The sequence below is a fragment of the Rattus norvegicus genome, chromosome 6 (genome assembly GCF_021556685.1).
Source record: "Rattus norvegicus strain SHRSP/BbbUtx chromosome 6, alternate assembly SHRSP_T2T, whole genome shotgun sequence".
NCBI lineage: Eukaryota > Metazoa > Chordata > Mammalia > Rodentia > Muridae > Rattus > Rattus norvegicus.
Window position 1 is genome coordinate 134462701 of NC_141539.1, and position 70135 is coordinate 134532835.

General features: G+C 50.6%; 2 protein-coding genes across 4 annotated transcripts in view; one reads left to right on the top strand and one right to left on the bottom strand.

The window, feature by feature from the left end:
* Positions 1 to 16492: 16492 nt before the first annotated feature.
* Positions 16493 to 23727, top strand: Dlk1 (delta like non-canonical Notch ligand 1). 3 transcript variants are annotated; one of them, XM_087551974.1, is made up of 6 exons: positions 16493 to 16728; positions 17976 to 18039; positions 18491 to 18621; positions 21210 to 21351; positions 22724 to 23003; positions 23157 to 23727. In XM_087551974.1, the coding sequence occupies exons 1-6, from the start codon at positions 16662 to 16664 to the stop codon at positions 23469 to 23471; spliced, it is 999 nt and encodes a 332-aa protein (XP_087408100.1). In that variant the 5' UTR covers positions 16493 to 16661; the 3' UTR covers positions 23472 to 23727.
* Positions 23728 to 57263: 33536 nt separating this feature from the next.
* LOC148005470 (uncharacterized) overlaps positions 57264 to 70135 on the bottom strand; it is a 40214-nt gene continuing 27342 nt past the window's right edge. Inside the window, exons 7-8 of the mRNA XM_087554968.1 lie at positions 62360 to 62464; positions 57264 to 58338 (exon numbers count right to left, since the gene is read on the bottom strand). Coding sequence (XP_087411094.1) covers positions 58231 to 58338; positions 62360 to 62464 — 213 coding nt within the window. The 3' untranslated portion in view covers positions 57264 to 58230. The remainder of the gene's footprint in view (positions 58339 to 62359; positions 62465 to 70135) is intronic.

The following is a 70135-nucleotide window of genomic DNA, read 5'->3' on the forward strand; positions in this document are numbered from 1 at the left end:
CTTCTCATATATCCTCCTGGGGTGGCAGCCAGGATCGGGCTTCCAGGAAGGGGAGAACCCAAAATATCTCTTCTGTCCTGTTCAAAGTAGCCCCATGTTAGGCTGAGATCGCTACACATCCCCAGTTCCCTAATCGGGGGTGGATGGGACTAAGGACCACTCTGGGAAAAGGCCCTTGTTTGTACAAGGAAGGGCCAAAGGTCTCAGATCTGTGTCACCACAAAGTCTGTGTGAAAGTGGTGCTGGCCTTCAGAGAACCACATTAGGAAGGGCTTTATGTTTGTATAGGGGAGGCCAAAGGTCTGGGAACCATGTTTCCACAAGGGCTGAGCAAAAGAGAGACTGTCCTTCACACATCGGGGTGGGCAGCGTGGGTAAAGAGGCCACTGGAGGAAGCAGGGCTTCGTTCTGTGTTCACACAGTGAGATGGCCCCTGCCTGGGCCTCTGTCCCCCTTCTGCATCCTCATGCACCCCTGAATGGGCCTCTTCTGTGCGCCCCTCCTGCTGAGGGGGATGTAGAAAATCTTCACCGCCCTGACACTGGGGAGCCATTTGGCCGAGCTTGGCTGTGTGGATGGGAAACTGTATGGAACAGGCCGTAGTCTGGACTGTGTCTCACGCAGCTGTCTGTGCTGCTCCCATGAGGGGTGAGAGCATCCAGCCACCTGGCTGAGCTTGCTGGGAACGGACGTCAGGAGCAGTAACTGGAAGGCAGGGGGCCTAGTTGGAGGAGAGAAACTCTGCAGGCCTGAGGTACCTTCCACCCCTTATGACTGCCCTAAAGCCTTACTTGAGAGGACAAGGACCCCTCTCACACCATCCATTTCCTACACAGCCCATAACCACAATTGCAGACTCCTGGCTGCCTTAGGGTCCCCTCTCCCTGTACACAGTCCTGCCAGCTTCTCCTGCCTGGCCTCCACACTGCCAAGGCTGACAGGGATGGGCAACGGGAGGAATGAACCCAGAACTGTCGCCAGGATGCCTGTACAATGAGCTTGTGAACGTCTGTGTTTCCAAAATTTGTTATCAGGCTTTCTCTTGGGCCTCCTGAGCAGCCTGTATTGAGGAAGTTTGGGACAAGCGGTATGGATCCTGGGACATGAGTTATGACAAGCCTGTGGCTTCGTGACTGGAAGGACTAAGGCCCTGGAGGAATTTATCACTCTGAAGAGAGCCTTCAGAGGGCTTCATTAGGCTGAAAACGATAATGGATAGCCTCCGCTCGCCTGCATTCATTCATAACGGCTCCCTTCTTATCTTTTCTCTACAGGAGCCACTCTCTGAGGAAATGCAGACATCCCAGGGATGAACTGAGAACTGCTACAGAGTAGGCGCCTTCCAGCTCCTCCACCTTGGCGAGGGAAGGCCAGCCGACCCGCCGGCAGGGGGCGCAGCCAGCTCGCCGAGAGCAGGGGCGCTAGGCGGGGCAGGTGTGCTGCCCGGGGAGCCAGCGGGGCCCAGGGTGGTAGAAAAGTTGAGACACAAGAAGGGGGAGTAGGGCGAGCCCTCTGGGGCCTTCAGGCCCGCACTGCCTTCAAGATAACCATATCCGGCCATGCATGGATAGAAGCCAGATGCTGCCAGCTCCCCTACGACTGTTTCTTTTTATTTTAGAAGTGGTTTAAAGAGCAACATTGACTTTAAATGGGAAGTGAGTCCTCCTTCCACCCCAGCCCCGGGCCCACGCAGCAGAGGTGAATGCTAGTAACAGTTTCTTGTGTGATCTTCTAGAAACATCTATGTATGTGTAAACATATAAATAGAACAGTGGATCTTGTACATTCCCTTTCACACTACATAAATGAGTTGTTCATTGTATACACACTATTCTGGAGCCTTTTTTTTTTTTATCTTACCACTACTCATCTTGGGAATATTTGAATGTATTTTTTCCCTCCGTGTTCTATGGAACAGACAGCAGGAGCGAGAGGGAGGAGGATTTGCAAAGGGGGAGAACTGCTGTTACACTTCTAATTCTGTGTCTCTTCCAGCTTCCCCACTCCATCCCCCAGCCCCCAGCACCTCCACCCCTCTTCCCCCACCCCATTTCCTTGCCCCTGGACTTTCAGCTGACATCATTCTCTTCTTCCACTATGGCTGCCAGAGTGACCTCTGGGGCTTCTTACAGCTCTGACCTTGTAGCTTCGCTCCTTGGAACCCGCTTGAGCTTTCTCCTGTGCTACTTCCCAGTAAGGTCATGTTGGGGACCCCTCCAAGCTTCACCTCCTTAGCACAGCTGCTCCCCTCATTCTTCGGAGACTCAGCTCCCAAAATAGCCAGGCGCCCGGTGCCCTGGCCTGCCCTGGCTGGGCCTCCTCCTGTTGCCAGGAAGGCCTCCCCCTCCCCTGAATTGGCACACTCCTTTGAACCTATCAAGGCCCATCCCTATCTCCACTGGGAAGTCTTCCAAAGGCCCTGCTGGGACTCTGTGGCACTCCTGCAGCCCAGCTAGCTGATAGTTCATACAGCGTGACCTGACCTGTGTGCTCTGTCCACCGTGGGGCTGTTGCACAGGGCTGGGGACTCTGCTTCAGTTGTGGCCTGTCTTTCCCCCTACACACGCTGGCTTCCACAAGGCATATAGCAGAGCAGAACGTGCCCACAAGGTCTGCTCCATATTGCTTGTACTTCAAAGGCCCAGCAACAAGGTTAGAGAGGGGCCAAGCAGGGTGTCCAGCACCCTGGCGTCTGTCTATAAGACATAGCCCTCCATTCAAAACTCTAGTTTCTTCCTCCAACACGGGAGCTGGAGTCCACACTAGGACTATCAGTTCAGACGCTCTTTAGAACCTTCCAGATTTATTGGTGACTTTCCCAGTCTTAGGCCTTTATCGGCGAGCACACTGAGTGGGTTCTGTTTTCCTCTAGCGGGCTCTGTTTCCTTCTAGACTCTGCATAAATGGCCAAGCTGGAAGTTGTTGGGGTCTTTTGTCCAGGCCAGATCCTACAGGACATACTTGTGTCCTGACCAGTGGCAGGAATGAACAAATAAACAATAAGGCAGAGGCCAGTGGCCACGTGGGAAAGGTGTCTGGGGCAGCATAAGGAGGAAGACCCCAGAGCAGACAAGCCCTTGAGCAGACAAGAAGGGACAGAGAGACATCTGACCTTGCCTCAGTGGACACCAGCTTAGAGTGGGCTTTGGGTTTTATGGTAACTGTCTCCAAGGTCAGAGGAGATAGTAAGGCCTGGGCAGGGACTGCAGGATGTACCGGGCCCACCAAAAGGATCCACGGGCTCATTCTCCACTGGCCAATGGGCTCCTAGTACCTGGACCCTCCGTGGATCCTCTTTTAGTTTGTTCCACAGAATACACTGTTGATCCACGGTCCGATCTGTCCTCTGTGCTGTTCCCCTGCCTTCCCAGCAAGGCGTACAGAAAGCTTCTCAGCCTCCCTCCCAAGAAAGAGCCCCCGCAGATGTTTCTACAAAGTCAGGGCCAGGGAACACATGAATGCCTCCATCCGTGTCTGCAAAGCCCTCCCTGCCTGCTTCTGTCTCGACAAGTGGGGGTTGGGAGGTGGGAGGCCTTGGGGGGGGGCGGGGGAGACAGGCAGATGTGGAACCTGGGAACCCAGCCAAGGCTTTGTTCCGGACAGTGTTCTCTATCATAAGCAGAACTAAGGAGCGTACAGGAGCAGAGAAGCTCCGAGACAATTTGGGGCTCTGGGGTACCCACAGGAAGCCCACTAGCCAATCGTTGTCAGGACATCCCTAGCAGGTGGCCTGGCTGGCCCTCACCCTTGAGAGAGGCTCCGTCACTCTGAGGCTCAATGGGACCGTCCCACGGTTGTAATAAGGACAATTTGGGCAGGTAGTGGCAACGCTCTCCCTTGTCCTTCTGTTTTGGGCTCTCCCTGTAGCCCACCCTCCTCAAACCCTTTCAAGGAACTGTCAGTAAATAGCACCCCCCCCCCTCAGATTTAAGTGCTGGAGATCAGTGGAATACAAGATACCTGTTCAGTAAGACCTGGAAACTGGGTGCTGGGCTCCCTGACTGCAAATGGGAAGCCAAGTAGCCATGGGACCCTTGGAGTGGAATGCAGACAGTTATAGCACCCTTCAGATCACACGTAAAGGGTGACGGGTGACCACCTCCTTCAGTTTCCCAGCAACCCAATCCTGTCTGGGGAAGACCAGTCGCTAAACACCCACTGTTGTTCTCTGGACCAAGCTTGACTCTGGGAACTTTCCCCAGTGAAAGAGGAAGTCTAATAGCCCCTAAGGAGAACACCAAACAGCTAGGGTCCCATCCATAGCCTTGGCAGAATGAGGGAAGGGAGGTGACAGATCATGGCTAGGCCCGCGCCTGGTGGGAGAGGGTCTGTCAATAGAAAGTTGTGTCCCTCACTCTTCTTAGAAAAAGGGAGACTGGAGGCATTGCCTGTGCTCAATTTTTCAACCCAGACAGGAGGATAGGGATGGATAGACAGACAGACAGACTGTCTCCCTGTGGTCCACCATATGCCCTTTGTGAAGGGATGGGAACTTATGGGACTGGGAGATGGAGGGCACGAGCAGGGAGGTGGTAATTAGGGCAGAGGCAGAGACAGGACAATCCCTGCCAGGTCCCCAATGTGTGGCAGAGCCAAGCACCTACGGAAGGGACCCTCTGGAGGGCAGGGCAGTAGGGTCTGAGATGAAACTGAGCTAGGGGAAGGCATGGAGGGCAGGTCTCTAACACAGCTGCCAGGGGCCATGAAGTTCCTGGTTTCCCTGTCCTGTCACCCAGCTGTCCCAGGCTGTAGCCTCAGTGGCCCCAGAAAGCACAGGCCTTCCCTGGGCTCAGAACCAGTCCCGGAGGTTTTTTCTCCTCAGAGTAGTGTTGGAGTTAGTGGAATCCTTTAACTGTAGGTTCCTGCTCCCCACACAGTTTATTAAAAACTGGGCCAAGTTAAAAATACTGGCATCAAGGAAGTGCAGGCACCCCAAACTACCAGAAAGCCGCAACTCCTCCCAGGGGAATCCCTGCCCACGGCCTGTGTGTAGCCCAGCTGGCAGGCAAGCCGCCAACTTCATGGAAAGGAACAGAACGGTCCCTCACAGCTGCTTCAGCTCCATTCTGCCTGAACTGAACACTAGCCTGGGTCCGAAACCCCCGGGTGCTAAAGAGGTCTGGATGGGGGCCAGATGGACCCCCTCTTTACCTTGAAGTGAAGGAAGGGTCCACACATTTGTACACCCACCCACCACAGGATATATGAAGTCCCTGGGAGGGGATCATGCCTGGCATGGGAGATGAGAATCTCTGGTAGTCCAAACAAGACCCCTTTGGCGGTCACATCGAGAGGGATATATGTTTCCAGTAGAGTATTCTACCTAGCTGTCCACCCGCCCATTACACATTAAGTCAACAAATGCTCTCTGGGCCCCAACCCAGTGTGTCCAGGAAACAGAGGAGAAGCGGGCATCAGCCAGATCTTTCAGAGGCTCTTGATACTTCCCAGTGCGCAAAGTGGCTTACCAGCCTCTGAGGCAGAGCGTGACAAACGCCAGGTTCTGTGTAAATAAAATCAATGTGAAACCACTTTGAAAGTTAAAAGCACAATTAACGCCCAAGTGTGCCTACTACAAGGCCTGTGGCAGAGAGCATCCAACAGGCTGGGCTCCCCAGCATGGCTGCTCTCTTTGCCAGTGGTGCCAGAGGACAGATGGAAGGGGCTCATGGTACATTGACTCACTGCCCCGTGCTGTCCCGTCCCCTCCCCCAACCCCCTCCTTGCCCCTACGAATGCTGCAGACTCATTTAAAGAGCTCGTGGAAGTGTTGGTTCAAATCCTCATCTCCCTAACAGGCCAGAAACACACAGAGGAGCCGGCTGGATTTGCCTCATCCGATCATCATCTTGTGGATCGTCCACTGCAGCCTCTTCAGCCTGTAAACACCCTTGGGTCTCTCGTACAGCTAAGTGAAGGCTGCGGCTCCCACGCACGCACGCACGCACGCACGCACGCACGCACGCACGCACACAGACACTCAACTCTACATAGTCTCTGCATCCTGGAGCCCTTGGATACCTGTCTCCTCCATCTTCTGCTTTTTCCTCGTGGCCACAGTTGGTCCCCTCCGTTTCTGCATCTCCCACTCTCCCAAGGCCCTACAGCCCCAGAGGCATCCATCCTTCCAGTCACCCGGTGTCTATGTCTGCATTTGCTTAGTCCATGCCCCTAAAACACTGAGGACCTAGGGGGACTACGTTCCTCACTCTCTCTGGGTATCTGGAGTCCCATTTTTTTTTGTGGTCCTTGTTATTTGTTTGTTTGTTTGTTTTTCACAAAAAGGATTAAAGATGGGTGCTTACGGGCGTCAGGCGAGGAGCCAGTCCAGTCGTATGAACAGCTGACACAGGGCCAAGATTGAGATGGCGGCACAGTCACCAAGAGAACTTGTTGCTTTTACAGAAGATCTTGGTTCCGTTCCCAGCACCCACATGGTGGTTGAAGATCCAACACCTTTTTCTGACCTCCACAGGTACCTGGCTTTCGTGTGGTGCACACATTATGCACACGTAGGAATAACGCTAAACCTGGGGAAGTCCTGAGGGTTTCTTTAACTTGCAGAACCTCCATCCCTGGCCCTTTGTGTGTAGACCTAGTGAACTTGGCCATCACCTGGGATGGAGATCAGATCTCCTGTGGACTGGAGCTTCCTCCATTGAAGTACATAGCTTTCTGTACTAGCTTTCAATTTGCAGCTCAGGTACTGATACCCCCAGGCCTGTGGGGTAACTGGGCCTGCTGTCATCTGCCGGTTTTTTTTTTCACCTCACCCACTTTGCTGTAAATACCTCCCACTAATAAGCTCTCTCTGATCTCACCATCTTGCAGGAACCATCTGTCTTGTGCTGAGCCCCGCCTGGGAGGCCCTGATTCACGAAGACCTCCCCAGCCTTGACTCTTAGCTCGAAGGGTCTGTTAACTCGTGCGGAGATTGGGCCCAGGTCCCCAGAAGCGAGTGGATCCTGACCTGCAGAGTCCATTTTAGATCGTGACGTGGTTTACGAAACATGGTTCCCAAGGCCTTGGGTCTGGCTCTTGGGACCTATGGAAGCTGGCTGGTGGGTTGCTGACTTGATTTGTCATCAGACTTTCCACAGTGCTTTTCCACCGGGCCAGCAGCAGAGCGTTGGAGGTTGGACTCTTAAAACAGTGCTCACCATAGGGCAGGGGCTTCATACTCACTGGAAAACAACCTTCTCGAACTTCTTCCCACCCCCACCCTGCCCCATCCCCATGACCTCCATGCCCCCGCTAGCTTCCTGTTCCTTGACCTGTATCAGATCTTAAAGATGCTGTCAACAACAACAACAAAACAACAAACCAAGCAAACCCAGACAATGTGGAGATGGGGTGCTGGGGCCCACGTTCCACATGAGGATGGGGGAGGGGGAAGGTCAGGGGTCCGGTCTTGTTGCTGCGGCTCAGGCTGGGAGGCAGAATGAAATAAAATACACTTGGAAATAATTGGCCCATTACAGAGAGGTAAGGAAGAGCCGCTGAAAAGAAACTTACTGAGGAATCAATGTAAGGCTGAAGGCAACTCTTCCTAGTGAGGAGAAGCTCACTTGCTTAGAGGATAACTTCTGATGCTCCCCCCTCGCCCCCCCCTCCCCGTCTCCCCAAGCAAGCCCAGGACTTCCCTATTGATTCCTTCATAAGACCTTGCAATTCGATTTCCACACAAACTTAACGAGAGCCTACTGTGCACTAAATTCATAGCTTGGAGCCCCGAGAAAGCTGATTCTCCTTCTAAGTCCAGCTCAGCTGTGGGAGAGTGAAGGGAGTCTTCACTGCTCCGTGGCAAAACCTCTCTGATCCTTGCCTGCTATCATGGTTGGTGAAAGGGGCTTGAGTCAGGCAGGTCGTGGCCAGAATGGGGCTTAGAAATGGGGTTAGTATCTGGGATGCCAGTGGGTCTCAGACTTGGGGCAGGCTTTGGATAATAGAGAGGGTGGGTGGGGAATCAAAGCTGGATTCCAGGATGGAAAAAAGAGAAAGGAAATTAGGCGTGTGTGTGTGTGTGTGTGTGTGTGTGTGTGTGTGTGTGTGTGTGTGTTTGTGTGCATGTGCTTGTGTGCACACGGTCAGCCAAAACCTGAAACTGAAGTAATAATGGGGGGGACTCAGTCCCTACTCTGCTCCTCCTTGTTTTTAGTGTCACTTATCACTGGGGGTGGCGCTGTCTCTGTGAGTGTGTGGAGGACACCTTGCATGTAAGTTCTCTCTTTACACCATCTGTGTCTGTGGCAAGCACCCTTAACTCACCAAGCCATGTCACCAGCCCCTCTGAGCTTTTGGATCAGTCTTGGCTTGTTTGTTTTGGGTTTTTGTGGTTTAGACAGTCTCATTATGTAGCCCAGACCGGCTTCCAACTCTCATTGCCTCCTGTGCTAGGGTTAAAGCTGTCATACGGCGCCCTGCTTTTATTTATTTATTTATTTATTTATTTATTTATTTATTTAAGCAAAGCCTTACTACCTTGAGGGTTCCTGGAGGACTCTGAAATAAGGCTCCACAGTCTTTCTAACAGGGCTTCACTTCTGAACATTCCAGTCCTACTCTGGTCGTTCCTTGCTGTGTGACCAGCAGAGAATCACTTGCCCTCTCTGAGCTGCGCCTCCTTTATGTGACTAGGTGGAGAGTGGCGGAGCTGGAAGCTAAGAGGGAGAGACATTTCTATGCCTGGATCACATTAAAGCTCATCAAAAGTTTAGATTTGGGTTCTAAGCCATCCAGTGTGTGCATGAGGTAGGGGGTGGGTCAGCTCGGGCTAGCAGGACCCTTGTATGTCACTGGCTGGAGCCTGGCTGCAGACTTGCTAGGTAGGGCCTCCCGGAGGTGCAGAGCGTCACCATAGGAACGGCTCGCTCACACGCAGAGGGAGCGGTTCAGAGGAACCAGGCGCTTGGTGGAGGGAGGCAGTGGGGGGCTCTGGATGTGGTCTGACGTAACTGCTACCCACATTCCCAGTACAAGATCTGGGGGCCTGGGTTGGGATGGAACTAGGTGGGAATAGTGTTGCAACCTAGGGGACCCTCCTGGAAGGCTGCAAGGGGAGGTCAGCCACCCCTGGAAAGTAGAGGGCTGCTGTTGGGAGAGGGACCTGCTGCTGGGGCCAGTTGCTAGGACACGGGCTCTTTCTGAGGGGCCCATGGTAACCCTCAGAGAACATGTTGTGTCTCATTCATTTATTCATTAATTCACTTAATCCGCAACCAGCTCACGGGCAGGGCTGCCGGCCACCAGCCGCGAGGTACAAGGAGGAACAAGATGTCTCTGGTCCTGCTGAGGTCAAACACATGTGCACAATCCATTAACACCAGAGCGAGAAGATGTGTTCTGGCCAGCGATGAGGCCCAGGGAGGAGGCCACAGAAAGGCTCGCCACAGGTCCAGAGTGAGGACTCCTAGGAGAGGGGGAGGCGCGGCACCGCTAGTGGGCAAGCTGGCTCGAGCTTCTCTCCTTTTCTTGGGGGACAGGGGGATAGCCTCCTCCATCGGAGAGATTCTTAAGTCCGCCCTGGACCCCAAAAGCACTCTGAAAATATTTTTTAAAAGTATAATTGAATGAAAATGGAAACGTTTCCTTAGAAAACTGAAAGAGAAAAGTCTTAGATTCCTCGAGAGTAATGTTTTCACAGCCTTAAACTTGTCAGAGCTTCCTACCAACAGCTGGGGCGGAGTGGTGGGGTGGCGCAAACCACCAAACAGCCCTCTCTTTTATAAACAGTGGCAGTGACCAGCGAGAAGTTCTGCCACTCTCGCCCCCCAACCCCCACCCCCGTACGGAGAACTGATCTGGGGCCAGAAGGAGGATCCTCCTGGCCCAGGCTCCAGGTTTGAAAGGAGGACTTTCTGGCAACTAAAAGCAGTCTCTGATCTGGTGTCCTTGGTCTTTGCTGTCTGTCACTCGTTCTCCCCCCAACCAAGGTGGGCGGTTCTTCACTGGACGGGTATGGATGTCTTGGCTTTCTTTCCAAGGATTCTGATCAAGTCTGGGCACGATGCTGCTGCCACTACCGTCGTCGTTGTCATTGCTGTAGTCGTGGTCAAATGACTCTGTGACAAGGCGGATTTTGAAGGCATTGTTTGCTGAATTAGGGCAGATTTCAGATCCAAATATTGAAGCTTTTACACTGCACTCCAGACTCGGGATTTTTTTTTTTTTTTTTTTTTTTGGTTTTTGGTTTTTGGTTTTTGTTCAGTTTTGTTTTGTTTTGTTTTCCCCACTTTAATCCTGTGGGACAAACTAAAACTGTATACTTTGTTGCTGGCTTATTACAAGGGCCATGGTGCCTAAGACCTCTGGGCTTGGATTAATCTCCTGCCTCCCCCCACACCCATATATTTTGTTTGCTTTAGATTTCAATTTTAATCGCGGGCATGGGTGTAGGTTTGCTCCTGTAAGTACAGATGCCCTCAGAGGTCAGTAGAGGGTGCTGGGTATTGGATCGCACACATCCCTGCCCCCAGCTTGTAAGCTGCTCAGCATAGATGCTGGGAACTGAACTTGGGTCCTCTGGAAGAGCATGAGAACCCTAACTACTTCGCTATCCTTCCAGCCCTATCATGCGCTCTTGGGACCACCATATCCATGCCATATTCAGCTCTTGTCTCACAGTCTAGCAACTTCACAGGGGCACACAGGCACAAGCCACACTCAAGCCATACCCCATCACTTGGAGAACTCCTATGCTGTTCTGCTCGGGCCCGAAGCCCTTTGCATTATAAAAGTGCTCTACCCTCTTCCCCAGCCTGTACTCCTTTGGACACCTAACAGAGAGCCCCTTTCCCTTCCTGGGCACACAGTAGGGCTTTTGCTGATTCTGAAGAGATGGATATTGCTTTTAAGGAGAAGAGCCACTCACTGCTTTATGGGAAGTTAACTTCTGAGAATTCGTGATACGTGGAGAATTATCTCAGTCCTTGCCAATGCTTGTACAGGCAGCTATGTGGTGAAAAGACTCCTCTTTCTTCTGAACGCCCTCCCTCGTGGTTGGAGGGGGAATTTACCTTGGGAGTAAAAGAACATGGAGAGTCACTTAACACTCCTAGAGACCCCCAGAGTGTCTCCTTGCTGCAGCATGACTCTATGGTGCCCTTTGAGAGGATGATTTGGTTGATGCAAATGACGTGAACCTTCATGTACCCTATGCTATTGAAGGAATGGAGAAGTCTGGTTTTTTAAATCCTCTCATTGATAAAGGAAAAACTGGTGTCTGGGGAGAGGGGAGACCCCACCCCAACCACTGCTAAAGGTGGAACCCAGACCTAAGCGATTCTGTGTCTCAAGCCTGGTCTCCCACATTATAGGCAGACCTGCGTGAGAACTTGGGACTAGGCAGGATTTGCGCCCTCTCTACCTTCAAAAGGCCTCAGTGTGTCCAGGAGTGGGTACGATGCACCTCTCCAGCCCCACACATCAAGACTCAAGAAAGGCTTGCATTTCTGAGGTCATGGGACACAGTCCTGGCTCTCTGCATGAAAAGCCACTTGAGACTGAAGAGCTTTTTCTCTGATTGAACCTGAAACAGAACTGTCATATTCCCAGGCCTAAATGTACCCAGCGTCCCGTGTGCCTTTCATTTCTCTGCAGCAGACAAAAGGGGTTGGGGGTGGGGTGGGGGATTTATTCTCCAGTTCTGTGGCTTGGATGTATAACCCCAAGGGCAAAGACATGAATCTTAGCACCACCATTTCTGTCTCTGGTGTTTGCCTGAAGAATCTCGAAGCACTCAGGAGTGCTGAATCACCCCTCCTACCCCAAGGAAAAAAGCAGGGTTTTGGAGGTACACTGGGGTGGTCCCATCCTCTGCTCTTGGCCCCACCACGGTTGGCCCTCCGAGGCTTCAATGTCAGTAAGTCATGGTTTGATTCCCACCTTGGCTACTCCGTAGTCATCTACAAACCCCTCCAGCCTCGGGTGCTCAGCTCTGGAAATAAGCTTTGCTGCCCCTCAGCTCCAGGCACCCAGGAAGCTCTGGTGGACTGGGCACTATACTAGAGCAGAAATAAAGAGATCTCGGGGAGTAAGAAGAGACAGTCTCGCCTAACATGTGGTTAGGCCACAGCTCCAGGCCTACCATGTGCCTGAGTTCTTAGTTAGACCCGGTCTTGGGGAAAACAAAACAGAACAAAACAAAACAAAACAAACAACAACAACAACAAAAAAAAAAAAACACGCAGAAGCAAAGGGAGGGGGAGGGGGCACTGTCCTTGTACAGATGGAAGGTGGAGAATGGCGTCTTTAGAGAGAGCAATAAAAGCACTCCCCTCCTGCACCCACCCCCCCACCCTGAGAACCTCGTCAGGCCTCAGTTTACTTATCTGTAGACTTTCCCAGGACTAATCAGCAGAGAATCTGACACCTCCCCAACCCACAGTCCAGCCTAGGCCCCCCCCCCCCGAAACAAAGCTTCAAGGCTCAGAGATTCTCAATGGGGGTGTGGAGCAAGATGTCAACCTGGGGTTAACCCCCTCCCCCCCACCAGCTGGCCTAACCCTCTTGTGCAGACCAAAGCGGGCTTGTCTGAGAGGCCCATCCGCTCCACCCCATTGAGCTTCCCTGACCAGCAATTCTGTATTTAATCAAGGGCCAAGTGGTTTGCTGAGGGCTGGAGGCAAGGATGGGGTCTGGAGCGGGAGGATGGGAGAGGGGAGCCGGGTACTGGAAACGGGCCAGAGACAGCATTTTTTGGATTCTTTCAGAAAACTTTGACCCATAGCCAGGGCATCTCTTTTGCAAGACAGAATCTCTTTGCTTTCCTCTCCTGCCTGCCGGAGAGCCTGAAAGTTACAGAGTCCTTGGTTTGGCCAGAGAGAAGCAAGCCTAGCTCCGAGGCAGCTTAGACTTTTCCTGCGACCCCCCCTCCTCCGCCACACACGGGGAGCAGATTCAGTCTCTGCTACCTGCACAGGCCCCCTGCTTCCGCCTGCCACGGTGACAGTTGGGCGGTGCTTTTGCTGTATGGGGGTGGGGGAGCTGCCTGCCTCACCCCTGTGAGTCCAGGGGTCTGAATGCAGACGCCAGAGAAGAGGAGGGGGCTGAGGAGGGATGTTCAGATAGAGGAGCAGGGCGTGGCTCCCAGCCCCCAAGATCTGCTTGGCAAAAAAAAACGGCAGACTGTGCCGACTTCTCCCCAAGGGATTCGATTGGCATTTTCTGTGCAGCCTCTGAGCCTGTGACAGTCTCCAACCTCCCCTCCCTAGTGCTCCCGTCTCACTCATTTGTTCTCAGCGGCGTAGGCTCATTATACAGACATCTTCAGCCCGCAGCATTAACAAACGTTTTTATTGAGACCAGAGCAAACCCTCATAAAACTCCTGGGCTTGTGCGTCCTGAAAGAGGAAACTCCCCACCCAAAGCCACCCTGTAGGGGCTCCAAAAGAGGACTCTGGGTGCTTCCCTCCGAGATCCCTCTAGCTTTCTGGCGCTGAAGTCCAGCCCTGGCTGTGGCTGGACCTTTTAGGCACCGAGCTTTCTGCTTACAAAATCCTGAGGTCTTTTCAGTGACAGGTGTGTGATCCCTGCTTAGAGACGTGGAAACATGGCTCGCAGAAGGGGGTGATGAGCCAGCACCCTCTCAGCAGGCACGGGATGGATCTGGGGTTGGAAATCAAGTTCTCATCAGCCAAAGGAGTGCCCTTTAGTTTAAACCCCTGACATTTAGGCACCTAGGCTGTGCCTCTGACTTGCTTTCCTTTCCAGCCCTGGGGAGGGCAGAGTGTAGAGGGGCTTAGGAAGGGGAAGGAGTCTAGGTGAGGGACTCACCTCACTAATCTGGGGCTTCTTGTGCTCTATGTACCCCACTTTTTTCCTGCCGCCTTAAGCAGGAGCCTTTATCCCAGGGACCCAGCTCCAAGATCCTCTGATCTCTTTGGCTCTGGCTGAGAACCCAGCCCCTCCGGTGTGCCTGCCCTATTGCACTGCTTAGGATAATTTTGGAGGCTGAGGTCAGGGTATTTGGAAGGAAGGAAGAAATGAAGAAGAGCCAAGGAGACCTCGGTGATCACCAAGGAGGGGACAGTGGCACCTGTCAGCCACTCTCAGTTTAAACAAGGACCTGTGGGATTGGGGGGGGGGGGTCCGAACAACACCTCCCCTAACAGAAATACTTGCTATGTTAGCCTCAGTTTATTAAGGACAAGAGGATAAGGGAGTCAATGGATCCACACCAATTCAGGGGAACCCTGACTGCTTCCTCTAGCCTACTCAGGGGCTTTTTCTTCCAGCCCTCAGTCACAGTTTCTGCAGAAAGCACAAGAAAAGAACATTACCCCAATTCTTTCAGCCTCAACTCTAGCCATGTGCCCATTCCCAGCTTTCTGACCTAGGGGTTCCCATTGTCTGGCTTCCAATCCCCTAAAATGGCAAAACTCTTCCAACCTGCTTTGGCAAGGTCATATGCCACCACCCCCTACCTTGGGCTGAAGATGCCCCCCCTAGATTCAGAGTTAAAGCTCCTTGCCCTATGTGAGGAAAAGGAAGAAGCCATATATTAAAAAACATTTTCTTTCTTTCTTTATATTTCATTTTATTTAAAGATGTTTTTCTTATGCATATAAACATTTATATGTGTGTATACTACACGTGTGTCTGGTGCTCTTGAAACTGGGTCTACAATCAGTGGTGAGCTGCCCTGTAGGTTCTGGGAATTGAACCTGGGTCTTCTGGAAACACAATACATGCTCTTTACTGCTGAGTCGTCTATTCAACCTCCACATTAAAAAATTTTTTTTATTTACATTTTATTTTATTTTTTATTTTAAAACATTTATTTGATTTTTTACATTTCTTTTTTACATTAGAGACAGATGTGTGTGTGTGTGTGGTGTGTGTGTGTGTGTGTGTGTGAGAGAGAGAGAGAGAGAGAGAGAGAGAGAGAGAGAGAGAGAGAGAAGAGTCATGTACTGACCAGACAGGACAACAGTCTCAGTCTCTCTCCTTCCACCATGTGAGGTCTGGAGATTAAATTCAAGCTGTCAGGCTTGGTGGCAGGCACCTTTATGGTTTACCAAATGAGCTACATCAATGACTCTATTTACATTTTATTTAAGGGGTTTCTGTGGGGATCAAAGGACAACTGCAGGAGTTAAGGATCAAACTCAAGTTTGGCTGCAAGCACCTTTACCCAGTGAGCCACCTCCCTGGCCCAGTAAATGTTATCAATTCACTTGGCTTCTCCTCCTTTTTGAGCCTCAGAATGGAAAATGGGGGCTTCCCAGCTGAGTAAAAGGCTCTGAGCCCTCGCTGGAGGGGATAGCAGGAAAAAGGGATTGCCCCAGGGACCTGGTAGAATCAATAACCCCCCCCACTCCCATCCTCTAAGCCACCCCTGGTTGAAAGCCACTGTGTGTGTGTGTGTGTGTGCGCGTGCGTGCGTGCGTGTGTGTGTGTGTGTGTGTGTGTGTGTGTGTGTGTCTGTCTGTCTGTCTGTCTGTCTGCCTGCCTGCCTGCCTGCCTGCCTGCATTTGACAGTGAACATATTGGCGAGACTGTCAACATGTGTGACTGTGAACAAAGATGAATCGGATTGTGTGTACTTTGGTGTAATTCGTGTGTTGGGTGAATCTGGGACAGATTTGGGGACTGGGCATAGGTGTTGCTCTCAGGTGTGTAGCTGTACATGTTGGAAAGAATCACTGCTTTTATGTTTCAGCATGATAAGGCCCAGACTGTGATGGTGGTACCTGCGAGAGGAGGAGGGGTAGGGGGTGACGCACGATGTCGTCGGTGTTTACCAGTGGTCTCCTGTGTTTACAGGCGGGCTGCGTAGAGGGGCGGCATAGGCAGGAGGACTCTCAGTCTTTCATAGCTGGTGCTTCCCCTGCTTGGAGCAGATCGGACAGTGTTCCTGCTGCCCTGGTCTGTGACCTGTGCCTCGGGAGCAGGCATTAAGGTTTGCCTGTGTTGAAAGGTGTGTTTGGGTTGGGGGTCTGTGGAGCAAGTGCATCTGCACCTTCCCCAAACTCCACAATGGCAAGGCTCGTCGGAGGGCTTCGGCTTTTCGTGGTGGTTTTCGTGTGTGCATCTGTGATCATGTGCGTCTTTCACATCTTCGTGGTGTGCGTTTGGGTCCTCCTGGGCTTCTGACCCGCGCCATGTGTGCGCGGGACTCCAGCCCTAAGTGTCTTACTGTGTTTTGTGAGCGTTTTGTATTCTGGGTGCGTACGAGGGCTTTCGCTCGCCTGGCTTGGTTCCTGAGACTTGCGCTAAGCGGGCCTGTGCGAGCGCCGCCACCTCCGCCTCCAGCCGCGTGCTGTCCTGTGTGCGGACCGCGTGCCCATCGTGCGCAGGTACCCGTCTAGCCAAAGAGTGCAGCCGCGTGCGCGAGCCGCTTCCGGGCGCCGCGGCGCTGGGGGGCGGCCCCGCCAGGGGGTGGGTCACCGGGACTGGCCGGCGCCTGCCCCGTGCGCGCGAGGCGTGGGCGTGGGCGGGGGCCGCGGGGGGGTACGACAGTACGAAAAGGCGGCGCGCGGGCCGCAGCGGCAGCTCCTCGGCAGCCGCACTTAGTAGCGTGCGCCCCGGTGCAACCCTGGCTTTCTTTCCGCTGGACACCCGTGCCCCCTTCGTGGTCCGCAACCAGAAGCCCAGCGCAGCCCCCGGAGCAGCCCCTGCACCGCCACCGCTACCCGGACCACGACCCAGGCCGCCCCGAGATGATCGCGACCGGAGCCCTCCTGCGCGTCCTCTTGCTCCTGCTGGCTTTCGGCCACAGCACCTATGGTGAGCCCCCCCTGGCGGTCTGGCTTGCGCCCCCTCTGGGGAAGCCTGCGATGCCCCGCCGACCACCCTGCCGACCACCCCATTCTCCCTGTCCCGTGCGCCCCAAGTCCCGCCCGTCCCGCCTAACCCTAAGCCCCGCACTGTGCCACTCATCCTCCCTGCGCCACTCTTGCGTGTTGAGCCCAATCCTGGGGTCCCAGGGTTTGTGGGAGGTGGAGGGTCCCAGCCCCTTCTCGCCCGGCAGAAGTGGCGTTCAGAGGGGTCTTGTTGCGCGGATTGAGAAGGTATGGAAAAAGGAGACTGCACTGGGAGGTATTCTATTTAAGGGGAAAAAAAGAGCTGAGGTGCAACTTTGTGGGTATCTGTCATGGAATATGTGTTTAGGAATAGGCCTTGGGGGCTTTGGGGGATGACTTTGCAGCCGTAGCCCCCAATTTCCAACAGGAGCACAGCTGGAGCCCCTCCTGCGTGGCGCATTTCTCTAGGTGAGGGGCTGCGACACTTCTGTCTGCAGAGGCCATGTGTCTCTGGCAGAAGAGAGTTGCCCCCTTCCCGCAGCGACCCCAGCTCTTAGTGCGCCAGTAGTTGTGAGTGGGGGTCGGGGGATGTCTGGGAAGCCTGAGAACTGGTTGAGTAAATGCATACAGTAGGTGTCTATTAAAGTGTCAGACTCCCTTAAGAGCGTTGGAATCTCAGAGGCCCTGCAGAGCTGTTGCGCAGTTCTTTTAATGTGACCAGTGCGGGGGCAGGAGAAGTGGGGGAGAAAGGATTTGGTTGCCTGGTTTAACTAGGGTTAATCTTGGGGTAAAATCTAGCTGCTTCACCTGTGAGCTAGGCAGGTGGGCTTGCCTGGGCTTTCTCAAACACCTCAAAATCTCCCCTTTAGGTCACTTTCAAATGGGGGCCTTGACAGAATGACCAGGGGTCAAAGGCTACCCCTTCATTGTCCCTCATTCCTACTTTTAGGGGTCTGGGGGCTCTTTTTTTCTTTGGGGAGAAAGGTGTCTGCTGTGGACTTGGAGAATCAGGGGGATGCTGTGCTTAGCCCATGGCTAGGAGCAGGCAAGATTGTTTTTCTGGGTAGGTATCCACAGATAAGAAATGCCTACTGTGTGCCAGGCTGGCAGGACCCAAGAGGGTCTTTGGAGCCCCTGCTGAGGGGCAGCAGGCCATCTGAGGGAAGATGGTGTTTGTAGTGTCCTTTAGGCCTTGTGGGGTGAATTGCGTACCCTTTTTCTCCTTCTCAGGGGCTGAGTGCGACCCGGCCTGTGACCCTCAGCATGGATTTTGTGAGGCTGACAATGTCTGCAGGTAATGGAGAAAGCTGTTTGGGGGGGCCATGGTGGGGGTAGGATCCTGTGGAGTCTTGGAGTCAGGCTGGAAGGAGGGGGTGCTTTTCCAAAAAAAAAAAAAACTGCGTCACAGCTTTCTTGCTTCTGCAGAAAACTGGGGGGAGGGGGGAGAAGAGAGAAGGAGGGGTGCAGGAAGGAGGGGGATCAGAAGAGTGCCTTGCAGGGGGAGACCACTGTAGACCACTGCACCAAATGGGGTTCCTGTGGGGGTCTGGTAGACCCTTGTGTTTCTGCCCCTCAGCACCTTCTCTGAGTTTTCCATTCAGGTGACTGCTGATTGTTGAAAGGAGCCACTGGCCTGGGACTCCACAAAGACCACCAAGTGTTCTCTGTTCAGCAGACAACAGTTCGAGTCTCTGGACCCCTGCTCCCCTCATGTGTCCCTCTCTCTCTCCCCTTTGTCCACACAGGTGTGAGCCTGGCTGGGAGGGCCCCCTGTGTGAGAAGTGCGTAACCTCCCCTGGCTGTGTTAATGGACTCTGTGAAGAACCATGGCAGTGTGTCTGCAAGGAAGGCTGGGACGGGAAATTCTGCGAAATAGGTGGGCACTGAGCTATCCTACCCTCACCCCTTTTCCCTGTCCCTTCTCCCTCCCTCTCCCACACCTACATTCCAGAACCCCTAAGGCTCCCTATTTGTAGTATGTGATCTATGGTGTATATGCACTTCCTGCTGGGCCTCAAATGCCTCCTCAAATGTATAGACATATATATTTTGTTTACCTCAGCACTGCGGGCTCCCAGACTTGGGGTTGGGGAGGAGGGGGAGGGAGTCGCCCGGAAACTGCCTGTTGAATAAAGATTCACAAAAACAAAACCAAAAAAACAAACAAACAAGCAAACAAACAAGCAAAACCCCACCTTGCTTAGGGTGGCTGGACCATGGACAGGGGCTACTTGCGCAGGTAGGATTGGGGAGTTCTGTGTGTGCTGTGGGAGAGGCGATTCTCGGGGGCTCAAACCTCAAGAAACAGGAGCCAACAAACAAATAGGGGAGGGGTGGGCTGAGTGTAAACCACAAGGGAGGACAGGATTGGGGGGGTCACTCAGGTGTTGCAGGGGGCTGATGATGGGAGAGTCTGAGAAAGGGTTAAGGTACAGATTGGTGTTATCTGGTGACGTCAGTAATCTATGTGATCATCATGGATTGGCAGCCATTGTTTCAGGGCCAGTCTCATTTGTCGCAAAGTCCAGGCAACCTGAAGTCCTGGGGAATCAGGGTGTACCCCCTCCCCAAGGTGACAGCCCAGTGGGAAGGCTAGATGTCCAAGGAATGGTCTCCCCAACACTGGACAATGACAAATGGGGAAACCAAGGACCAAAGAGGCAAAGGGTACCCTGAATTGTCTGTAGTCTCCCTCCTGCGCGGTGGTTTCGCAGGTGGAGGAACGTTTTTTTGCTGCAGTTGACTCATGTTTCAGCCATGGCTTGCAGCAGCAGCAGCAGCAGCAGCAGCAGCAGCAGCAGCAGCAGCAACAGCTACTTGCTTGGGGCTGCTAGGAAAACCCACTGACTAGGGCTAGGCTTTTAGTCTGGATCCCTCCATTCTAGATATCTGCACCCCAAACAGCTTTCCAGACAGACGCCTTCCTCTCAGATCCTTCCCCAGGCATGGCCCCTCTCCATCAGATTCACGATGGTTGTCTGGGTGGAAATGGCGGGGGTCAAGGGTTGTCTCAGGAGGGAAATAGCCCCTGGGTAATTGCTGGCTCTCTCCCTCGCTGCCTGCATGGCCACAGCTGCAGTTCAAGCAGAGAATCCCCTCGGCCCCCTCCATGCCTCAGCTGATTTACCCCTGTCTTTGGGGTTGGAGGCTCTGGAGAGTTGGTATTTAGGGAAAATGAGCAGGCATAGTCTGGCGGTGGGGGGTGGGGTGGGGTGGGGTGGGGGTGGTCGCCAGATCTTTATCTTAAATTCAAGATCCCAATCGACAGGAGTGCAGGGGCAGAGAAGGCCGAGCCAGCTGCAAAGGCCCTTTGCACTAATGTTTTGCTGGCGCTATCCCGGAAAGATAAATCCTCTTTATGTTTTCTTGCACCGCACAGGGCTCCTGCAGGTTTTTCTGTTGATTGACACTGGTCTCCCCTCAGTCAGGGTGCAAGGCTCTTTGAAAAAGGAGAGGAAAAAAAAATTCTCCCTGTGTAGCTTTAACACCAGGAAACCCTTGGGGTGGGGTGGGGGCGCTGGCTGCCTTCACTTGCAGTCTCTCTGGCTAGCCCTGGCTTTCTACAGCTCACAATTATTGAAGACCGACCCCTAGGGATCAGCAAAGAGAGCTTTTTTTCCCCCTTTTATATGGAGGGAAACTGAGGCAGAGCAGGGAGGAGCTGAACTCTGTGGAGCAGCAGGTTGGACCCGCACAAAGGTTCCTTTCCTGACCTTGCTGAGCGGCTGGGATCTCCTCAGTCAGAGAACCCTTGCCCAAGTCCCTTTGTTCAGTTCATCCCTGGCTTGCTGAGCCTGAATAATGAAGTGGTCCTGACAGGGGGTGTTAAAACACAGCAGAGATATGGCAGTGCTCATGGAAGCCGGCATGGACAAGAGAGCGTTCAATAGTTCTAATTTTGCTGCCTTCAAAAGATGCAGCCTTTTTATCCCTAGACCCCCTTAGTTCAGAACCTGAGAACAGAAGGGACACGGCTTGGGGAAGGCAGTGCTAGGGCTAAATTAGACTTCTTGCTCCCCATTGAGGGACTTAGTTGGGAATGTGTGAAGAGCTGGTGGATGGGAGCTTTTCCCTCCCACCCACCCCCAACCCCAAGTGTCAGCTCCTGCTGGTTCCCAAGATGGCTTGGAGACCCTTTCCCTAAATGTGAGAAGCTGATGTGAGAGGGGAAACAGGCCTCAGGGAATCGTAGCTGGTTCCCTGTTTTGTGAAGGGGCAGAGGCTTCTGGGATGGAGGTTGTGCTACCACACTACAACGGTGCCAGCAAAGGGTCTAGCTGCTTCTCTGGCCTTGGCTTCCTCACTAGTGACCTTCCTGACCCTCAGCACTTCAGGTCTTCACTGCACCCTCTTACTACAAACCCCACTTGGAAATCACTAGCCGAGCCATTTAGGGTTTCTGTCACACTGGCTTCTGGAAAGAAAAGCTAAGCACTAGGTTATCCCCCCCCCCCCGTTTCCCAGATATTCGGGCTTGCACCTCTACCCCCTGCGCCAACAATGGGACTTGCGTGGACCTCGAGAAAGGCCAGTACGAATGCTCCTGCACCCCTGGATTCTCTGGAAAGGACTGTCAGCACAAGGCTGGGCCCTGCGTGATCAATGGGTAAATATTCTCACCTCACTCTGGGGGTCTTGCCTCTCCCCCACCCCCAGATGAAAGATGTATTCCCAGCAATCTGCCGCCTCCAATCCACTCTGACTGGGCGGTGGCGGTGGTGGCGGTGGTGGTGGATTATGTAGGAATGTGTCATTTCCATAATTTTCTTTTAAAAACAAAATGGTCCTGAAGGCGATTTCATATTCCCCTGAGGTCCCCAGGCTCCTATGCTGATGAATGACAGCTGATTGAAATGGAGATGCCAAGCTGGATAATTTTCGAAAGGCAACATAACAAGAGATCAGAGTTCAGCAGGGCCAGGCTGTGAAACCCGCTTACCATATTGTAGGGGGCAGTTTAGGGCATTGCAATTGGATTTTCTGGGATGTCTAAGGAGATTGGAGGACATGGGTTGGGGGGACACTAGTATTAGCTAGCCGTAGTGGTAAAGAGGCTGGCAGGGGGTGGGGGTTGGGAGGGTCCGTTCAAGATCCAGGAGAATGCTGAAGCTCTGAACAGTCAGGAACACAGGGGTCTAAAGATCCCCCATTTAGAAGGGACATTGGAGGTAGTGACCACTGAACTTCACCGCTGTTTACTGGAAAGGGGCGGGGGCGGGCAGCATAGAGCAAGACCTTTCAACTTGTTTTGTTTTAACCGACTTGAACTAGTCTGTCAAAACAGAGCCCAGGAGCCCTTAGGAAGTTTTCAGAGCCGGGTTACTCTGCAGTCCTTGCCTGAAGCTGCAATGCTGATTCCTTGTGTGTGTTGTGGGGTGGGGGCGGCGGGGGGGGGGGTGTCCTTTCCCGGAGTTTTGGCATTTATCAGATGACAAAGGGCTAGCTGGTTTAAAAGCACTTACATTAAATGCTCCTTGTGCTCAGCTTTGAGCAAACAACTTCAGTTTGCAAGCTGCACTTGGGTGAATAGACCAACATTAAACAGCCCGTCACAGACACCACTCCCGCCAGCAAAGATACAGTCCGTATTTCTTCACCGAGAGTCCCCAAGGGTTTCTCCTCACAATAGCTCGCTGGGTCCACTCCACTAGAAATAAAAATAATAAGGGGTGGGAAGGGGTGGGGTGGGGTGGGGGACGCAGACTGGAGCCCTAACAGTAGATCTCCCCTGGAGGACTGTGCCCCTTACTCTCCTCATCCGGGAACGAGCTCATTGAAAGATCTTACTCCAAACTGTTACTAATGCAGCCTCAGTTTCCCCATCTGACTAGTGACTTACAATCTTTGTTCTGGCCTGAGAGACTAAGAGGTGGGAGAGGGCTTAGGAGAGGGTATGGGAGGTCGGTTCTGTTCCTATTGCTCTGTCCTAGCCCAGCCCCCCCTCCCCCAGGACCCTTGACCATATCTTTGTGTTACAGTTCTCCCTGCCAGCACGGAGGCGCCTGCGTGGATGATGAGGGCCGGGCCTCGCATGCTTCCTGCCTGTGCCCCCCTGGCTTCTCGGGCAACTTCTGTGAGATCGTGACCAACAGCTGTACCCCTAACCCATGCGAGAACGATGGCGTCTGCACCGACATCGGGGGCGACTTCCGTTGCCGCTGCCCAGCTGGATTCGTCGACAAGACCTGCAGCCGTCCGGTGAGCAACTGCGCCAGTGGCCCGTGCCTGAACGGGGGCACCTGCCTCCAGCACACCCAGGTGAGCTTCGAGTGTCTGTGCAAGCCCCCGTTCATGGGTCCCACATGCGCGAAGAAGCGCGGGACCAGCCCCGTGCAGGTCACCCACCTACCCAGCGGCTACGGGCTCACCTACCGCCTGACCCCCGGGGTGCACGAGCTACCTGTCCAGCAGCCCGAGCACCACATCCTGAAGGTGTCCATGAAAGAGCTCAACAAGAGTGCCCCTCTCCTCACCGAGGGACAGGCCATCTGCTTCACCATCCTGGGCGTGCTCACCAGCCTGGTTGTGCTGGGCACCGTGGCCATCGTCTTTCTCAACAAGTGCGAGGCCTGGGTGTCCAACCTGCGCTACAACCACATGCTTCGCAAGAAGAAGAACCTGCTGTTGCAGTACAACAGCGGCGAGGAGCTGGCGGTCAATATCATCTTCCCGGAGAAGATCGACATGACCACCTTCAACAAGGAGGCTGGTGATGAGGATATCTAAGCAGCGTGTCCCCTCCCCCTCCCCCAGGCCCTTCTACATTATCGGGGTTCCTCACAGCTCCCTCTATGCGCTCTATGCTTCTTTGTGGTGGAGTTCGCTCTTGTGTGGAATCTAGTGAACGCTACGCTTACATTTATTGTCTCGTGTTGCTGTGTGACAAGCTGCCGCTAAGAACCCCTCCCTCCCTCCCTCCCTCCCTCCCTCCCTATTAATGCATGATATAATGAATAATAATAAGAATTTCATCTCTAAATGAGTTAAAGAAATAAGTATGTTATTCTAAACTCTATCGAATATCAAATATAAAATCAAAAAGACCAAAAAAAAACATGGCAACAGTACCAGGGCTTGGTGCTGAGGTCCCTCTCCCAGGGGAGGGGTGTCAGCCACCAGGTCCTCGTGAAACCACAAGAGTCCTGTGCTTGACCACTCACTGTGAAAAGGGCTAAACTCTTTCGTTCGTTAATTCTCACGCACACACGCACACTCACTCACATCAAGTCTCACACCGCAACCCTTAGATCTTTCCAATTGATTTGTGACTTTGCTGCGTGCGGTGGCTGTGTGCCAGGCAGAGAGAGACCCCAGGTTGGCTGTTGGCAGAGAGGTCCGGGGACCTAGTCCCAACCCTGCTGCTCACTCGCCGTGAGACCCTTGGCGAGAGCCCCCCCTCCAACCCTGGGCCACTTCCCCACCCCTCCCCATAAGGGAGGGGTGCAAACACCCAAACACCAAGGTCTTCTCTAGCTCCCAAATTCAGAATTAGGAACGAGGGATGTGTAGCAAAATTCTTCCTGACTTCGGTAGTAGGATCTGATGGAGACTTGGTCTCATCCTGGGATCCGAAAGGTTTTGGCCTATCCTGGCTGTGCACTTGATATTGAGGTCCATCCCGATAGCGTTTCTCAAAATGGGGAGCCTCCTGGCTCACATCCAGTTTGGGAACAATTGGCCCCTTTAGGTCAAAATGTGCCATTTGGAGTTGCCTCTTGAGCAACCCACTCCCCGCCCCAAGACTTCACCCCCAGGCCCCCCAGGCCCCACCCCATACCTGCCCCTCACCCTGTAGAGTAGAGATGTGCTTTCAGACTTAAGTGTACCTTGAACCACAAGTGCCCCCTCCCCGGCAAACACTGAGTGAGCAGTGCAGCCCCCACCAAGGTTTTCACGAGCTTTAGTGAAAACTACTGCTTGTGGAGTGTTTTTCTTGTTCTGTGGCCCAAGTGGGAAAGCACCTGGCCACAGTCGTGGATGTACCTTTGTGTGGCTGAGGTTAGGACCCTCAGATCCCGGGACACCTAGCCAGCTTCTTAAGTAGGATTTTGACTTATTTTTTAAAAGAGCATCTATCTTTTTTTGCAAAACAAAACAAACCGACAAGGACAGAAAAAAAAAAAAAAGTAGAAAGAAACGGGAGAGAGCCCTGTGTAGCTTCCCAGCTCTCGTTTGGGGTCTGGATGCTACACAGTCCTTGGGTCCCCCGTTAGGAATATTTTGCTTCCTAGATTATTTGGGTAGGAACCTATGCCCTAAGCTTTAAATGTGAGCCGTGTTTACCTTGCTCTGAGTACTTGCTTGCAAGTCATTGTCACCGTTGTCGTTCAAATCATGATCACAGCACACACTTCATGGTCATCAACCATTGGTCATACGCGTCTCCGTTGTCACACATGATCGACCCAATCACCCCTCCAACCTCTACCCCAGGTTCATTTCATCCAAAGCCCTGACTCAAAGAATCTCTCCCCAGCCATTAGTCATTCATTACCTTCAGCCCGACCCCCTTCCAGCCCCACCCTGAAATCCCTCCCCCTTTGGCCCCAACCTCATTCTGATGAGGGTGTGTCCCAGCTCCCCAATCCCCACCACATCCCTGCCTCCTAGCTCCTCCTCTTCCCCTCAGTCCCTCCCTCCAGGCCCCTCCCTCCCTCCAAGACCCTCTCCTGCCTCCAATCAGCCCCCATCCTGAGGCAAACCAGCTCCATCATGACGTCATTATCCCATCTCATTTTGAGTTCGTTTTAAGAAATAAAATCTAAAAAAAAAAATAAAAAAAATAATTATCGACGACATATGCCAGGTGGGTGTCTGATGCCCCTTCCTGGCCGCTCAACGTGAGACCTTGACCGAGTCTGCTAATGATTCTGTTCCTCAGTTTCCCCAATTTGAAATTCTACAATTGGACAGAACAGCCTATTTCTCCACTTTTTTTTTTTTTTTTTTTTTTTGGTTCTCCATGTTGTGGAGAGCAGCCATGTCTCTGTGTCTCTCATGACAAAAGGGGCCTGGCTGTTCTCCTAGCAACTCCTCATCCATCCAAAAGATTCATCATCCACCATTCATCCAGTCAGGGAGTGTTTCCAAGCACCTGCAGAGCGTAAGGCCACGAGTGAGTGTGAGTGTTCTTGGAGCTGTGGGATGCGCAGGCTGAGGGGCACGGTCTGGGAGGGGAGTAGACGTGCATGTGCCCCCAGGAAGCCAAGCACAGTGTAGGTTAAAAAAAAAAAAAAACCCGTGGGAGCCGGATGGTCCAGAGCAGGCGCCTCCCTCAGAGTGCTACCATCTCACCTTCCGACGTGACAAAACATCAAGAAACCACCATCCACCGATGAGGCCGCCCCGTCAAAATTCCACGGCGTCCACCCACGCAACAGGAGCAGCGTTTGCAGTCTCACCATGGTCTTCACGTCCGCAGAAACGGTCCATCTGTGACCTCGAGATATCTGCTGAGAGCATCGAATCTCTGACTGCCCATGCACATCTCATGTGTTTGGCGTAGTGCAGTGTACGCAACGGGTGGTAGGGCAGAGAGACACCTGTCTGGGACGTGTTCGGCTAATTTGGTTCCAAATTAAAAGTGGCGATAGTTCTGTAACCAAAGTGTTAAGAAAGTGTCCCATCCGGGTGTTCTTTCTAGCTTCCCCCATTTTTGGCAGGCAAATGCAGACACAATGCAAAAAGAAACAACAACCTTGTCTTTCCCGTTAAATAAAGGAACAAGGGCTTTACTTGTGTTTGCTATTTACTTATGATTCGCCGGTTACACCAGCCCCACCCGTGATCACCTTAAACACAGGCTGGGAATATTGGGGTTCTGTTGAGGTCCAGTTCCACTTCTTTCATTGTGGCCTGGTGCCACAGGGTTAAAGGGAGAGGGGGAGATTTGAAACCTCGGCATTTCCTAACTACAGGAGGCCTGAGACCACCAGGACTTGGGGGACCTTGTCCATATCTTGTTCCCTCAGTGTGGCTGCCCACGGGAGGTGTGGATGGATCTGGGACATGAGGGGGACATAAACGGGGCCCTGGGGACTCACACATTAGCAACAAGCTCTTCCCACTCACCAAGTTCGGGCCCAGAGCTCTGTGGGCCTTTCTGGGTTTATTAGAGGGTTGTTGCTAAGGTGGGAGTTAAGAGATTACCCAGCAAGGGGTAACTTGGAGCATGGCAGGTGGGCAGGCTCCTTCCTTGCTCCCAACTCAGTCTCTGTGTGTCTGGTAGTACCTACTTCTCCTCTCATCCCAGGGCCCCAGTAGCCATGCATCAAATCAGTGACATAGACTCTGAATACCCCACTCTGGAGGCCCAGCTGAAACCCGTGGCCTTGGGAAACTCAGCCTAGTTCCTGCTGGCCCAAGAAGTGATCCTTGCTCTGGTATCCCATCTCTAGCCTCTCCCATGTGTGCGCCCTCAACCGCCCAGCTCCCCAGGCTGAGAACCCGGTGTCTTTAAGGGATCACCGCCCTCCTCTGCCCACCTCCTGACTCCTCTCACCTCTTTTTGACTTCATTTTCTGCCCCTAACAGTCCCAGGCCTACTTTGCATCCATGCTTCTCTTGTGCAGAAGAGGACAGAAGTTCTTATACCCGGGCAGAGTCCTAAAAGATACAGAAAAATAACATGGTCATGGGGAGTGAGGAAACAGAAGCATCTACATGGAGAATACATTTTCTACCAAAACATTAACCCACGAGTTCCCCAAATAATCAGTGGGCTAGGGCTAGGGAGAGAGCCCCTGAAGGAAGTCAGCCTGACCCAGGAGTTTCAGTACACAACACTCGGAAGGAATGAGAAATGTCCAAGTTAGGGGCACAACACGGGCCCAGCAAACCGGTAATAGAGTAGGGGACACCCAGTTTTGATCGTTCTGCAAAGCCTCATTACAGCTGGTCAGGTAGATGGGAGCTGTAAGAAAGGGAGTCAGGACAGAGAGGATTGTGGGAACGGGCCTTATTGTGGTCAGGAGCCAGTCCAGGTTCCCAGCACAGATGGACAGCCCAGCTCCATTCCTGGGACACCTGTGAAGCCCCACTCTCTGTACTGTGCTTGGTTTCCTAACTGTCTTACACTACTGAGAAAAGCCCCCATCACCCCAGCCAAGACCCTCTGCTCAGTGAGACACTTAGCTTCTGCCAGAGGGAGGAAGAAGCCTAGGCAAAAATGAAAACACAGGAGGCTAACTAAACTGTAACCCAGGAACTCTGGAGGAGGAGGAGGGGGAGGAGGGGGGAGGAGGAGGAGGAGGGGGAGGAGGGAGGAGGAGGGGGCTGAGGGGGGAGGAAGAGGAGGAGTGGGGAGGAGGAAGAAGAAGGTCTGAGAGAGCTAAGAGGCACACAGATCCTTATGTGGTAAACAGCGTCTAAGTTATGGAGCGTCTTACTGACCAGCGTGACCTGCAGGATGCAAGGCTAGGCCCATACAGGGTGGGCAATGGGCCCACATTGGATACAGAGCTGTGGCTTGGGTCACCTGACATTTTCACTTCATGCTGCCTTTTCTCTGGTGACAGAGCACGGAGCCAGCACAGAAGACAAGAAAAGGTAAATCAGGATGTGTGTGGCTCACATGCTGGCAAAATATCTATACACACAAAATAAAAGGAATAATCCCCCAAGGAAAAGAAAACAGGGAGACATGACTATCACCAAGGAGGTTAAATGGCTACCTTCCCCAAAACTTCAAAAACAGGTAGAAGAAAGAAGTCAGGGCCAGGCTGAGGACATAGTTTAGTTGGTAGAGAACTTGCCCAGCATGAACCACATCCTGGGGTGGTTCACCCTCAACCTTTCCTAAAGTGGGTGTGGTTGTGATGTCACCTGCAATCTCAGCACTGAGCTAGTGGGGGGGGTCAACAGTTCAAGGTCACCCTTGGTACATTGGGGGTTGCAGACTGCCTGGGATATGAAAGCCTGTCAACAACAACAACAGCAGCAGCAGCAGCAGCAGCAGCAACTCAGAAATAGCCCAAGAACTCAGTAAGAAGGGAAACCTATCTATTGATAAAAACCAACAATTTGAAGCCAGGCAGTGGTGCACACCTCTAAACCCAGCATTCGGGAGTGAGAGGCGAGCGGATCTCTGTGAGTTCTAGGCCAGCCTGGTCTGCAGAGTGAGTTCCAGAAAAGCCAGGGCTACACAGAGAAACTAGGCCTGGAAAAAAAGTGAGTTGAGCAGATAATCAGGGCAAGCAAGCAAGCAAACCTACCAAGTGAGGGGGAAGTGTGTAGCCAGGGGTATTGGCACGCCCTTTTAATACCAGCACCCTGGAAACAACACACCGAAATCCGTCAATCTACAGCCAATTTGGTCCGCATAATGAGTTTCAGGTCAGGCAGGGCTGCACAGTAAGACCCTGTTTCCAACAAAATGAAAAACGAAACAAAGTATCACAGCTCAGGTCTGGCAGGTGTTTTCCTGCATGGCAGGCACGCGGGACTGAAGCATGAAGCAGAACTTTTAAAGAAATGTCAGTCCCTGGTGCCCATGCGCTTTGTCATAAATACAGAGAGACTGAGAGCCCGGCTACATAACACATCTCGATGAGAAGATAATTGGCAACGTCTGGTGGCATTTGTCATTGTCAGAGCTGGAGGGGTGGCATTGAAACCTATCAGGTAGAAGCCGAAGATGCTGTTGAGGCGCCCACATGGCAAGTTCCTAGTGCACTTAACATGTCTCTTCACCAAGAGCTCATGTCAGTGGCTAGTGTCTGTCATTGCCACAGTTTGAATAGTTCCCTCACACACGGCCACCACCTACCATTTTGTAAACCAACCACAGCTGAACAGATTGGGACCACAGGGGCTCGGCCTTTTGGTTCCTAAAAGTGAATTAAATAGATCTCTGGTGCGTGTGTGTGCGTGTGTGTGTGTGTGTGTGTGTGTGTGTGTGTGTGTGTGTGTTTATGTCTGTGTGCTAGCATGCAAGCGTGTATGTGTGTGTGTGTGTCTGTGTGCTAGCATGCAAGCGTGTATGTGTGTGTGTGTGTGTGTGTGTGTATGTGTGTGTGTGTCTCCATCCATATACAGGTTTGCACATGCATACGTGCACGAAGAGACCTCCATCTTGTGTCTTGAGAGGGTCTCTTGCTCAGACATGGGGTTCATTGAGTAGACTAGGCCAGCTGGCCTGCTGCACCCTGGAAATACTCCTGCCTCCACCTCCCTAGCACTGTTCATAAGCGCTGCCACGCAGGGCTTTTGTGTCCTAGGGGATTGAACTCAGATTATAGGACAAGCCCTTTGCCACCGAAGCTCTCCAACCAGCACCTCTTTTTTTTTTTTTGTTGTTTTTGTTTTTTTTTGTTTTTTTTTGTTTTGTTTTTTTGTTTGTTTTTTTTTGTTCTTTTTTTTTTTTCGGAGCTGGGGACCGAACCCAGGGCCTTGCACTTCCTAGGCAAGCGCTCTACCACTGAGCTAAATACCCAACCCCCAGCACCTCTTTCTTGACAAGTTCTATAGACCCAGGTGGGTTTGGATGGGAAGATAAAACGGCCAGTATTGAGGGATTGGAAGATGTAAAGATGGCCATTACCAGGATAGTCTACTTTTGTCTGATCGCCTATTTAGCAGGAGAAGAAAACAGATAGATCTTGGGGGGAATGACAATGAGTTATTTAAAAATCGAGCGTGTGGCTGTTGTTCCTGATGTGATTCCATTGTCAAAGCTGGTCCACACAGGAGCTCCCCAGCACAGGGCTCTGCTTTGGAGAGAGCTTTTCCCTTTATGTCTGTTAGCATAGGCCATCAGAGCGAGTTCATTTCCCAACTGTATTGGCAAAGCCAGAGACTCATCATCCCTGCTGGACTTCGGGGTACAGCGTGGGGGGGTGTCTTTTCTCCCAGTGCCATGCTGTAATCTGCTCCCCAGGACTCTGACTGTCTCTCACTTACACAGTGCATCCTGCTGCTTTCTCAGACTGCATTTCCTCAGCTGCCTATCCCTGGGAGCAGGACATGTTGCCCAGATACTTGCAGGCCAGGGAGTGGGAAATAAATTCCCCTTCCTCCCTGGTGAAAAACTGAGCAGTCCTGAAGTTTGGGAGACATGTTGGAATAGTCTCTCCAGGGCAAGAGACAAAGAGCTCCATGTAGGACTCACTAGGAAGAAACACAAGTGGAACACAGGCCAGTCCTACCAGCCGCCCAGAGAACTGAAATCAAGGGCATTGCCAAATCCAAGGCAGAGCAAGTTCAAGCCCACCCTATCAAAAAAGAAAAGAAAAGAAGAGAAAAAAACCTGAGAGATTCTTTCTCCATAAAAAAAAAAAAGAAAACTAAAATGTCTGGAGATCTTGATTAATGATAGAATGTAGGTTCAATCCAGAGCTGGAGAGGGATGAGGGACATAGAGGGGAAGGAAGAGAGGTGTAGAAGGAGTGAAAGGAAAAAGAAATGGAGGAAGGGAAAGAGAGGGAGAGGAGAGGAGGATAGGGAGGGGGGAGGGAAGAAGGAAGGAAGGAAAGGAGGGAAAGAGGGAAGGAGGAAGGGGGAAGGAAAGGAGAAAGTGCTGTTAGAAGTCCCTCCTACTGGTCATCAGTGCCACCTGGACTCATTCACCACGACGTACTTGAAAATTTAGTTCTCAGGCTGGAGAGATGGCTCAGTGGTTAAGAGCACTGACTGGTCTTCCAGAGGTCCTGAGTTCAAATCCCAGCAACCACCTGGTGGCTCACAACCATCTGTAATGAGATCTGATGCCCTCTTCTGGTGTGTCTGAAGACAGCTACCATGTCCTTATATATAATAAATAAATCAAATTATCCAACAAACAAACAAAAAAAAAAAAAAGAAAATTTAGTTCCCAGTGGGACCCAGAATCAGGGGAAGCTTTGCAGCAGGTATGCCCCACCCAGACACTTTGCCAGTTGAACTAAATAACCCAGCATATTTCAGGGTGGGTGAAGTGTTGGGCAGAGGTTGTGACATAAGGGACCTCAGAAGTTAACCACAGATGCCTGGCTCTTCTTAGGAGAGGCAGATCACTTCCATTTGACCATTGAGCTTCCATGCACCTCGCACTCTGGCACTTGGGACCACAGTCTCCAAGCTGCCACGTGACTTGAGACACTCACTCCACGGACTAGGGTAGCCTGATCCATGTATGTGGCCTTCCATCTGGGCATGCTCAGAAGCAAGCCATTGGCACACGAAGCTGTGTGCAAAGTCTCAGCCCTAACAAGTAGTGGTGAATTGTTTGAGAAGGAGGTGACCCAGATAGAGCCCCAGTTCTTTAATGTAGTACTTTCTCTCTATTTGCCTGTAATCATGGCTTCATGGGGAGGTTCCCTGTGATCCACTCACCAAGAAAGAAAAAACATTTAAACCCCCTTTTCAGACAGTTCTGCATAAAAGAGAGTTTCCACCCAAGAGCGAGCAGCAGGGGTGGACTTCGAGGCCATGGTGCGGCGCTTTGGGGGGTGGGGAGGTGCTGGTGGAGTGGATGTACCAAGAAACAGAATGTGGGTTGTTCATTTCATCCAGAGGGAGGGGTGGCCAAGGCTGTGGGTCTCTATTGTCTCGAGGGCTATGACTAATGACTTGGAAGAGTGGCCAGGAAATGGTTAAGATTACAACTAAAACCTTAGTGGTAGCATCAGAGGGACAAGCAGGTGGACTGAGACCTCCAAACTGCACAACATGCTGATGGGTGCATCTCGGGATTGTCACTTAAACGTTATAAAGGGTGAGCTCAGCAGAAGACTACGCAACCAGCCAGGTGGGCAGGCTGATTTGTGTGGATCCCAGAACCTCTTTCTTTTGTCTTTGTTACACCGTTTCATGAACAAAGTAACCCTTTGGAAATGGTGGGGTGACACAGACTGGTAACATTTATGCCTCTGTAGAGGGCGTCACTCAAGGTGGTGATTGTAGCACTCTCTAGTGGACCAGTCAAGTGATGGAGGCTGTTTGACTGTACTGGTCTATTTCTGTCATGGCCAGGGGAGCACTGTGTTGACTGGTGGAGCTACAGGTTGTTCTGCATGTGAGCTTTCCTTCCCTACCTGATACATCTGTGGACATGAGTTTCCACGTGGCCTCTGAGTGTCTGTGTTGCCCTCACATGGCGATACCACAAACTCCATGTTAAGACTGTCATCGGACCACTGAGTCAACAACGAAGTAGGTCTCTGTGGCTGGGGCAGGTGATCCTTGGTAAGTCCTGAGCTAGGGAGTCTGAGTTGCTACTATGTACTGAGAGTCAGCAGTAGACATCTGAAATGCAGAGACATCTAGAGGTTACTTGTTACTCCTGTGTCCTGGGATTAAAAGCAGCCGTATTTTCCGGCTCAGTTACAAGTAAGAACGGGATCAGGATAGAGTGTAACAGCAGAGTGCTTCTCTGGGCTGTATGAGACCCCAGGGCTCTCCTTGGCACTCCCACAAACAAATAAACAAACAAACAAACAAACAAACACAGTAACCCGATGGTGCCCTTGGTGGTTCAAGATCTTCATGGGTAAGTGCTGGGGCAACTCCTTAAAGCAAAGAGGGTAGCGACCTGGAATGTCACTCAGGTTGAGGGGATATAAAATGGGTACCAGAAGAATGTAGCTATCAAATCAGTCAAGGCTGGAGAGAGAGCTCAGTGGTTAAGAGTACTGACTGCTCTTGAAGAGGATAAGGACCAGGGTTTGGTTTCCTCACCCAAGTGATGGCCCACATCCAGTTTCGGGGGGGGGGTATCCAGCTCCCTCTTTTGACCTCTTGTGGCACTGAGCACCCACGATGCGTAGGCATACGTGGGAGCAGAGCACTCCTACACACAAAGTAAAATAAATAAATCTAAAAGCAAACCCCAAAACTGGTGGTGGCTACAGAACCAGTCTTGAAAATGACTTCTGAAGCCGCCAGTGTGGTGATTGATAGCTGGGGCTGTGAGAAGCCTATGGTTTCTCCATCTCTCATCTCTCTCCCACACACAAGAGCTTCCATCAGCTGTTAACGTTCTCAGTATTGAAGCTGCAAGACCTGAAAGGGTAGAGTGGGAAGGAGGGACAGAAAAACCCAGTGGCAGAACATAAGGGCTTTACTCTCCTCTAGAGAAAGGGTCAGGGCTTTTTTGACTGTGTGTAGAGCAGTCGTATCACGTGGACACTTGTGTTGGGAAGACACTTAACCATGTGGATATTTTATATATGTATAATCTGGTGGTGGATCACTGCACCAGATGAATATGGGTGCCATGTTGAGAAGAAGTGGCCTTGGGGGCTCTGTCATGAGTCACCTCTGCTCAGTTTACCTCCTACTCAGAATTCCCACTCTTTGGTGTGTCTAGTAAAGAGTGTGTGAGACGTAGGCCTTGGGATAATCTAGAGTGTGGAGGGGCCATGGCCTGTCAGCAACTCCACTGTAAGGGATGGCTCTGAGCTGAATAGCTTCCCAAGTAGGATATCAAAAGATCTCAGGGCACCCCTCGCTTCACCTGGCTCCTCCCCTTTGCACCCTAAGAAGGTGCTGCATTCAGCTTTGTGATGGAAACCTCAGAATTCTACAGGATGGCCACACCACCCAAGTGAGAGAAAATAGCTGACCTAGTAGCCTGTCTTCGAGAAGCCCCCGAACCACTGTGGGGTGGGCCTTGCTCTTGACACCCCCACTGTACACACATCCTCCTTTCTCACACTTATGCCTTGTGCTCTTTGAACTCAGAGGGGAAGACAGTCGCAGAGCCCGGGGCCAGCCCCTGTGGTTGTGTGTAAGGTCAAGTTCCTGGAACAAATGGCTCACTTGCCACTTGCCCTGCCTCTTGGGGCAGCTTGGCTCGAATGTTACAGTTCCCAGCCAATGTTGCTCCCAACCACTGTGCAATTCAGGCCGGCCATCGGAGTGTCAGAGCTGATCAAGCTCTCCAACACACTCGTTCCCTCAGGAAATACATCCTTGCTTCCCCCCAAACTGGGAACCGGGCCCAGAGTGATGCTGAAGACCTGTCATCCCACCCACCATCGGCGGCCGTGTTCAGCACAGTCCTTCTAAGTTCCGTGCAACTGTCAGGAATTATTGTCACACTCCAGAGCAACGCTTTCCATTCGTTGTGGATGCTACCCTCAAAAGGCGTTGAATTATCCATTTAGAAGACAAGTAGCCCTCAACTTTAACATCTTATGTAGTCAGAAAACAGTCGCCTTCAACTTAAGCATCTGTCCATCGTCGCTTTGGGGGTTTTGTTTTGGACTACTCTTTTCTCTGCTGGTTGCCAGAATAGGGAGGGTGGACGGATGCGAGGTAATTGTTGGACCTGATGTGTATGATCACATCGAATGAGTGAAGACAGTGCTGCTGCAGGTTTGGGCCCCCTTGGCAGAACATTCTGAGTGGAGAGTTCTACACGAAAGAAGTTGCCTGAGGGATACTGTCCATTCCAATCCCTCTGTAGGGGGACAGGGGCCTGGGGGGGGGGAGCCCCTAACAAATTACCTTGTCATGCAGTTCCAGGAGATATGAGCAATCCCAAGGAACTTTGAGACTATGTGGCCTCTTAGGGCTATCCTTTTCTGGAGGTGGGATTTAACCCCTTTTAAGGGCCATATGGATCTGTCATGGAACATGGATGGGGTCTTGTTCCAGCCAGGAGGTTGTCCTCAGACAAAAGTACTGGTACCAGGAGACAGGCTTGCTAGGAAATACACACGTTTCCAACAGAGGAGCCTACAATTCCTCCTAAACAGCCTGACTTCAAGCACTGAGCCCAAAGTCACTCCCTGGCTTCTAGGAGCCCTTTTCCTGTAGGAACTCACAGGAGAAGGGGGGCCATTAGTGGGATGCCCGACAGGTACTTGCTACAACCGCCTCATCTAGAAGGTTATCTTCCTTGTGCTGTATCTAGAATGGTCCAAGCTCCTGTCTGGAAGGTGGCTCAGACCCTCACCCCTTCTTCAAATGCTGCTTATGTCAGGCTTGGGACATTTTCGTGTGACATTTGCTTATCAACAGCTTCATTGAGTAAAGGCCTATCAAGAAGTATGCCCTTAAACTAACCCAGGTATGCTTGTATGCCTTATACCACCTCACTGAGCAGGATCTCATCCATCCCTGGAGACCATCCATCCCTCTCTGGAGGCCCACATTTCTCCCAGCAAGGAGGCTCCTCCCCATGTCTTCTGGCCTTTGATATGAAGAGTTCGAACACCAATAATAGAGGCTAAGGTTTAATGAGCAGCCCGGTAGAAGGCAGACCTTGGCAAGTCTTGAGTCTAGGGACACCATGATAAAACTGTACCAACTTGTCAGAACTCTGGGAAGCACCACCAAAGCACGTCACAAATCGAACGACACAGTTTCAACAAGAGCCTCCGAACTCTGGTTGACAACGGCAGGGTCTGTGCTGTTTCCACTTGGAGCTGTCGTTGTCCACCTCTCCTGGAACTGTGCCACTTGGTAGCCAAGAGCTGTAAGTCTTGCTGCTACTGGGCAATGGGGGTGGGTTGGGGTTGGGGGTGGGCTCAGGGAAACAGGCGCACCTTTGAAAGAGATGGTGAGATGGCCCTGGAGGGGATGACCACACAGTCCTCGGCATCTTGAAATCCGTGAGTATCCAGAGGTTCAGGAGATGTAGGACAAAGTCCAGTGCTGGGGCTGGGAAGTGTCAGAGCCTCAGGGCCCTGCCCAAGCAGAAAGTAAAAAAAAAGTACCATAGCTGCAGACTACAGAACGCTGAGCATCCACTTCACCAGGGAGAACGCAGGGGGCCTGCAGCGCCAGTCGTTGAAGCAAATATTTGAGCCATATTGACTGACTACAAGACGTACTTACCCAGGTCAGGCTAAAGGTTGATACATTTATTTTATCTTATTAGTTATTTTAAGCTTTTATTGCATTTTTTGGTGTGTGTCTGTACACACACACACACACACACACACACACACACACACACACACACACACACATCAGAGGACAACTCGTGAGAGTCAGTTCTCTCCCTCTACCATGTGGGCTCTGGGCTGGAACTCAAGTTATCAGCTCTTCGGACTTGGCAGAGTGCACTTTTACCGCCCGAGCCATCTTGTTATGTTTAAAAATGAAGGGAACGACATTTTTTTTTTTTGCAGAAGGTAGACATAGATTTCAGAGTTTTAGCATTGGAGAGGAAGCCGACTCTTAAGAAATTCATCTACCTCCCTGAATGTGCCAATGCACACCTACAATCATAGCGCTTGGGGAGCTGAGGCAGGGGGATCTTCAGTTGGAGGTCAGCCTGGGCTCATAGTGAGATCCTGCCTCAGAGAAACAGGAGAAAGTGAAGCAAAGCAACTAAAACCACAAAAGCCCACAACCACCCATCCAGACAAGTCACCGAAGACAGCAACAGACCCCAGGGATGGCAGATCGAAATCTGGATTTGCCATCACGCATATCTGAAATGCTCATCTCTCCCCCAAAGTTACATGAAACCCATAAAGAAACAGCAAAGTGTATCACATGTGGAACAGTGAATGGAAACCTCCCCAGGGGATCCCAGGTACTGGCCTTGGCAGATACAGACTCGGGATTAGAAGTTTAAGACCACGCTGAATGTCCTGCTTAAAGAAAAAGGGCCAGGAGCCCGCTCAGTTGTTAGGAGCATTGGGCTGCGTTTCCAAAGGACCTGGGTTTGTTCTCAGCACCCACAAGGAAGCTAGCGACTGCCTGGAACTCCAGTTCCAGGGGGTCCGAAGCCTTTTTCTGACCTCCAGACATGCGCATGCGCACATGCATGTTGTACACACACACGCACAAACAAACAAACAAACAAACAAACAAACATATGAAGGGAGAGACAGAGAGACAGAGAGAGACAAACATTGATTCACTAAAAATCTTTTTTAAAGTATTGAAGAGGCACCCAGGATAGAGCTTAGGTGGGTAAGGTGACCCACCCCTGTTGTCTCGCTCTCGGGAGATGGGGACAGAAGGAGCAGACCTTTAAGGTTATCCCCAGCTACATAAGGAGTTTGAGGCTAGTCTGGGCTGCATGAGACCCTCTTTCTAAAAAGCCATGAATAAATAAAAACAAACGACCAAACGAAGCCATATGACATCAGCAAGTAGACAAACAGAGGCTGTAGACAGGACGTACAGCACCGCAAGGGCTCGGGAGAAATCCGGGAACTGAAAAGTGCTCCAGTGGCAACTCAGCAGTGTGTTCCAACTGGAAGACGGCAGATTCGACAAAGTCAGAGCCTATGTGACACAAAGAAAGAAATCAACGGAGGAGGAAACAGGGAGTAATGGCTGGAAAAACCTCCCCAGCCCAGGCCTTGAGGAGGACCACACAGTGGGCATAGCAAACACCTTCTACCTTCCTTTGTCCTCCCTCCTCCACTCCTCCCACTCTCCTTTTTTCTTTTCCCTTCCCTCCTCCCAACCCTTCTCCCACCTCTCCTCTTCCTGCCCTCCTTCCTTCTTTGCACCTCCCTCTGTCATCCCTCCTTCCACCCCTGCTTCTCCCACCTCCTTCCTTCTTTCCTGCTCCCTCCTCCCACCCTCCTTCTTTCTTTCCTCCTCCCACACTTCCTGTCTCTCTTCTCCCTTCATCCTTCCTTCATTTTTTCCTCCTCCTCATCTCTCCTTCCTTCTTTCTTTTCCTTTTCTCTTTCCTCCTCCTCCCTTCTTCCTTTCCTTCCCTCCATTGCTTCTCTCTTTTCCTTTTCTCTCTTCCTCCTTGCTTCCTCCCTCCTATGTCTCTTCCCTTCCTCTCCTGTCACTCTCCTCCTATTCCTTCCTCAGTTTTCTCTTTGTTTCCTCTTTATTCTTTCTCCCTTATTTCCCCTTCCTCCCATCTCCTTTCCCTCCTTTATTCTTGCTTTTTTCCATTCTCTGTTCCCCTTTCTGCCCACCACTCTTCTCTCCTTATTCCTTTTTAGTTTTCTCTTTTACCCTTTTCCTTTCTTCATCTCTTCCCTTCTCCATTTTTATTCCTCCCTCTCTAGCCCTTCTTGCCTGTATTCCTTCCTTCCTCTTATTCTGCCTTCCTCTCTTCCTATTTTCCCCTTTCTTCCTTATTGTTCTCTCCCCTCTTCACTTCCTTCTTTGCACTCTTCCTTTTTCTTCCTTCTTTCTTCCATTTGTCCTCTATCTCTTTCTCCCTCTTTCCTTTCTCTGGCTCCCCTTCTTCCTTTGTTTCTTTCCTTCCTTCCTTATTCTTTCTTCCTTTTCTCTCCCTTCCTTTCCTCTTCTTCCCCTTTCCCATCTTTCTCCCTTACTTCCTTTTCCTTCTCCTAATTTCCATCATCGTTCTTTCTTCCTTTCTCCCTTTCTCTTCCCCCTTTTATTTCCTCCCTTCCTCCCCACTCCTTACCCCTTCCCTTTTCTTTATCTTAGAACCTCCTTTCTTCTTTTCCCTCCTCTTCTATCTTATTCTACCCTTGCTTCCCTCTTCCCCACTTCCACTTTCTCTCATTTTCTTTTATGCTAGTGTTCTCTTTCCTTTTCTTCCCTTTCTCCCTCCCACTTCGCTCCCTCCTCTTTTCCTTTCTTTCTCTCTCCTTCCCTCTCCTTCTTCCCTTTTCTTTTCACCTTTCCTTCTTTTTCTCTCCACACCCTTCCTTCCTTTTTCCTCCTTCTTCTCTTCTCCCTTCCTTCCCACTCTCATATTCCTTTTCCCCTCCCTTCTTTTTCTCTCCTCTCATCACCTCCCTCTTCCTTCTTTCCTTCTTCATTTTTCCTTCTCTCGTTCCCTCTCCTTCTCCTTCCTATCTTCCCCCTCACTCTCTACCCACACTTTTCATTCTTCCTTTTGTTCTTGTCCTCTTTCCCTCTCTTTTCCTCCCCCTCCCATCCCCTTCCTTTGTGTTTTCTTCTCAGTCTCTCCATCCCATTCCTATATTTCCCTCCATCACTCATTTCTTCTTCCTTTCTTTTTCATTCCTCCCTCCCTCCATTTCTCTCTTTCTCTCCTTTCTCTTCCTTTCCTGTCTACTCTCCTTTCCATTTCTTTTCTTTCCTGTCCTTCTTCCTTTGTATTTTCTTCTTGTTCTTCCTTATTCTTTCCTTCTTCCTTTTTCATTCCTTCTTACTCTATTTCTCTCTCCTTTCTACTTGCCTCTGATTCCCACTGCCTTTCTGCCACATTTCTTTCTTCCACGCTTTCTCCCCTTCCTCCCCTCTCCTCATACTTTTTAATGCATTCCTTCCTTCCTTCCTTTCCATGTCCATCCCCCTTCCTTGCTGTTCCACTGTCCATCCCCTCTCCCACCCTCTTCCCTTCCTTCTCTTCCTGCAATCTCTCTCCTTCCTCTTCTTCCCTCTCTTCCATTATCCTTCTTTTCCCCTCTTCCTCTCTCTGTTCCCTACCCTCTTCCTCCTTTTTCTTTTTTCTTCTCTGCCTCTCTCCCTCCTGTTCCTTTCTTCTTTCCTTCCTCTCTCCCTTTCTTCCTTTTCTTTCTTTTTCCTCCCTTTTCTCTCCCCTCGCCCTCCCTTCCTCCCTTTCTACTTTCTTTCAGTCTCTATTTCTCTCCATGTCTGTGTCTATCTGTCTTTCTCTCTCCTCCACCCCTCTCCCTTCCCACTCTTTCAATGTCTCTCTGTCTCTCTCCATATCTGTGTCAGTCTGTATATCTCTCTCCTTTCTCCCCTCCCTTCCCACTCTCTTTCAATCTCCCTATCTCTCTCCATGTCTGTGTCTGTTTCTCTCCCCCTTCCTCCCCTCCCCACTCTCTTTCAATCTCTCTGTCTCTCTCCATGTCTGTCTGCCTATCTCTCCCCTTCCTACCCCTTCCTTCCCATTCTCTTTCAATCTCCCTGTCTCTCTCCATGTCTGTGTCTGCCTGTCTCTCTCTTCTCTTTCTCCCCCTCCCTTCCCACTCTCTTTCAATCTCTCTCTGAGTCTCTCTCCATGTCTGTATCTGTCTGTCTGTCTGAATCTCTCTCTCTCTCTCTTCTGCCTTCCTCCCCTTGCTTCATGTAACCTCCCACAAGTCAGGTGGGTATTCTCCCACTGAGCTATACTGCCTCTCTATCTATTTTATAAAGACACCAGTCCTGAGTACATGATTCTGATAGACAGGCTCTATCACTCTGATTCTACAAGATTCCGTCTTCAAATACCATCGTTTATGCTTGTAGGGTTTCAATGGGTAAACATCCATCTCTGCATCTCAATGAAGGAAGGAGAGAACCAATTTCTGAGTTGCTCGTTGATGCCCTTATGAGCCATGATAGTGCCCCTTCAATCAATTAATTAGCTGATTAGTTAATTAATATAATAATAAAAAGATAACTAGAATGGGGCTGGTGTTTGGACCCTGGATTCCAACCTCACACAGCAGAATGGAAAGGGCTGGGGTGAGATGTGACAGGAGACAGCAAGCTGGAGGGTGTGGATGAAAGGTTCAGATGCTTGTTCCTCCCACCTTTGTACCAACTGAGGAAAGTGTGTGCTGCTTCCCAAGGAAGGAGCCTTGAGAAGATGAAATCCACTGAGCATACCCTCACCAGACATCTAGTCCAGTGTAATCCTAGACTTGCATTTCTTAGTGTCCATGTTTAAAACATGAACTTGTTTTTGGTAAATTATCTAGTCTGTGGTGTTTTGTTATAGAAGCAGACACTTTAACCCTTACCATGACCTTTTGCGTATGGACCTGGGAATGGAGCCTGGGGCTAATATTTGAAAAGGTCAAGATAAAAAAAAAAAAAAAGGAAGATTCTGTAGTCATAGTCAAGACACTGTGGAGATGTCCAGTGTCAGTAAGGAACTGGGGATGGGTCCCTGGACCTTGTGGAATGTAGAAAAGATTTTAAGTGAACATAATGATCAATTAGACAACTGGACAAGGATCTAGGACTCAAATCACACAAATTTACTCTGAAAGAAGAAAACCTAAAAGTCAAAAAGAAAAGGAGATGTCAAAAAGAAAAGGAAGGAGAGAGGGAGGAAGAAGAAGAAGAAAGAAACAGAGCAAATAGAGAGAAATGATGAAAAGGGCAATAGAAGAGAGGAGAGGGGAGCAGGGAAGGACATGAGGGGAGGGGAGGAGGGAAGGACAGGAGGGAAGGGGAGAGGGGAGTAGGGAGTAGGGAATGGGAGAGGAAGAGGGAAGGAGAGGAGTGGAGGGGAGGAGGGGAGGGAGGGAGGGGAGGAAGGGAGGGAAGAGGGGAAGAGGGAAAGGGAGGAGAGAAGGGAAGGGGAAGAGGGGAGGGAAGGTGATGTGGGGAAGGGGAAAGGGAAGAAGGGGAGGAGGGGAGGGAAGAAGGGGAGGGGAGGGAAGATAAGAGAAGGAAAGAGGGAAAAGGAAAAAAGATGGGAACTGTGGTGTACACCTATAATCCCAGCACACAAGAGGCAGAGGCAGACAAATCTCTGTGAATTTAAGGCCAGCCTCATCTGCAGAGTGAGCTCCAGGCCAGCCAAGACCATAAAGTGAGACCCCCTTCTCCAAAAAAAATTTAAAAAAAAGTACTGTATTTCACACCACGCTTGAGGTGAGACACAAGTGCTGTCCCCTGGAGACTAGGAACAAGATAAAAAAAAAAAACTTTTCCCTCCCCACTCTCTTCCAGCTCCTCATGGGGCAGAGGTGTGGCCTGGTGAAAGGCTTTGCCTATTTCCCTGCTACATCATCTCAGCTTCTGCCATCTTGGTTTCCAAAGCATAACATTTCATTAACTCTTTGAGAATCCCATATATGTATGCCATAGATTGGATCGTGCTCATCCCCAACTCTGACTCACCCAGCCCTTGCCAACTTCATGTCATTTTTTTAATAACAGCCAACTGAGTCCATGTACCATAGGTCCATCCTCTGAGCACGATCATCTTATGGGGGGGGGGCACTATGAAAGAAAACTCTCCCTTCCTAGAGGCCATCAACTTCCCACAGTTCCTCATTTGTTGTGGGGTCTTGTGAATCCCCTCCCCATGCTGGAATGCTGATCTTCTTGTGCAGGCAGCCACGGATGCTATGAGTTCACAAAAGAAATGGCCCTGTGAATATCTTGCTCTGGTCCTTTCCAGTGCCATGCCTTACTCTCTTCTTGATTCCTCTGGGATGACCTTGGGTCCCTGAGTCTTGGGGACGAGAGGCTGTGATGCAAACATCCCATTTGTGAGCTGAGAATTCCGCAGTCACTTCCTTGTTCTGTGAATTTTGAATTTCTGAGTTAATTGCTGCCCGTTACATAAGGGAGCTTCTCGGATGAGAACTGAATGCCACACTAATCAATGGGTATAGGATATAAATGGCTACTTGATACTGTGTCCATTCAGTACCATAATAGCTATAGGCTTACTCCTGAGGCCTGAGAACCAGCTCCACATCATAGTTACAGTATTAGGTATGTATTTTCTCTTGTGGATCAGGCCTTAAGTCCAGTCAGAAAGCAGCTGGTTGCTCCCCTAATATCCGTGCCTCTGTCTCACCCATGGGCCTATCTCTCAAACCTGGTTATGGTAGTCTGCAGGGTTCAGACCTGAGAAAGACTGTTAATGAATCCCGCCCCCCTCACATCAGCCTTCATTGTACTTTCTAGTATTGTGAAAGCCAGGCAGTAGGAAGGACCCTTCTTGGTTAGCACCAACTTGATTTCTCCATGTCTTGTGACCAAAGTATATGGTGTCATCATTCATGGGGTCTTACCATTGGGTTCTAGTGGGCAAGCATCTACCTTAGTCTTTGAGACAGGATGCAGTCACTGGAACTTGAACTCATTGATTCCTCTAAGCCGAGGATCCAGTGAGCTTCCGAAATCTTCCTGTCTGTGTCTCACTAGCTGTGGGGTTGCCTATGTGTAGGTGCTGGAAATGCAAACTCCAGTCATGCTCTCAGAGAACGCACTTTCTCCTTCGTCTCATCCCGGAGACTGTAAATAAATGTGATCGGATTGGACAAAGGCATCCATGTTAAAAGAAAGAGTAGGGCTGTTGAGACGGCTCAGTGGGGAAGAGTGCCTGCTGCTAAACCACATGGCCTGAGTCTGATCCCCAGAACCCACATGGTAGATGGAGAACCCCAGCTCACACAAGCTGTCCTCTGGTTCCCTACACGAGCATGATGCCACGTGCATGCCTCACTCCTAGTCAAAATAAAAGTTTTTTTAATGTAAAAAATGATTTAAAAAAAAGGAAACAAAACTGTATCTACGTGGCCTGATCTTCTAGGTAGGCTATCCTAGTAATCCATAAAAACGTTATTACAATTAATACATTTATCAAAGATAAAATATAAGGTCAAAGACGTGAGATCAATGTGCCCAAATCAATAACATTTCTCCATATTAGCAATGAACAATCTGAAACGAAATTAAGAAAGCAATTCCACTCAATCGCATCTGAAAGGAGAAAGTACTTAGGGCTACATTTAATAAAAAGAAGTGGAGACTTGTACGCCGAGAAGTATAAAACTGCTGAGGGAAATTAAAGAGTAGTTAAATACATGGGGACAGTTCACGCTTGCTGATTGGAAGAATCAATAGTGGGAAGATGGCAATTCTCCCTAAATTGATCTATAGAGCAAACACAACCTCTATCAAAATCCCAGCAGGCCTTTTTCACTGAAATTGACAAGCTGATCTTAAAATTTATATGGAAATGAAAAGACTCAGAAGACCCAAAAACGATTTTGCAAAAGAACAAAATGGAAGCAATTCTGATTCCCGGCTCCAAAGCCTGCTGTATACCCTTCATAACGGAGACAGCAATCTACCAAAAGTCCAGGGCAGGGCGCTCGTGATGCTGGCCAGCTGATTCTTACAAAGGAAATGATTACATGTGGGCTGATTAGTTTTAACTATCAACTTGACATAACCTAGAATCATTTGGGAAGAAGATTTTAATGAGGAATTATGAAGATCAGGTTGGCCTTTGGGGCATTGTCTTGATTGGTAATTGATATAGGAAGGAAGGCCCAGGGCTGGGGATTTAGCTCAGTGGTAGAGCGCTTACCTAGGAAGCGCAAGGCCCTGGGTTCGGTCCCCAGCTCCGAAAAAAAAGAACCAAAAAAAAAAAAAAAAAAAAAAAAAAGGAAGGAAGGCCCAGACCACTGTTGGGAAGCACCATCCCCTAGGCGTCCTGCGTAGGAGAGAGGAGAGAGCTTGGTGACAGCCTGCAAGGAAGGAGGGAGCAAGGATGTGCATGGGTCTGTTGTGCTCAAAGTCTCTGGCTTTTCTTCCCATTTATTTATTTATTTATTTATTTATTTATTTATTTATTTATTTATTTATTTATTTATTTATTTTGAGCTCACAAGTGGTGAGCAGGGGACAGCTACTCCTGTGGAGTTCAGAGGGCAGGTTTTGGGAGTGGTGTTCTTCCACTGTGTGTGTCTTCTGGTGTTCCGAGCCACTCGATGAGCAAAGGACAGATTTTCACACCGTTGGAGGCAACTAAACACCCATGCACAGAGCTCAGAGCTTGCTTTATTCTGTTCCCCCAGAGCCACCTCAAAGGAAACATCGCAATCTAGGAGCCCAAACCTTGCATCGGTTAGAGGTACCCACAGCAAAGCATCAAATAACCTCGACTAAGACAGGCAGAAAGCTCACCTTAAGAGCCCTGGCTGCTCTTGCAGAGGACCCAGCTTCAGTTCCCAACATTCCCATAGCAGCTCACAAACTTCTGTGATAGGATGCAAACATCCCCTTTTGATCTCCATGGGTATCAGGACACATGTGGTGTACATATGTGTGCTCAGGCAAAATGCACGTAAAATAAGTAAATCTTAAAACAGAGTATAGAGATACACACATTCAGTCCCAGCCCTTGGGACATAGAGGAGGTGAGTTAGAGGCCAGCCTGGTCTACACAGCAATTTCTAGGCTAGCCAGGGCTACACAGTAAGGCCTTGTCTCAAAAAGTGAAAAAAACAAAACAAAACAAAAAATCAAGGACCACAAAACCAAACATGAAAGCAAGCAGACAAACGGGAAATCCATATCGTATCGAAAGGGGAAAATGGATTTGGCCAAAAATTTAAATTTATGGATTGGAGAGATAGCTCAGTGGTTAAGGGCATTTACCACTCTTGAAAAGGACCCAAGTTCAATCCCCAACACCCACAACTGCTATAATTCCAATTTCTGGAGATTTGACACCCTCATTTGGTCTCCACACATGCAAATGCATACACACACACACACACACACACACACACACACACTTTAGAAAAAAATAATAAGACGTTTAAGTTCTGGGCTGGGGAGATGGCTGAGTGATGAAGTTCTCTCTGTTCACTGTGGGGAGCAGAGCTCAGATTCTTAGCAGCCAGGCAGACACAGAGGCCTTGCCGTAGCACAGAGCAGCCTGGTAGGGTGGCAGGTTCAAAGAGAGACTCTGCTTCAGTAAATAAAGGGGAGAGAGACTAAGACAGGCACCTGAAGCCATTTTAATGACTCCTGTGGCTTGATTTTTTGCCTCCAAACTCGTGTTCGTTTTGTAGCCTTGGAGATGAAGAGATAGCTCAGTCAGTAGGTCAAGAAAATGCCTGCACACAAGCCAGAGTACCTGAGTTTGAATCCCCAGCTCCATGGGAAAGTCTGGGTGTGGTGGTGTGCCTACAATCTCAGATCTTGGACATAAAAACAATAGGGTTCTGGGGGCTTGCCAGTTATTCTAGCCTGATCGGGAGCTCCACATCCAAAAGTTAATCCAAAAGTTAAGGTGGCTAGAAACAGGAAGATACCTGACATAGATCTCTGGCCTACACACACACACACACACACACACACACACACACACACACGCACGCACGCACGCACACACGACATTTTGTGGTTTTTGTAACAGTCCAAGAACTGGGGTATTTCAAAGGTGATAGGACCATAAGGGCTCTTCTCTGACTTTCCAAAGCAACAGATGCAACCGGGGCCGCAGTGGGTTTGTTACAGCATGAGGTGTCCTCATAAACAAATGTGCTCTGACTACTTTCCTGTCACCTACGTTCAGTCACCCTTCCACCCTGTCATGACACCACCAGCCCTCATCCATGTGGCTACCCGGTTTTGAGTTTCCCAGCGTCCTGATCTATGAGTCACGTTGTCTTCCCTCGTTCCTTTCTCAGCCTGTGGGGCTGCACGGGGCTGGCAGGAGATGGACTGAGACCTCTCTTCTGAATTTTGGAGCTGGCTCGGCGGATGGCTGGCATCAGGATGCTGTCGCTGATGGTGTGAGTAAATGGTGTGGACTAGATGTGCAATCGAATGCAGGTGATGCGAGAGTAGGAGAGCCCAGTGTACCAGGTATGGAGAAGGCACAGACACTGTTATCAGGTGGTTCTGTCCTCTTGCCTTGTAGATGCTTTTGAAGGACACTCAGTGGAGCGTGGAGATCCTCCCAGGAGGAGGCTGCTTGGCTCTCCCTTAGGTCTCTTCCTTTGTCTCCCAGCCTTTCAATCTTTAGGTGTGTGGGAATCAGTCAAACCATTCGTCGCTGCTGAAGCATCTACATACACTCTATGGATTCTCACCTTTCCACACCCTATAGCTCTACTTCGACAACTAAGGCTCTGCCCTCTGGAAGAACTTTCCCTTCATGTGGCATCATCTAACGAGGCATACGCTAGGTCATGCCAGGCTGTGGACGACTTCCCTTGGCCCATTCTTCGGGCATGTGCTTTGGGGCTGGGAGCTGCTGGGCCACGATTCAGAAGACTCTTTGTTATTTGCACCACATGGTGAAGCCACAGACAAGCTCAAGTTGTGGCAGTTGTGGCAGCTGTTGCAGCTCCCAGCTGCTGCGTCCCCCCAAACCCAGGTGCCACACACATGCTAGGGGAGGAAGCCTCCAGATGACTCCAGTCCCAGTGGTGACCTGCAAGTTGGGTCTGCCTCACTTGAGGTTGAACCAACCTCTTCAAATACTTCCTAACACTTATAATTAAGTCCTAGGTCAGGTCTTCAGCCTTTTGTACCCTCCAGCTGTGGTAGTCTCTAATTTATATGATGTTAAGGAGACTTTCTTGTTATCTTAATTAGCCTTTAATTGGTGATTAGCCACCTTCTGTCTTTGATTGTCTTCCTTCACTGCTCCAGTTGTCCCCAGCAACAGCCATCTCACTCCATAGGCACCTGATGCCAAGTTGCCTTGTAGCCCCCGCTCGCCACCCCCATACCTGATCCACGGAGCCCTCCTGTGTGTTCTCCCTGCTGATCTTAACTACACCTCTCGCCCTCAGCAGGGACTATTCGTGTATTCATACCACCAGCCATAGAGTCCTCATTGTCAGCCATCTGGTGGCTGGGCTTGATCCAGAATCCTATTTCAGAGATTCTTGGAGCTCTCCTGGTACCATCTGTTGCAGGTTGGATTCTCTGGCATTTGGTCTCTGAGATGGAAATCTGCACGTAAGAAGGAAATAGTCCCTGGGACCTAGCCAGTGGGGCAGGAATTGAAGGGAGGGGGACATGGCAGTCACAGGAAAAGTTCAATTGGTCCTATTAGAACCCACCAGAATTGGAAAGAGGGTGCTGAGCTGTGGAATGCCCCCCCCCCATGCCTACAGCAATAGATGATATGTGGTCAGATCCCCTAAGGGAGTATGTTTTTGAACTGGTCTTCTTCGGATGAGGATGACCTCCATGAGATGACTCAGCTGAGAGAGGTAAGCCTGTAGCCCAGTAGTAAGTGGGCAAGTGTGAATGTATCCGTGTCCAGGGGAGTCAACGGTGAATATGGGTGGTGCCCTGGAGGGTCCATTTCATCAGTACATCTTCCCTGTATGTCTGAGATCATGTAAAAACCCACATCCAGTCTCTAAGATAGAGACTTTTGACACATTTGGATAACATGAAAATTCTAGAAAAATGGTGGTTATGAGGCCGCCATCTTGGAAATGGGTCTTATCAGTATGCTGTGTTTGGGAGAGCTGAGGCTTTCCAGGGCATTGATTTTGTTTTATAGCTGAAAAAAAAAATGAAAGTCTCAAAGCCACCCCCCTCCAGGTGTAGCAAAGCAGAAAGGAACAGGTGAGACTAAAAAAGTAATAACATCTTACACATTGTATTTATTACGCTCTACGCTCATTTGTTTATTAGCAAACACTCGTAAGCACCCACCAGGTATCAGGCGCCACATGACAGTTGAAAAATGCTCCCCACAGAGCAGCTTTGACAAACTAACATCCTTGCTTTGGAGAAACATCCTAGGAAGACAGCAGCAGAGCTGCAGACCCTCACATTGCCAGCCCCACTTCATGAGGCCAGTCACAGAGCACTACAGCTTAACAACAGCCAGCCTGTTCTGAACTGGACCAATCCATGTCCTGGGCATTGTCCTGTGGGTGTAAGAAGAGCATAGCTTTCTAATGGAGTCACTGAGTTGACCATAGCAGCACAAGGCTCCTAGGAGAAGCACCTACAACAGGAGGGGAAGAGAGAGAAGCAGAGAAAGCACACATGTAGTCCTAGGTTCAATTCCCTGTCATGGCAATGATAGCTAGCAAGCTAGAATGTAGGTGGGTAGAGAAAAAGAAAGTGATTGAGCTCTTAGATTTGATACTGTAAATCCTTCAATCCCTCCATATTCTTCCTCCCTTAAGTAGACCCTGTTGTGCTTCTATTGGGAGAGGATCCTCAGGGGATGCCCTGGATCTATAGTACCCAGCTCCAGAAACCATCCATTTTATGGTTCAGGCGTTCTAGTTAAGCAGGCTCTCCCATGCATCACAGCCTCCACAGGGACTGTACCGTAACTGTCTGCTTTTGCAGAGATGGCCGCAGGCCTTGAGTGTGTAAGAGCAGGCCATCGAGAAGACTCAAGAAACAGGTAAAGGAGCTGCTGCCAAGCCTGGGAACCTGAGTTTGGTACCTGGAACCCAGATGGTAGGAAGAGAAAATCAACTTTTTCACGTTGCCTTCTGTCTTCTACACACACCCCGTGGCATGCATGCATGCATGCATGCATGTAGACACACACCATCCCCAGTACCACACACATAAATGGATGGATGGATGGATGAATGAAAGTAGTAAAAAAAAAAAATTAAGTGTCAGGGTTTCTCTGTTTAACCCAGGCTTTCCTGAAACTTTCTCTGTAGATCAGGCTGGCCTCAAACTCAGAGATCTGCCTGCCTCTGCCTCCCAAGTAGTGGGACTAAAGGCAAGGACTACCACCACCACCTGGCTATAGTAAAAAAAAAATTCAAGAGTTTAAGAGAGTCTTAAATGGAATGGATTGGAAAGTGTGCTGTGAGATGGACTCTTTTTTTGCTGTTATTGACAATGAGCCCCTGCAAAACAAGGAAGCCCCTCCTTCAGAAAGCACCCCATGCCCCTGAGTTTCAGATGATGGCCCTGGGAACTCCTCCAGGTCAACACGGTGTTTCCCACTCTCTAATGGCAGAGGGTCTTGAGCTGGCGTGGTCAGAATGTGGTGCTGACTGAACTGTTGGAGGGCAGTAGCTTCCTGGTCAGTGTCGTTGCAGTCTGCAGATGATGAGGTAGAAGCTGGGCTCACAGCAAGGGGGCATATGCTAGGCTGGCAGCTGAGACGTTTGGGCCTGAGTCCTTCCTGTGTGAAGTATGTAGTCTTGGACATTGGTTCCATCCTGGCCACTTTGCCAGACATGGATCGAATAGCAATTCAGGTTTGCTGGATGTGTGTCCTAGCTGTTGGAAAGTCCGAAAGTCTCAGAGAGGTGACCTTAGAACAGCCCTCTTGCTTCTCTGGTAGGACTCTCCTGAGTATCTTCTACGCTGTCTCCCACTAGTCACTGTGGGTTGGAGCCCCTAAACCTACAGGGGAAGCTGCTAACCAAAGCTCTTTAACCTGGTACCTCTCTCCTGCTCCCACTATCCTGAGGGCATTCCTGCCGACTCTCTCTACAGCAGAGGTTCTCAACCCGTGAGTTGCAACCCTTGGGGATGTGTTGACTGACCCTTTCACAGGGGCCACCTAAGACCGTTGGAAAACAGATATTTACTGTAAAATTCACAACAGCAGCAAAACTACAGTTGGGAAGTAGGAACAAAAACAGATGTATGGTTGGGGGGTCACTACAACATGAGGAACTGTATCAAAGGGTCACAGCATTAGAGAACTACTTAAACTACCTGTTCTTGGAGGTTGTCCACAGAAAGGGGACTTGGTTGACTTATGTGCTAAAAGGGGGACCTGATGACTTAGGAAGAGCCAGGAACAGAGTGACACAGGGACTTCCTCTCCCTTCTAATATGTTTGACTCTTATAGTCTCAGACTGAGCCTACCTACTGATTTCCCAGGGTGGGGCTAGGTCCTCTTAGGTTCTCAGGGCTCCAGCACAGAGTGTTCTGGACCTCTTACCTGGTGGGCCTCTCACTGCATACTTAAGGACTTGGAGTGGGGAGTCTTGCTTTCTTAAAAGGAACGGAAAATGGCTGGGGGCTGAGTGTAGGAAGCCAACCAAGATCTGTACTAGCCTCTCCTGGCTCGATCGTCGGGGCCCTCGAGGGCTTGCTTGTTGACTGGATCATTCAGCAAACATTGACCCGGTACTGCAGAGGGCGGGTGATGAAGGGCAGGTAGAAATTAGGAGAACATACAATCTCCTTGAAGACACAGGCCTTTCCGGAGCTGAGACGTGGCAGACAGAACAGGACAAACAGTCTTTGAGCCATTCTGCCAGATACAGAGTGTAGGATAGGCCTCAAGATTTCCCAACCATCAAACAGACAATGTAAAGGAAAATTCTTCTGAGTTTTGCGCCCAGCATTGGGGCCCTGACTTCTATCTTCCCCTCCGTGGTGTGTGTGTGTGTGTGTGTTGATGTGGTTTAGCTTTGAAAGGAATGGGAACAAAGTGGTGTAAGTGAGATTTCCGAGTGGGGGACATCAGGCCTCTCAGGGACTTGTGGAGGCTTGGCACAGCACCACCCCACCAGTGTGCCAGTGTGCAGACTGTGTCAGTCCTGTGAGGTGGTGCTGTTCCTCCCTGGGTTGACAAGACTGCCTGCCACAATGCTAATGAAGCCCCTGCTGGGAGTTCAAGTGTTGAGGACAGGCTGCCTGATCTCTCTCCAGTTCTCTTCCTCGCCTCCCGGACTCACTGGGGGGTCTTCTCCCTTGTGAACATAACGAGCTTGAGCTCTCGGAAGCACTGTGTGCTCATCAGAGGAAAATGAGGCTGGGTTTTTAAAGTGCTCTGGGCCCTGCTGTCCAGTCACCCTTCAATAAAGGGGGAAGAAGAAATTAATAAAATGTGGAATCATTTCAAGAAATTAGACCTACTTGGTCCAAGATTAAGGATAGGTCTAATTAAGTGGCCCCATCTTTCTTGATGGGGAAGGAAAAAAAAAAAGAAAGAAATCACTTCAGCCCTTAATTTTCTCAAGCCTCCCTATAAGGACACACGTGCAAAGGCTGCTGGGATATTTATTAGGTCGTTTTGTTTTAATCACCAGCACTGGGCTTGCCGGGAGACCCTGTGGACCTTTCTGTAAATTCCCCATCAGCCACTTTAAAAGTTTGTCTGGAACCTTCGCCAGAATCTACCCGTCCTCCAGTATAGAGGAAATTTCCATTCCTTTTTCTTAGGTCCTGAAAGCTGGACCCTCACCTAACGGTCCGGTTTTAAGGATACATCTTGGCTCTGCGATTCTTAGTAGGCAGAAAGGAGCATAGGAGAGGTCAGCTGAGCCACAAGAGAAGAGTTCTATTCCAAGTGCTCTCCAGGGAAAGAGAAAAGGCCTTCATAGTGATGTGGGGTTGGAGCGGGCATCCCGGAGGCGGCAGCGTGTTCACAGAGATGAGGGACAGGAGGCAATGAGGTAGAGCGGGAGTGTCTGTAGGAGAGGAGGCTCCGGCAGAGGCCCCTTGAAGCTCAACAAGAGAGCCATTGTGGAGTGCCCGGAGGGTAAGGGCAGAGGAGAGGTGAGGCGGAGGTGGGAAAGTCAGCAAGGCCAGATCCTGCACAGTCTTGTCAGCCTTGGTTGGACTTGAGGGTTTTTTATTCTTGGTGTTTTAAGCAAGGGTGTGACAAGCATTTTGGTTCTCAAAGGTGCTCTGACATCTGGGATGAACGGGGCTGTATCTGGAGTCACGTGCAAGGTGTGGAAGCTCCCGAGGGCCAGAAATGACAAGAGTTAAAAACCATTCAGCTACACCACAAGAAATCTCCATGTCGGAAGGCGGTGTCCAGGAGGGAGAACTTGAGCCCTGCCCCCTTTCAATGACGTCATCACGGATCAATAAGGGAAGAGCACGCAAAGGTAGCCCCAGAGGTGTCTTAAGCACACAAGAGCCCAGAGGTGTAAGTGGGCTGGAGTGCGGTAAGGCAGAATAGAGAAGCTGCTGGTGGGATGAGGGTACACCTCCCAGACTTGATGGTAAGAGTGAAGGTCCTTCTTTCCTGAACAGCAAGGATGCCTTTCACATGGGGAGCCCATCTGCATGAAGAGAGGTGGTGATGTGGCTAGCTGATAGATCCATGGCTGGCTACACAGGTAGGAAGTCCTGGGATAGATCCATGGCTCAGTTACTAAGAATGGCAGCATCGGCCACTTGGAAGATGGAGGCAGAAGGAGCAGAAGTTCAAGGTCATCCTTAGCTACACAGCAAATCTGAGACTAGCCTGGGCTATGTGAGACTAGCCTGGGCTATGTGAGACCCTGACTCAAAAATGAAACGAGAGAGAGAGAGAAAGAGAGAGAGAGAGAGAGGAAGGAGAGGAGGAAGAGGAGGAGGAAGATGAAGAGGAGGGGAGGAAGAAGAAGGAGGAGGAGAAGAAGAAGAGGAAGAAAAAGAAGAGGAAGAGGAAGAGGAAGAAGAAGAGGAAGAAAAAGAAGAGGAAGAGGAAGAGGAAGAAGAAGAGGAGGGGAGGAAGAAGAAGGAGGAGGAGAAGAAGAGAAAGAGGAGGAAGAGGAGGAGGAGGGAGAAGGGGAGGAGGAGGAAGGGGAGGAAGGGGAGGAAGAAGGAGGAGGAGGAGAAGAAGAAGAGGAAGAAAAAGAAGAGGAAGAGGAAGAAGAAGAGGAAGAGGAGGAAGAGGAGGAGGAGGGAGAGGAAGAAGGGAAACAAGGAAGAAAGCAGGACTCTACATCCATTAAGTCATTAAGTTTAGGCAACAAAATTCCACCTTAACATCTTCATATCTGAGGCTAATATTTAGGACATAGCATGAAAGTGCTGGCCAGATATGGTGACGCATCCCTTTAATCTCAGCATGGGAGGCAGAGGCAGGTGGATCTCCATCAGTTCAGGGCTAGCCTCTTCTGCATAGAGAGTTCCAGGTAGGCAAATGTAGTCTTAGACTCCAGAGGGACAGGAAGGACTCACAGCCACTGGCTAGACCCTGTTCCTAGAGGGACCAGGGGAGAATGCCTGACTTAAAGCTCCTTCCCCTTCGCTAAAGTCTCCACAGAACCCAGGTAACCCAGGGCCCAGCAGCCGACAGGAACACAGGACAAGTGGTCAGGGCCAAGCAGAGAACAATCAGAGGGTCTTGGTTTGTTTGTTTTTGTTGCTGTTGTTGTTGGTGGTTGTTTATTTGTTGACTTGCCCTTTGGAGTAGATACCTGATGCAGCAAGAGTCTGAGACCGGAACGTCCTTCACTGCAGGAGAAGCCTCTCTGTGAGAGAAACATCTAGTAAGCTGCGCCTGTGGTCCCTGGTAGCCCCTCGAGTCCCATCCCAGCACCAAGTATGAAACCCTGCTCAGACCTTACTTTGAGGAGAGTCTGACCTAGGGTCTCCCCATCTCCCCACATTCTGCTAAGTATCCAGAAGGTCAAAAGTCATGAGCTTAGCCCATTTGTTCCCTGGGGTCTCTATCAGTAGGCCCAAGGAGGTCATTGCTTCTGTCAGGGGGGCTCTCTGGCTACGAGTCATCCACCACGCAAGAACTTCTTTCCATCCCGAACATCTTCAACCTTGGAAAAACCTATAACCCCTGGAAGGCCTTCCTGTATTCCTCTAGGCCAAGTGTCTTCAGAGTATCTGCTCTCCCAGAGGATCTGCTTCCCAGGGGACCCCAAGAAACACCCTACTATGTTTTGTTTTTAAAGACAGGGCCTGGCAGGGCTGTGAATGTAGTTTTGCTGATAAAATGCTGGCGTTTCCTGATAAAGACCTTGGTTTAGTCTCTGGCACATCATAAAACCAGGTCTGGTGGTGTGTGTCTGCAATGCTAGCTTTTTGGAGAAAATGCTAGCTTTCTCACAGGAAAGTGGAGCAGAGGCTTCAAGTCACCTCAGTTGCGTAATGAGTTCCAGGACAGCCTGGGATGCATGAGACTCTGTCTTTAAATTTAAAAAAATTAAATTAAATTAAAGAGTCTTACTATGTAGACTAGGCTGGCCTTGAACTCACGATCTCGTATACCAGGTTACTATTGGTTTTGATGGACTGGTGGATGCCTGAGGGGCCGGAGTGCCCTGGTCTAAGAAGAAGGGGTCAGGAGGGAGCATTGTCCCCATCTGTGTCATGGGAAGAAGCTCCGAGCATAAGAAATGGGGCTGAGGCCAGCACCAAGATTGGTGCTACTCTCTGCTGCTTTGGGTACCCCATGACACAAGATTGCAGGGAGGGGACCTCGGAGGCAATACTGTAATGAGAGGAGTGGGCCTTTCTGGTGAATATTCAAGGAATCCTGGTGTCCACCCTTTCAAAAGGACCAGGAAAGGTTAAATCCCTCAGCCTCAAGCCAGAAGAGCCAGTTTAGGGAGCTGACCCTGTCTGGCTCCAGCCTGGCTGCCCCTTCCCAGGCTGTCAATCTCTCTTGACAGGCTCTAGGATTAGGTTTGCTCGCTCAAACCACCCAGCCTTCTATCCTGGAAGGTATGAGGCCCCAGGTTGCCATAACCCAGCCAAGTCACACTGCCAAAACCATCTGGGCCCACTCAGGCCTGTGGTCTGGGGTCCAGAGGTACCTTGGCCTGTGACATTCTCAGTAGGGGCCCAGGGGGTGTCCCAAAGCTCTTGGGGGCCTTCTGGACCAGACCTCCACACGATGGCAGCATGCTCGCACTGAACCTGCTGGTCGCTTTGGCTGTGCCTGGACCCAGCACCGCCCTGGGCTCTCTGACCCCTGCTCCTCCTTTCCGGAGGAGATGGTTTCCTGTGTCTCTAATGACTTCTGGAAAGACTCTGATTTCCTCAGTAGTCTGCTGTTTCCACAAGGACCTCTTGGGTTTAGGTCTTTTCGGTGTAACCCATCCAAGGGAGGGTGTTACCTTTCCCTCTATGTCTGACACAGCCACCCCCACCAACCTCAGGTAGGTAGGAAGACGCAGGCATGAGTAACCGACCCCCTGCTCTGGCTAAGGAAGGTTGCTATCAGGGACCATCCATATCACAAGAGTCTTCTGCTCTTTGACGGAGGGTAGTCTGGGGAATCTGAGTGAAGGAAAATGGCCGCCCTGGATCTATCTGCTGAGCAGAGATTCCCCGGGAAGACAAAATGGAGGGGAAAGCTAAAACTTCACTGTTCCCCAGCCTCCAAACCTGCCCCTGGCAGAACAAACAAGGGCTATCTTATCTCTACCTTGCTTATCTTTCCCCCTCTCCACCAGCTTTGGAATCTTCTCACCCTGTCCCTAACAGTCACATGGCCCCCTCAGCCTGCCCTCTTTGTTCTCCGACCTCTGTCCTCTCCAGGTCTTCCCTGCCCCCTAAAGTCTCTCTCTTTGTGCTGTGAGCGTCATTGTATCTCTAAGGACTCTGGTCTATGCCAGGACCCTCTGTAGACTTGGTTTTTCTGTAAGAGGGGATGCTTGGCTTCCTGGGTAGGCATCAGACTGGACCTAGTGCCTCTTAGGGTTTTGTAAGGCTTAGAGAGTTTCACTGAACATTATCCTAGGCCTTGGCAGCAAAGGCACATGTGTGTGGACACAGGCTCTGTGTCTCCAGCTAGCAGTAAGTCGTAAAAAGGGCAGAGGTGTCCCACAGGCATCCCAGGAGGCAGACCTCCTGATGTACCTTATCAGCCCCGGATGTCCCCTGTATGGCCATCAGGTAAAGTTCTCCCCTCAAGAGCAGCACATTCAGCAGGAAGTGACTTTACCCTGGGGACAATGGGCGGCAGTGTCTGGAAAGGCTTCAGATAGTGTGAGTGTTTTTAATTTACTATTATTCTTTTGCTTAATCCTTCTTTTCTCTTACAGAGCTCTTTTAGAATTTTGTAAAAAAAAAAAAAAAAGGAAAGAAAAAGAAAGAAAAGAAAAAACAGAAAATGAAAAAAGAATACAACATTCATAAAACCCACACTGCGGGTTTATAGATCCATGGAAGGGCATTTGCCTGGAATGTGCTAGGCTCTGGGTTTGATCCCAGCATGGGAAAAAGAAACAAAAAAATTCTTTTTCACTACTTCAAGATAACCATTTCTAATAATTTTAGCATGATTCCTTCATATGTATTTTCAAGAATAGTTTCATATATATATTTGTGTGTGTATATGTGTGTATGTATTTGTGTACTTGTATGTTTGTGTGTGTGCGTGTGTGGTGTGTGTGTGTGTGTGTGTGTGTGTGTGTGTGTGTGTGTGTGTGTGCTGTAATTGGGTTTTCTCTTTCCACCATGAGGGCCGGCCTTGAATTCAGATCGTCAGGTTTACAGAAAGTGTTTTTACCCATTGAACCTCCTCACTGGTCTTCATTTTATATTTTTGTTTTGATACAACACACAATTTTTCTTTATTCTTTTTTTAATTGAACTTTTTTAAAATTTACATTTCAAATGTTATCCCCTTTCCTGGTTTCCGGTCCACAAACCCCCTATCCCATCCTACTTCCCCCTTCTTCTATGACGGTGTTCCCCCACCCATCCAACCACAACACACAATTTTATATTGGTTTTCACTTAAAATTTGGTTGTGTGTGTGTGTGTGTGTGTGTGTGACAGAGACACACACACTGAATACATTCATGTGACAGAGAGACAGAGAATGTGTGTGACAGAGAGACAGAGTCTGTGTGTATGTGTGTGTGTGTGTGTGTGTGTGTGTGCATGTAATATTACAGGTTTTTTCTTAACATATTAAAAGCGTTCTTTATGGAAATCATTCAAGGTTATCATTTAACTTTTATTTCTTATTGGACAGATAGGCGTGCATATTCTACCTGTGGGGGACCACAGTGCTGCTGTCAATTGATAATATCCCATAATGCACAGACGGCCACTACTGAGTATGAAGACAAGGACAGTCTTCTGGGTTGATGGCCAGCAGGCATGTGGGAGTTTTACTGTGCCTGCTTTCCTCTTCAGGGTTCAGTCTCAAGAAGCAACAGTTTCTCTCTTGTGAACTTCTGGGTCCCTGCCTGCCCATGCAGTTCCTACAATCTTTCTGGGTTTGTTTTTTTGTTTTTTTTTTCCTACTATAAAAGGAGATGTCTAGGGTTAGGGGCCTGGAGCTGGGCCCAACCTGTGATTGCAGACATCAGCTGCATGAAGGCCATCCCTCAAGCAGCAGCCTGTGTGAGTGCTGACCTCAGCTCCTAGCCTCGGAAGATATGTGTGCTGTTGATCCAGGAGCCCTCACAAGGAATGAGTCTACAGAGCCCACCTGCCTTGTTGGTAACTACCAGGCATAAACAAGATACCAGGGATGTTTAAATGTTGGCTTCTTCTGTTCCAGAAGATACCATACATACATTCGGGCTATTTCAGGATGGTGCAGGCCTTGTAGGAGGATGGCGAGGGGCTCTCTGCTGATCCAGTTACCGCCATGTGCAGAGGCAGCAAATGCCACCATTCCTGCCCAGTGACCTAAGAGGAGTGAGAAAAGACTCTTGATCTAAGTGTAAAGTATCCTTGCTGCAGGCCCAGGGCAGGAATGGATGGAAGGAGTGGCGCGGGGGGGGGGGGGTGAGGGGGTGGGCACAGCTGTTCAGTAGTCTGCAGAGCTGGCTGGATCCAAGACAGGCTAGATTGGTTGCAACTAGGAATGACCCTAAATAGCCAGCAGAGCGGAGATGGGGGGAGTTAGGGGGTACTGGACCTGGCTTTCAAGGGTCCCCCAAATCAGGTCAGTGTGGACTTCAGTGTAGAAGGGGTATAAGGTAACAAAACGCCTACCCCCAAGCCCTCCGTGAAAATGCTGAAATGTTGAAATGTTTGAGAGTTATTCTGAGGCAGAGGAGTCTCGTACTCTCCCTGGCTTTGAAGTGCCCCCAAGTCATTGTTTCCCTTAAGGCTCCCATAGGCTTTTTCCACTCACACAGCCCCCCTCAGGCTGCTCCTTGTCCAGCCTTTGTACCAGGGGTTTCTGTAGAGGCTGTAGTGCAGGAAGTGGAGCTGGTGGGGGGCCCTCTGGGGGCAACTGAATGGCCCGTTCCTGCATGGGTGAGGAGAGAAGTAGGGTCCACTAGGGTCCATACTCATTGTAACCCCTTAACTTTCCCTATGGGGCTTCATCTGCCTTAAGGTTCAGAAGGGAAGGCTACAGAAAAGACAGGGTTATGCTTCCACTGCTGGCTTTCGGTGGCCACTCTCCTATGGTGGAAGGAAACCAGAAGGCAGGGATGGGGAACCTGGAGTGTTCCATGTGTGGTCTGGGGGAGCGTATGGCAGAAACATAGATAGGTGGGTTACGTCTACAGGAGACAGGGTTTCTCCTGGGCTCACCCCAACCGTCTTTCGTGCCCCACCTCCCTGCTTGCAGGTCTTTATTCCAAGCTAAGTGGCTGGCGTTGCTTCAGCTCTCTATGACCTGACGTCTTTCTCAATTTCCTGTTAAACTCTCCAGTGTGTCCACTTTTCTCCTCTTGGCCATGTGAAGCACGGGTAAGGCGTGGCACTAGACAAGGGTCGTGTAGATCTGCCCTGTTCCTCCTGTGTTCCTGTGGCCCGGAGTGGAAGCAGCTCTGAGACACCGCCCCCTCCCTTTCCCTTCCCGTCTTCAGCTCAGATCCCTTAGGTCTGGCTGTCCTATGACTGTGGGCTTTTTCCTTTCCCCTTCATGTTCTCTTGCATCCACAGCTTGGTGGTCACGCACGCAGGCTCCCTTTGGCTTCCCTGCAGTGTTCCTGGTAGATGCACACAGTCAGGGAATATGCCGGAGGTGACCCTTGTCTGTCTCCACCATGAAGGGTCTGCCTTCCTCTCTATACAGAGACAGACTTGAGGCTGTAATCTGCCTGTTTTAATTCATCTGGTTGGCAGGCTTCGGACCCAAATCAGATTTGCAGTCGAGAGAGGGAATTTTCTAAATCTTTCCTTTTTGCTCTATTGATATGCAGCAGAAGCAGCTATGGGCTCTTTTCTCCACCTCCCACCCCTGGGGAAGACAGCATTTGTCCAAGTGTGACTCGGGAGTGGTAGGGGGCCAGTTTAGAACACTGCCTGTTTTCCAGGCCTTTGGAATGGCTTGGCTCAGCACATAAAAAAAGATCCTGACATTTATGTCCCCTTGACTCTTCCCAAAGTAGCATCTCTAGTGGGCAGTACTGCCTTGTAAGGCAGGCGGTGGCAAGGGCCAGGAAGTATGTAGCCAGCTGGGGAGCATGGGGACAGGGAAAGTCATAAACAGCACCGGGGATTAACTCTGGCCCGCGTGGCTTTCGGGAGCTCGGGAGCTCGGAGGGTTGGGGAGATGGCGCCAAGGGAGGGAGAGGTGTTGGTGTGTTTTTCGAATGCCAGGACTATAATTAAGGGGTGAGAAGATTCGTGCTAACCCGTAACCAAGGCTGCAGAAGAAATCATGAAACCTAATAGGCACAGGGGCCTGGATTTGGAACCTCACATGTCCTAGCTTTGAAGCCTATTTCAGAGCTCAGCACATTCATCAAGGGGTGCTGGGGCTCTGACAGCGTCAGGTGGCATGGAGCTGTCTCTCTGGGTGCCTAAAGTAGCTCTTGGGCACCTTCAAAGTCACCTGTTCCAGGACTACCTCAGAAGACACAGAGGGACTTTTCAGAGAGTCTCATGAGTATGTGTGCGGTCGGGAGGGGGGGGGTCCTCATCTCAACAGAGGGCTCTCCAAGGGCAGAGGCAAAATCTTTCAAGGGCGTAGGGAATGGTTCTCCAAAATACACTCATGGCAGAAAGAAATGTTGGGTGTAGGCACCTAGTATATGGAGGGGCTGGCTGATCCATGCTCAGCATGAGTTAAAATTTAGCCATAAGATTGTGCCCTGAAGGCCACAGTTCCTGGGAAAGGAATGTGGCATTTGCTAGTCTATATCATAGCATCTGTTGGACATGGTTTAATATTAAAAGGTTGGTTTTTTTTTTTTTTAAACTTGACCCTGACTTTCTCCAAGGTCTATGGATGTCCACAGTGCTTCCTGGATGTGCTGCCGTCAGCCTCCACTCAGAGAATGCCTGGAGAGCAATGATTTTTCTTTTCCTACCATCTCTGACCACATCCTCTGGACCCAGTGATTCCTGGAGAATCCACCCAGGCAGACTTGGTTGTGGCCAGGCCATGTGGGCACGCCGTTGCCTCAGGCGCTGGCCAACAGACTTTCTTAGAAAGCCATGGGTTTGGTGTCGTCCCCCCCCCCCCCCCCCCCCCGCTACGCAGGGCGTAGCTTGCCCTGCTGGGCACCACCACTTCCCTCCGGCGTTGCTTCTGGAGGAAATTGGGTTCTGGGGTCCCAAGTGGGATTTCCTGATGAGGAACTAAGTTGAGGGGGGACACTGGTCTTTAAATGAGGCCATATTAGTCAACAAAAGAGAGCATTTGAGCCCAGCTTGGATGAGGCCCAGCACTGCCCACGGGTATCCATGTTACTCTCTGGGGCAGGCAAAAGCATGAACTTGCAAAGTCTCAGCTTAATTCCTGGCGCTCAGAAGTCTACCTCTTTCCTGAGCTGGTGGTAACTGTGCTAATCGGCTAGGCCACAGGACAATTAGACATGACCTTGTAGGGAGCCCTGCCAGCCTAGAGCTATGATGGCTGACTCAAGAGGCTTTCTGGGTTTCAGTCGGTCCCAGAGAACTTTACACAGAGTCTCCTAGGAAGATCTGGTCAATGGATGCCCTCCCTCCCTGCTCAGGGGTCCTAACAAGGTACCCACCCTCACAATAAAAGAAATGAAGGTCGGGTTTGGGGATTTAGCTCAGCGCAAGGCCCTGGGTTCGGTTCCCCAACTCCAGGAAAAAAAAAAAAAAAGAAAGAAAAAGAAAAGAAATGAAGGTCAAGAAGATACATTATATCTGAATATCTTTTCCTCTGGAACGTGGGCCTTGAGAGGGATCCTAGAGGGCTCAAAGTTAAGAGCTTCCATCTGGCTGCATTTGGCATCTTGGAACTTTTGCCCCAATCTTGGCACCTGGATTTGTGGCCATCTCCAGGGCTGAAGACTCATCTCTATATGGTGCTACTCTGGCCTCATAGCAAGACATGCTCTAGTCCGGCCCATTAATGGAGCATATGTTGGCTCTGGGGACAGTGATGACCCCTCCAGGCTCCCTCTTGGCCTTGTGCTCTGTAGCTTTCCTACTCCACTCTATCCTAGCTGTTCCCAACAAAAAGGCTGCTAGGATGAAAGTCTCCGGGGCCTTCTCCGGGGCCTTCTCCGGGGCCTTCTCCGGGGCCTTCTCCGGGGCCTCCTAGTGATTCAGGTGAAGTGTCCGGGCTCTTTCTTGGGACAGGCCTCCCTGTACATATCCTGGACTAAACCCCCCAGTTCTGCTAGACTGCACTGTCCCGTCCCCTGTGCCTCCCCGTCTTCTTTCTTCTACCTCCCTTTTCCTGAAGGGATCTCTCTCACACACAGAAACCAATTATGCTGACTGCATAAACAGACCAGCTGATGGATGGGCTGTCACCCAGTGAGGATACCTTTTCAGTTCTCAGGGCTGCTCCAAGGACCTGGTCCACACCTTCCTTCTCTGCTGTACTCAGCCTCCTTCCTTCTAGAGATTCAGTGCACTGGGGCTGTCGGGACTGGAAACAAGGAAGACTTCATGAGGCTCTGGATATAAACAAGCCATACATTCATTCCTCCTTCATTAATTCACCCACTATTTATCCATGGTTTCTTGTTGCCAGGCATAACCAGAGCTGTGGAGTGGGGGGTGGGGGGAAAGTAGGTGTGGCCTAATGATACGGTGAGAGTCTCATGGGGCAGAGAAAGACTTGGATTCAAACAGACAAGGTTACCCGGAGTGGAGCATGTGAAGGAAAAGTGGAAGAGAGGGTTACGCCAGGCTCCCCAACCAGAAGAGGTGCTAGGGCAGACTCAGGGAAGTTAGAAACAAAGATCTCCCAGACATTTGAACATTTTGCATTTTTTAATTTGAGGGCGCTTAAAAGTTATGGGGTTGGGGATTTAGCTCAGTGGTAGAGCTCTTGCCTAGGAAGCGCAAGGCCCTGGGTTCGGTCCCCAGCTCCGAAAAAAAGAACCAAAAAAAAAAAAAAAAAAAAAAGTTGTGCTAAGATGTACCCGTGGAACACGTTACAACAAAAAACACATTCTAGGATATGCATCATGAATTAGGTCCTTTAGTCACTGCGAGCAGGTCATACTGTCCCTGAACCGAGCTGCACAGCACAGCCTGTGGTAGGTTTGACACAGGACATCCAGATTGCAGATTCATGCAGCATGGACCTTTGTGAATACAGCAGGTGGCCAGCACATGGTAAGAACACATCTAAGACCAGAAAAAACTCGAAGAGAGGGACTGGGAGGGGCTTGGTGGTGGAGGACTTGCCTGGTGTGGATCTGCTCCTGATTCTAGTCTCACAGCCAGGAAAAAAGAAAAAGAAAAAAGGGAAGAGACAAGGCGAAGAAACACCCCGAGTGTGGTGATTTGTCAGCTCTTACACTCTTGTGGGAACTGCCATACATTTGGGTCTGTGGTGGACAAAACTGCCACCTTACCACTGCATATCACTGCAGACATCACCGAAGTCCAGCACTGTTCTTACGCTTATGTTCAAGGCACAAGGCACGCTCTGTGCTTCCACCATCACCATTCATGCCAGTCAGAACTCCATTCCCATGATGCTTTGTGCTTCCACCATCACCATTCATGCCAGTCAGAACTCCATTCCCATGATGCGTTGTGCTTCCGCCATCACCATTCATGCCAGTCAGAACTCCATTCCCATGATGCGTTGTGCTTCCGCCATCACCATTCATTCCAATCAGAACTCCATTCCCATGATGCTTTGTGCTTCTGCCATCACCATTCATGCCAGTCAGAACTCCATTCCCATGATGCGTTGTGCTTCCGCCATCACCATTCATTCCAATCAGAACTCCATTCCCATGATGCTTTGTGCTTCTGCCATCACCATTCATGCCACTCAGAACTCCATTCCCATGATGCGTTGTGCTTCCGCCATCACCATTCATGCCAGTCAGAACTCCATCCCCATGATGCAGTGCTCTCCACACACCCTGACATCCGAGTGTTCCTCCCCGGGGTTTATCATATGAGTGGAGTTAAAGAATCTGTTCTTCCTCATCTTATTCAAAACAACAGCCTGGCATCTCACCCGTGTTGCAGCATGCTGTGGCCACGCCTTCCTCTACTCTCATTTTTGTTGTTGTTGTTGTTGTTATTTTGTTTTGTTTTTTGAGACTAACTCACAGAGATCTGCCTCTGTCTTCTGAGGTCTGCGATTAACGGGGTTTACCACCATGTCTGGCCTGTGTCCTGCTCTTTTAAAGTCAGGCTTCATCCCACTGTGCCCATTGACCACATCGGGTAGACTCCATCTGGGAACACTTAGCTGTCTCCATGGTAAGTCCGTTGTGGCCAACGCTGCTAAGAATATGGATGAGCATGTTTCTGTCAGAGGCCCTGCTGGCTCCAGCCCACACCCTCTCCCCAGCGCATGCCCAGAAATTGAATTTTCAGATCACCTGAGCATTTCATTTTATTTGTTCATTCTTTCTGAGCCACTGAGGGTAGAACCCAGAGCCTCATGGACACCAGACAAATCGTCTCCCACCCCTCTATACTCTAGCCATCTGGACATTTCAAAGCAGAACACTTTGTGTCCAGTTGGCATTTCAGAAAGGCCAGTAAGGAACCACCTTGGCTATAGGCTGTATAGGCTGTATAATGTTGGGGGCAGGCCGCAGAATGGACCTGCGCAGACACAATGGGAAGAGACAATAAGCCCCAAAGCCAGCTCGTGAGGAGGGGCAGGGAGATGTGCAGGGCTGGAGTCTGCTTTGAGACAGCCAGGTAGCTCATTGGTTGCTGGTGTGGCGAGAAGAGAGTGGAGATGCCCCTGGCAGCTGGGCAGGCTGAGTGTCTGGTAATGACACCATTATCTACGTGCAGGGTCCGGGGTTTCCCTCGTTGGTGAAAGGAGGGGGAGGGAGGATAATGAGTTCAATTTGGCTGATTTAATCATTTCTTTTTTCATGAATTCAGCAAACATTTCTGGAGGGTCCATTAAGCATAGAGCCAGGGGCCCAGAAAACACAGCCAGGGAGAGAGGTCATCACATTGAGCTGGAGGCGCCTATGAACACGTACTTGGGACCCTTCAGGAGAGGGAGGGGGACCCAAGGGAGAGCTGGGTTGCTGTGGACTCTGAAGAGCTGCCCGTTTTGAAGCATGAGGAAAGAGAACCAGGGTCCGGAGGAAGGCGACTGCAAGATGTGCACGGGTCACTCTAAGCCTGCAAAACGGGAAGGAGGAGCTGGCTTTGTGGACACAAACTCTGTGTGGCTCACAGGACTTGCAGATCCCAGGGACTTGTAGTGAGATCGAATGTTAGGGCTTGACTGAGGTGATAGGGAGGTAGATGCTGGTGCTGGGATCCAATTAGGAAGAAAGAGGAGGAGAGGTATTTTCCTCAGGCCACAGAGGAAGAAAGGACAATCAGCATTAATTCCCTTTACTGCCTTCAAGGTGGGCCCCATCCAGCAGAAGGCTTTGCAGGGATTCTGCCCAGCCTCTCTCAGATCCAGTCTCTTGCTTTAGGGCTTCCAGGGCCCCCACCTCGCCTCAGTGCCTGGTGTTAGGGCAGAGCAGCGGCCATAGAAGAATCCTGTGGGGTCCCTCAGAGCTACAGATTCAGGCTTTGGGGTGAGGAAGAAGCAGGCTCAGAGCCGAGTGGGGACAGAAAACTGATTAATGAGTGTCACTGACCCCAGAGGTTCAGCCTCCTGGTGCAGGCTGAGGTCAGCAGGCCCATGTCGGGGGTGTACACACCTGCTCAGCACGGGCGTGAGGTGAGTGGGCTCGCTCTGTGAGGCCGGAGGATTAGGACTGACTCAGAACAGGTCAGGTGCACTGCATGGGGGCTTTTGTTCAGCCCTGCCTGCCTTTGTCCCTTGCCTGTAGCACACCCCGGCTACATGATGTCACTTCAGCCGCATTAAACTGGAACAGCTCAAAATTGAATAATTAATTACACTCAGCTTCAGTTGCAGTGACTAATTGATCAGGGGCGGCCAGAAGACACCTGGACAGGATTAACTGGGTACAATAAAGCCTGCAGGCAGGTGGCATGGGGGCCCCCATCCTCCAGACTCCGTGTGTGATTTAATTAGGGCTGACTTGATTTCTCTATTCTTGCTGGAGGTCTCAGGCAGATCCTATCCTGGCCCAGAGTGGCATCTGGACATGGTGACAGGCTGGGGTCTGGAAAGATACAGGCCCCAGGCCACCTGTGTTTTATGGCTAGGGCAGAGGTTTAACCTTGTGCCTTCTTGGTCTCCTTACTAGTCAAGTGGGTATGTCATTGCTGTGTCCAGCATCCTGCTGAGCCCTGAAGTGGGGTTACTTTTTGTCACTGGCTTTTTGACCCCTCCAGAGAGGGTGATCCAGCTGGCCCTCATCTCTTGAATCGCTAGAGCCATGGCCCCCCTAGACCTGTACTGTCTGCCTTATTTCTTGTTGGGTTCCTGCAGTAACTAATTGTCTTTCAGAGCTGTGTCTCTGGAACCTCAGCAGCTACTGAGGACAGCTTCCTGGATGTGTAACAGTGTATCATCCTTCGGCAGCCTGATAAACAGTTCCGTTCACAAACCAAACTCAGCCAAACCTTACCGTGAAAGCCCATGACCATGTAAGCAGTACATCCTGCTCTTGGGAAGCGCTGAGTGTACACTGTTGGGATGGCTGTGCATGGAGTAATTCCAGGCTCCTTGCGAGTGCTCTGATGTGGACTTGTGTAGTGGAGACGGCTCCAGGCTTATACCTCAGTCTTTATCTCCTGCACTGTTGCCCTGGCAAAACCCCTCGCTCAACCCCATGCTCTTTCCCAGTGACTGCAAGGACAGGTGGCCACCGTGAGATGGTCGTTTCTTGTCTGTTCTTTTGTTTTTTCATTTGAAAAATGTGAATGTCTTGGCTATATGTGGATGGTGGTGTCATCTACCCTCCGAAATGAACCAAAACCAGAGCTAATGAGCCCTTGGTAGGTGTGTGGGACAGAGATGGAGAAACAAAATGAAGATGTCCCCATGGCTGGGATTGGTGATGGGGCTATAGCTCCTCAGGATAGGACCCTGTCCCTTCCTCAACTACTTCTAGGACAAGAGTTCATCGTTTTCCATTAGCCTTCCTCCACTCCTTGTTCTCTCATTATAAAATGCTCTCCCAACAAGGGGTTCCAGGTCTTCAAGGGCAGCACTTAAGAGCCTGAGTTGTGTTAAGTTCCAGAAGGAGCACAGAGATTCTGTCTGTCCTCAGCCGCGTGGGCCGGATGTCATGGTGTCATGTGGGCAACCCATGGTCCAAACCACTCAACCACGCCAGAGACCCAGGCAGTCCCCTGTCCCCACATCTAGCTCTGTCATGAAACCTGCTGGGACAACTTCCTCAGAGTTTGGGGGCAAAATTCAGGAGTGGTCGAAGAGGGAGAACAAGACCAGAAGGAGCTGGAGGAAGAGATAAGGCACCGATAACGGGATCCATTATCACCCCGGAGTGGATTCTGGATGTTTCTGGTCCTTCTGTCCACATCCAACCAAAGTCCACAAAGAAACAGAGCACTGAAGATACAGCCAATCTACAGGACAGCACACTAGGCCTGCCAAGGTCTGCATATCATTAAACCAGTAGACAGTAAACCAGATCTCCGCTGGGGAGGGGCATCTCTCTCCAGAGACCCAGATACGGCTCAAATGGGCACTGGGCAGAGCCCATAGGGTGTCTATAGCAATGTTCCCTTGGGGTGCTGATTGCCTCTGAAGGTAAGCCATTTTGGCTGATCTTTATTTTTACATGACAGAAGTAGTTTGCTGTAACAGATTCAGATAGGGAAGAATGTAGATTCCCCCAAAATATTCACTGCTGACTGGCTGCCGTGGCTCCTTCCAAATATTTTTAGGCATATCCAGTCATTTAACTAAATGTGTACACACTCATGCTTTTTTTAACAGATGGGATCATCCGACACAGACGGTCCCTTCAACTCGTCTTTGCTCCCAACAACACACTCCCGACTTCCCTTGCCTGTGCCTGCCGCCCGGCTTCATTCTGTCTGTCGACCAAGTAGTAAATAGTGCCCCTTAAATGGAAGCATTTCATCAAGCCATTTTTTTAATGATGGGCAGGAGGTCACCAGAATTATTTTTCGTTTTTCTCATTACGAACAGAACTGCGAGGGGAGAAAAGGGTGACTCAAACATTCTATCCATACGTACAATGCATCGGAAAGGAGCATTTGAGGTGCTCTTCTCAAAGCGCTATACCAGTCTGCACTCTGAACGTGGCAGACGGCTCGGAGACTTTATTAAATCGGGAGAGGTTACACAACAACAGGGGATGCAAAACACATAGGAAAAATGGGAACCTGATATGAGCCGAGGAGGGAGGGAGTATACACCTCTTTTCCTCTGCCCTCGGGGGCTGCTTTTGGGGGAGCTGAGCCTTGCTTGGAGGGCGGGAGGATTGCAGGGTGTGTTGACCCGTCATCTGTCTATGTCAAAGGTCCCTACACGGCATGACAGAGTACTCATTTATCAGTCAGCTATCTGGAGCTGACCCCACTGGGCAGTTCGTTGCCTCTCCCCAGAGGCCCTTTTCCAGTGAGGGACTGCAAGAGCTCCAGACTTGGTGGAAGGTGGAACTTCTTCCAAGAAGTCCTCCTTCCTCAGTGGGTCTGAGAGAGGGTCTAACTTCCCCCAATTAACTGTCCCAGCAAGAGCTTGCTTTCCTGAGTTGTCATGTGGTTGAGAGAGTGGCTGCTCTTTCCAACGTTCCCTCTTTAAAGGGATCTGGTTTTGGAGAACCAGGTTTCCTCATGAGGGATGGGAAGAAGTTTCATAGCTTGGTTACTGTCAGACCTTGACGCAGTGTTCCCCCAGGCCCGCTAGAGGAAAGCCACATTCTTGGCTGGTGTGGTCAGCCCCCTCTGCCCTCTTCCTGCCCCTAATGTACTTCAGAACCAGGAGCAGAGCTTCAAACAGAAGGTCACTGGGCCCCTGGCCTTGGTGACTCCCTTTAGAAGTCAAAGGTCATCCAGACACAGGAATCTCTTTAAAAGTCAAAGGTCATGCAGAGGCCTTTCCTGCTCTGTTTGTGCAGGCTGGGGGTGGTTTGTGCAGCAGTACAAGCACACCGAAGGTCAGCACCCCCTCCCACACACGGGGACCTGGAGAACACACTCCTGGGGGAGGTTTGAATTTCTGCTTTCTAATTTCAGGGCTGGCTCTCTGCCTCAGTTTCCTCGCTGCTTGCTCAGATGCCCAGCCCAGGGCCAGCTCTGAGGTTCACTGTGTCTCATTTCTTCGATGTGCATTGTGGGATACCCAACCCCAGGCACTGCCTTTGTAAAAGAGTGAAGAGAGAAACCCCAGTATCTGCTAAGTGGAGCCATGGGAGCTTAAAGCTCTTATCTAGCCTCTAGATAGTGTCTGGCTGTGGAGAAATCCCACCCATTGCTGAGTCAGGTTCTATGGGCCTCTCCCACAGTCGGACAAAGAGGAAGAGGCTTCCCAGAGCTAAGAAGGCTGTGCACATGGAAGCTGTGATTTCTCCCTCCTAACATGAGTTGTACCCACCACCCTGGACAAGCCCAGTCTGGCCCCAGCATCCAACTTCTTTATGTATTTATTTAAACCCCGCTGCATCCTGAAGAGGACTTAAGGCCTCGCCATGAATACCATCTTTGTAGAACCTTCCAACGCTCAAGGCCAGGGAAACCTAGGCAGGGTAGCTTGGCTGGGAGTGGGGCCCCAACCTGGCTAGAGGCCCAGGCAGGTCACCTAGACATTTCTGTCTCCTCGTACAGAGCTTCCTCAGGCTCCCCGACCTGGGGACAAGCAGATCTTGGCAAGCCTCTCTGACTGGAGGATAAGACCTATTGAAACTCTCCCTACACATACAGATGGCACTTCTGGGAAAGGATGTTGCTGTGTACCCTCGGGTCTGGTGTAGAGAGCTGTGGTATACAGAAGGAAGGGTTTGAGAGTCTCCACCCACCCATGCCTCTGTATACTTAAGGCCTGCAGTTTCTGGCCAATCCCCATCCACTGGGGAGAAAAACTGTTCCTACATCTAGTAGAACTGCTCCTGTGCTTTGCCTGATGCTTGCCTAGGTCTCAGGGTCTGCCTCACTCCATGTTTGCCATACACACTATCTATCCTCACTTCCTAGCTGGCTTCAATATCCCAGGGTGGCTTTAAAGCTGTCCAAGGGA

Bases quoted from the DNA above. Each gene is read 5' to 3' on its own strand.
- Dlk1 (XM_087551974.1), top strand. From the start codon at position 16,662: ATGATCGCGACCGGAGCCCTCCTGCGCGTCCTCTTGCTCCTGCTGGCT. The intron at 18,622-21,209 runs GTGGGCACTGAG...CCCGTTTCCCAG, and splicing joins CGGGAAATTCTGCGAAATAG to ATATTCGGGCTTGCACCTCT. The intron at 23,004-23,156 runs GTGAGCTTCGAG...CCTGTCCAGCAG, and splicing joins CCTGCCTCCAGCACACCCAG to CCCGAGCACCACATCCTGAA.